The following is a 72,089-nucleotide window of genomic DNA, read 5'->3' on the forward strand; positions in this document are numbered from 1 at the left end:
AACATTTAGGAGGCAATTTGCTGAGGAGGAGAATAAAGTTTATGTGTAATATTAAAATAATACTTAGCCATGCTGTTCAGACCTGCCACAAGTTGGATAAGATGACTGCAGAGGAAGCACTGTGGCCAAATTAAAGCCTCTCTTTGCCATCCATGCCTATCGTTAAAGGGTTTCTTGGCAGTCGCTCATTGAGGTCCAGGTGGTATTTCCATAATGGGCCAGGGATGGAATTTGATCTCAGAAAATGGATGTGGATTTAGTCTTGGAAAACTGCAGATGTACAGTGTTCTGGCATGTGCCCAGTTACTCTGATGATCAGATATTCCCAATTTCAATTAAGAGCAACTACCATCTTTAGCTTCTCCACCTCCACTATTCCAGCTACGTAGACAATCACCAAGTTATGGCCATTAAACTGAATAACAAATATACTCTGTGTCTCCAAGGTATGTGTGCATTGTATTTTAGCACTCATCATATTTTGTTGTGATTATTGACATGCCCATCTCTTTAATATACCACATCTTTCATGAAGATCAAAACAGTGGCACACAGTAAGGTCTCCCATAGTCAATCAGCTTTTGCTCAAACACCTCATGGCATGACAGCTCAATAAGCCACTTAGAAACGGATTTGGCTTCTTTAGATATAGTGAGCTTCCCATCACTGGAGGTTTCAGGCAGGGCTGGACTAGGAAATCCCTACAGACCCTTCAAGTCACAAACTTTATGTTTCCCTACTTTTACAGCAAAGTCAAAAAACAAGGGCACATTCTCTTTGCATACATTTCCCTTATCTACAGTATTAAATCCACTACTCTCCTATTCAGTGTGCTGTGTCGGGTTATAATAAGCCCTGTGCTTATGGCATATACTCACTAAATTTGTGTTAGGAAAGAATTATATCTCATTGGCAATATTGTCTTCTCTCAAATATAATGTGCTTGCTATTTAGTAATCTCATGTATTTTGATTTTGCAAAATGAGAATAAGTATTATTTAATATCTACATTTATTTTGCTGGTCTTCTTTCTATGATGAAATGGCACCAGCAACAGAGTTGTCTTCCAATTACCTCCAAAAATCTTTAAAGAGTTAGAAAATAACAGCGAAAAGGAAAGGTTAAAGGTTTTTTAGACCAGATAATACAAGGCTAAAGGTCAACTTAATTAAAGTTTATAAAAAATAAAACATCAACCAGAGAGATCTGTTTGCATAGCTATGAATTCAGAGGGTTAGGTATGATCTGCACTTCATATCAAGGTATTTATTTTGTCCACATGTGATGCAGAATAAGCAAAAGCATCACATTTTTAGTGCAATTTCATGCATTTGACTTGAAATTGCTTTAGTCTGATGAAAACAATACTACGGTTGATTCTTGGAAGAGTAAAAATGCTTCACTTAAGAACTTAAAGGTTCATCTACTTAAAGCTTCAGCGTTTCTTATTCTCATGAACACCTATCATGCTTAAATAATCCTTTCTGGGGTGCAGTTTTCTCCATTAGTATGATGCATCAATATTCCCTGTATATCAAAACAGCTGTTCTCAGAAAGAAAATTATCATAGGAGAAACCAAGTACATGTGGTAGATGGCAAAAAGACCATAATTTTTCACCCTTCCCTGTAAACACACCCTTTGCAATGTGATTTTGCAATTCTTCTCACTAAAGAGGCAGAGTCCATTCCCCTTCCCCTTGAATCTGGACTGGCCTTGTGACTTATTTTGGCCAGTATATTGCAAGAGAAGTCACAGCATGCCAGTTCTGAGCCTAGGCCTCAAGAGACCTTGCATGCTCATTTCTGCTCTTTCTCAGAACCTGGTGACCATCAGGAAAACAAACTCAGGCTAGCCTGCTGGATTATGAGACACCTGACCCAGCCAACAGCCAGCCAACTCCTAGACACGTGAGTGAAATCATCCCAGGTCAGCCAGCACCCCCAGACAACCTGTAACTGACCACAGACACATAGGCAAGCCCCAGAGAGATCAGTTTAGCCTCCCAAACCAGAATAACTGCCCAGACTCGTAAGCTTATTGTTTTATCCACTATATTTTGTGATAGTTTGTTACACAGCAGTAGATAACCTATAAATGACAATTTTCTGAAGGAGTGTCACTTAAAATAGGCAACAGAAAAGCGACACAAGGACTCCCCTGGTGGCGCAGTGGTTAAGAATCAGCCTGCCAATGCAGGGGACACGGGTTTGAGCCCTGGTCTGGGAGGACTCCACATGCCGCAGAGCAACTAAGCCTGTGTGCCACAGCTACTGAGCCTGCGTTCTACAGCCCGCGAGCCACAACTACTGAGCCCATGTGCCCTCACACCTAGAGCCTGTGCTCCGCAACGAGAGAAGCCATCGCAACAAGAAGCCCACGCACCACAACGAAGAGTAGCCCTCGCTCGCCTCAACTAGAGAAAGCCCGCACGCAGCAACGAAGACCCAACGCAGCCAAAAATAAATAAATAAATAAATTTATTTTTTTAAAAAAGACACAATCCAGTAAAGTAAGGTAATGCTGGAGGATTTTTTAATGTCAAAATTCAATAACAAATCCCAATTTTCCAAATGCAACTGATCCTAGAAATTAGAGACAATTGATGTGGCTATTCATAAATAAAAAAGAGTTAGCATAGTAATTATGAGGCAGGGAAATGATTGAAAGTCTGAAGTACCAGCAACAGAAAGATTGGTAGAAAACAGAAACCACTGAAGCTGTGATTGTCACCTGGTAAATATTGATTAAGGAAAATGGAAACTGAACGTGTAAAAAGCACAGGCTGAGCATAGGTGTTGACTGTGGGTCACGCTCCCACCCCAGAGATTACTGTTCACTTCTTAGACTGTATTCAGGATGAAATGGCAGATTCTGTAAAGCTGTTAAAACAATGTCTTAATGTTTTTTCTTCCCAAGCAGTGAGAGCTTTCTATTTAAATTGCTATCCCTCAGAAGAGCTGCACTAGCGAGCAGCAGAGGAGGAGACCTGGGTAAACTTGCCATCTTGGATTTACTCCCTAACCTCCCATTTTGTCCTTTAAAATTGAGGTTTTCAACATTTAAGATAATAAGTCTTAAAGCTACCTGAGTTCAATTCTTTAACACTAGACTGAACAATCAAGGCCATTCTCTTTAACATTTGCCTCACCCTCCCCACCTGCTTTTTCAATTCAGTTAAAGAGACTCATGAATCGAGAACTGTTTAAAATGCACAGTTCATAAATCTTTTGATGTGGGAACAATTCAATACCCAAACCACATAGCTGCCAACTTCCACTTCTTTACCTTTGTTCTGTATTTTGATTTGGGAAGACACAAAGCTAAGAGAGCATGATGTATCCCAGGGAGAGGGACAGTATAGCAACCATTACAGGGGTAGTCTAAAGTGTGGTCTGAAGCCTGTTATTAGTCTAACTTACTTCATTTTATTAAATTATTCTGTAGATCCATAAGCCAAGAGATGAGAAAAGTCAATCAAGGTATTAACAGCAGGGTGCTTAAAAAAAGATATAGTGCAAAATGAATGATCATCAGGGCACCTCAGAACAAAAGGCTAAGGTCTGAAGGACAGTTGTGCATGGGTTCAGATGGTACATAAGTGGCTCCTTCACACTTTGAAGCTGTTATGTTAGCAATCACTGGCCTTTAGAATAGGCAACCCTAGCTACCCTCCCCAAGGGGGAAAGTCTTTGCACACCACTGACATCAGATAAGGGGGGCAATTAAGTTTGACACCCATTACAGTAGTAGTGGTCTGAGCTGCCGTGTTGCAGACTGCCTAATAAGGTCAGGAGCTGGTCCTGGAGTTAAGGAAGAAATCAGCTTCTGAAAGGATTATAAACCCTGTATGTAATAAGCATATTAGAAACACTGTAGCAAAGAGAGGGGCTGAAAAGAGAGGCTACAGCAGTATCTAACATCCATTCACTAAAAAAAAAGAAAAGAAAGAAAGAAAGAAAGAAAGAAAGCTGGAGAAGATTCAACAACACATAACATCTCTTAAATCTGGGTGTTGAGTTTTTTCTTATTTTTCTACCTTTTAATTATGTTTAAAATAGTTCATAACAGTGTACATATAATAAAAAAGAAACAAAATGAAGTGGAATAATCTATGTCGGCCCACAATAGAACTAGCTGTCTCCTAGGAGATGTTTAATGATAATACAAAAAGAGGTATCTGAGTGGATAGGTAGGCCTATTTTCTGGCCTACTTCTGAATGCCAGGTTTCAATGAGATTTAGGGAAAAAAAAACCTTTATCTAGCAGGATGGTGAATCTCTTAACTCTAACTCATATTTTCTGTGTCTTCTTTGGTATGGGTCTGTTTTCCATGGTATGGTTATAACAACAATAAATTATAAGAGCAACATTAGAGCATAAATCATTCTCTGGATATAATAAAGTTCTTATGTGCTTAAAAGCTAGGGAAATAATCCCAATTTCTCTAGCTGAAGTAGTTGATTCCCTTATTATAAAAATGAACAATTGGTAGTATGACTAATTGGAATTTGAATGAATCCTCTTAATAAAGGTATATGTAAGCATCTATATAGATGCTTAGTGAAAAACAGACATTTGGATAACTTCTTTTGGTTTCTTACTCTACTGACATTTGACATATTTGTTACTTGGAAAATGACTGCGTGCTAAATCTGGATATTTGGTCTCCTTGCCCCTAAAGGATCTCTTCCTATGCTCACATCCCCTGGGTGCCAGCAGTACACCTGGCTCTGTGCCCACTTGGCTGTGTGGTATTGCTCACCTAGAACAATGAGAGACAAGTTAGAAAGCAGTGAAGAGCTGCCCCTCCCCTGTGTTTGCTAAACACAAAAGGGCAGGTGAGGGAGCACACAGTTCAGTGAGCAAGAGGCCAGCTGCCTTACAAATATGTAGTTTGAAGCATTCGAAGGAACAAGGGCCCAGTAGGTGGCTGATCTGCTGCCTCTCTACTCTGTGTGGGCCCTTAAATCCTTTCCTTTGAGCTCCCTAATATAGCTCTTCTAAGGGATAACTATTTAAATAGAAAGCTCCCACTGTTTGGCAAGTCAAAAAGCATCAGTTCACTGTTCTAACAGCTCTACAGCAGCTCTGAAAACACAGAGGAGATGGATGAACAGGAATCCCCAAAATAGTCTATTTGATCTACCAGAAGTCACTTAGTTACAGTGCGGCAATTGAGAAGGGGAAAGTCTTTCTCTGGCCACTCCTTTTCATCATTAATATCCTCAGAGCTATCCAAGTAATAAGTTACATTATAGAGACTCTGTTTCTTGCTCACCTGCAAGCAGGACTTCCCAGTGACCCCATCCTCTATCAGGGCATTTATTTATGTCCCAACTAAAACACTGTGCCATGCTCCACAGCCAAGATGAGGAATCTTACTTCATTCATGGTGACAGTTATTCTAAAGAAAGGTTAGAAAGTATACATGAATTAATCTGCAAATACTGTTAATATTTAAAAACTAAATACAAACTGTTAGGTTAGATACACTGGGAACCATAACAGTGTAAGGAATTGGCGGGGGGAGTAAACATATACAAAACAGCTAAACAAATAATAAAAGCAAGTATACTGGTCAGCACTTTGTGCTATCTTACAGACTATAAATTCAGTAAGGGAGAGATTATTCAGGGGCACATGGACAAAAGCTTCACGGAGTTGATGGCAAAAGATTTGAAGTTTGATGTGAGTACCAAGAAAGGGTTCAGTAAAATGGGAATAGGTCTAATGGTGGGAATTAAATGGGTGGTAGGAAGAAAAGGGGCATAACCAAGAGGCATTGAAGATGAAATGAGCTTGTGTGTGTGTGTGTGTGTGTGTGTGTGTGTGTGTTGCATAGTTGTGTGTAGTGGAAAAGGGAGGAGGGCGGATTGATGTCTGAGGGTCAACATGACTGACTCATAGTTTGTCTAAGGAAGTTTTGGCTAAAAGTACAGTGGACTTTCAACCAAAGGAATGCTATAGGAAACAAGGAGATGTAAATTGGGGGAATGTCTTCACCTCTTGATAAATAAAATGGATAGTTGGAAAGAGAAGAAATTAAACATGCAGTATCATGTGTGGTTTCCCCACTTGTCTCAGGTGTAGTAATGGAAGAAAAAAGTAAAAGGATCATCTTATCACTAATTCTACTGTAAATATTCACAATTAACTGAAAAAATACTAAAGGAGAACAAAATTGAGGAGAGGGAAAAGCAAGGACGAGGAGTAAGTGACATGTACAAATTTGAAAAATTTGACCCTGTTATCTAAACTCTTCCTAAAATATATGAAATGTTCAAATGATTTTTTCCTTTACACACTTGAAGGGAAACAGCTTAAGCCTGTGTCTTTGTGGTAACAGGGCATCACAGCAAGAAATGAAAGAAGTACCAAACGTCCTCTGTGCTAGTTGACACTAAAGAATTTCTAAATGCAGCCTCAAAGGTATTTTTTTTTTTTTGGTACTGCTGTTAACTTAAAGGATATGTAAAATCATTCCAGTAACTGGTAAGATCCATGACAAAGAAACAGATACATATATTTAGGATTTGTTTAAACAGAGAACTTTGCATTTGCTGTTCTGCTGTGTCATTTAGACACAAGGGCACAATCCCCCAAAGCCAGACTTTTCAAGTTTTGAGACAAAAGGTATGAAGGAAGGAGTAAAAAGCCATTCCTTAACCAGTAATCCAATCTCCTCTTTTTCTTCCATTCTCCTTTCCACCAGCATAGTGCAATGTATGCAGGTGATAAAGCCACACTTTATCTATCACTAGTGTTGAAAAGGTTTTAGACTTCTCAAAGTCTCCGGCCTGACGTTGTCCATCTGGCTGCAAGGTACACTGAGTAAAATCAATTAATTTACCGAAAACAGCTTCCGACCTAGGGCCAGGACAGTATGGAACACCTTGCAATAAATTCCTCGAGTTTAGTAGCTGGTACAACACAATTTGTAACTTTATCCATACTTAACAGTTCTCTCCTTGATCTGTATAAGGAGAAAGGATGACAACATCATAATTTCATAAGGACGAAGGATGCATAGACAATATAATGGCTCTCAGACATTCTGACCTGACTAGCTCTGAAATGGATATTTTTATGGCATGACCCATATAAGGAAACCCAGGGGATACAATTAGCAAAAAAGGTGTCTTTTTACACACACACACACACACACACCCCTAGGTAACCGATGAAGTTAGGGGTGTGTGTGTTTCTGGAATAGGAAAGGAATGAAAGCTGATAATTTGGCTACTCTGCCTATTTTTTCATGGGTGAAAAATCTAATCATGTTAGATCCCATTTTTTTCTACACGTAAGTACTGAACTCTCAATGCTAAGTTATAAGCCCATTACACACTAGATATTAGTTTGGGGAGATATTAAATCTTTGAATATGAAAGTGATAGCCTTTTCAAAATGACTTAATTATTGTTTAAGAAACTGAGAGTCAGAGTCAAAAACTGAATGTGAAAAAACAAACCAAGAGCCAGTAGTGTGCTTAGATTTGATCTTCGACCACAAATGTAATTTTATCCTTTAAAAGTCTTTGGCTTTGGCTAGAGATTAAATTTTGTTGGTGATTTAATTCACAGAAAACAACTGTGATGAGAAGCAATTCACTTGTCTGCACAATAGCATTTTTTACCCCCCAGGTAATGTTCACCAAAAACATCAAAAAAAAACTTATAGGTTCTATGGTTCCTTTTATAAACTTTGTGATAAAGCTATAATCCACTTTTGCCGACAGGATTACTTTTCTGACTGATTAATAAAAAGCATAAATTAATTTTATGATCATGTAGATAAAATTTTAGTGAGAAATATATATTGCTGCCATTGGATTCCATTTGTTTTCTTTTTATTTTTAAACAATCCATGAATAAAATCTTTGTAGTTTAGAGAAATAAATGTGTTACATAGGAAAAGATCATTTCATTTTTTTATTTGGTACGATTTGGTATGATTTGAATTTATGACCACAAACATGAGCTTCTTAGGGTAATAATAACTTTATATGATTTTTGTATCTGAAGAAAGGCCAGAACAGAATACCATATGCAAAATATGTTAGGAAAATTGTTTTTTTCCTAGAGGAAAGTAATACATCCTAATTTCAGAACTCTAAAGATGGAAAAATATTTAAGAAGATGATTTACCCATGGATTATGTTTTTTAATCTCTTTATTTTCTCAACTTGGTTTAGTATTCTTATAGTACTTTTATAATTTAAAGGTATGTATTTAAATGCCTTAATTGTGGGGAAAACCGTAATAGGAAGCAGCCCTGTCCAAAGAAAGACATGAAAGCAAGAAAGGGGTATCATACAGAGATCCGCCACCTTCCACTTCCTTCTTAATTTTAGTAATATGAGTAAGTAATATAAATGGCTCATCTAAGATCATTAATACTGATGCTGTGTCTTTCAGTATATATTGTCTATCTATGGACATGCATGTATTTATTGAACAGATGAAATATGATAAATTCAAGAAATGTCTTGGATGCTATTAAAAAATAAATTAATTAAAGAAGGATATGGCATGGCTCCTGCCCTCAAGATGTTCCTCACCTGCTTAATGACGCAATACACATTGAACGGTAAGAAAACAAGGATTAGCTGGCAGTTTTGGCTAGCATTGCAACAGCAAAGCAGAGAAGTGAGCAATAGTGAGACAGGAGGGAAGGGGGTTAGGGCACAACCTTTAAAAGAATGACACAGGGGCTTCCCTGGTGGTGCAGTGGTTGAGAGTCCGCCTGCCGACGCAGGGGACGCGGGTTCGTGCCCCGGTCCAGGAAGATCCCACATGCTGCAGAGCGGATAGGCCCGTGAGCCATGGCTGCTGAGCCTGCACGTCAGGAGCCTGTGCTCCGCAACGGGAGGGGCCACAACAGTGAGAGGCCCACGTACCACAAAAAAAAAAAAAAAAAGAAAAAAGAAAGGAAGGTGGACTATTATATGGAATGGTTGGAATGGCTTGAGAGTGGTTGGAGTGGAGGAAGAAGGGGATGAGACAGTGCAGGGGATGACTGCAAAGGGTGGCTGAAGTTTCCAGTAAAAAAGGCCAAGAAAAAGCCAAGAAAATAATAGACATGAAAAGGCAAACATTCATTCATTCAGTAATTATCTGTGGCATCTGTATTATTTCCTGGCTCTGTATTAGGCACTGGGAAAGCAATGAAGAACAATACAGATAACGTCCCAGCTCTCATGGAATTTTGATTCTTGTGGGGAGAGACAAAAAGATAAATAATAAAATATCAAATAATAATAGGTGCAATGCAGAGAATTAAGATAGGGTGATGCAGTGAGGGTCTAGGTTTACACTTTGGTCTGGTAGTTAGGGAAGGCTTCTCCAAGGAGTTGACATTTAATCTGAGAACTTGTATTTCAAGAAACAGTCACTGTGAAGAACAGGAAAGACGCTGAAAGAGGGGACAGTTAGGGCAGCAAAGACCCAGAGATAGAAAGTGAATTGAAAGCCTGATTGGCTGGAACTTAGTGGGCAAGGGGGAGAGGGCTATGACTTGACAGATAGGGCCCAGGACAAAGTCATGTAAAAGCAAAAGATAAATGAAGGTAATGCCTTTTCAATTATATGATGGTCTAAATATTTTCAGACTCTTTTTTCTTTTTTTTTTTTTTTTTTTTTTGCCACGCGGCATGTGGGATCTTAGTTCCCCGCCCAGGGATCGAACCCCTGCCCCCTGCAGTGGAAGCATGGAGACCTAACCACTGGACTGCCAGGGAATTCCCCATACTCTTTTAATATAGAAATTTAACTTGTTTTTCCTTCCCTCTGTACTAAACTGGAAAGAAGGAATGGAAATCTGTTCTCTTACCAACTTGGAGCTTTGTAGGATTAAGCCCTCTCTGAACACAAAGAAAAGGGGAATGAATTCAGCTTTTGGTTAAATGAGCCATCAAAGTCTATGGTAAAATAAATAGAAGGAAGGTTTGAGGGAAGAGGGAAGAGGCAGAGTAGCTTAGAAAGCAAGAATTCCCATGGGTTTGAGACCACAAAGAGCTCATCATGGACTGCTCCTTACCTTCCCCTCAGAGGAGAAAGAGATTGACCTTGAGGTGATGGACTTGAGGTGAGGTAAAAAGTCTGGAGAACCAGAGATGTAGGCCTGTTCCTTGGAAAGAAGGCAGGAATGCAGAGAGGAAGACTAACTTGTAACTATACTGGGGGACAAGAGGTCCTCCCAAGTGATAAGGTAAGATGGAATGAACTCTACCTAAGAAAACACAGAAATGCAACATATTTCTTACAAACTTTACTTTACGTAATTAGATTTATTTCAGTAAAAATACATAGGCAAATTCAAGTTTGTACTGTCATGTTGGATGTCTAAATTGGCATTTCCCAAAATTCAGTGGCATATAACAAAGCATTATGGAAAAAGAAAGCGTGCCCCATGGTCAAACACATCCAGGAAACATTGGGTTAAAAACTCTTCAGTGTTGTTGTTGTTGTTTTAAGTGCAGGACTTCTCAGAGCCTTTAGTTATGCTTATGTCCCTTACAAATATCCAAGTAGGAGACACAGAATTCAGCGTTTTCCAAACTCAATTGATCAAAGAACTTTTTCTTTTTTCCCTCATAATATTTCCTAGAATTAATCTTCCAAGAAAAATGCACTGGTATGTAAGTGCAGACTGGATCTGCACTAGACTGGATCAGCAACTAAAATGTGAGAAGAGATGTGGACAATGGAGACAAGTTAATAAAACAACGCAAGTTAACTTATAAGTCAGGTACCCACTGCAAAAGAATGTTAAACCTTGTTTAGCTCAATAGGCTAGTCCTTATTGTAAATTATGCATCGATCATACAAAGAGAAGGTCATACAATCAGAATTATTCCATGAATATTATATGCCACACTCAGCTATTGGTATTGATGTGGTACCACTCAGTTAAACAACACCATCATCTACTCTAACCTCTTTAAAAGAGATAAGGGTTGACATTTTACATCATGTTCTCTATTTACCACCACCATTTTTATAGACTTTTAAATGTATGAAATAATATAAAGGATAAGAGAGTCATATGGTAAAGACTAATTTAAATAACTTTTATTGCATCTGTTAAAATCAGATAAATAAAACCTGTATTTTAGTGAGTAAAATTAACTATTGAGTCACTTATCTGTACATCAAGATCTACAAATGGACCTGCAAACTTATCTGAGTAGATCCTAGAGTCACATACACACTGGCCCTTCTCAGCCACTTCACCCCTTCTTGCTTTGCTGGGATTCCCTGGGGGGAAAAGAAGGTGTGGCCAGCAGGGTTACATTCTCGCTGAGTCCCTGACTCCACGTACTGTAAATACCTTTCCCTTCACCACCCACAATATAATCTTGAACTATCTACAGAAACATGGGATCCTTCCGCCCCTGTTGTAGTCTACCCAGAGAGTCTTTCAGTGGCTTTATGTGGAATCTGGCTTCCAAATTCTGTTAATAAGAAACTGAAACATTAAATTTATGATCTCAGAATATGAAATTAAAAGTCTATAAAAATATTTTTACAATTAAGTTTCCCTTGTAATTTTGCTAAAAATGAAATTTGCTCTTGATCAAATATTCATTTGGTCCAATTTAATTAGAGCAACTTTTGTTACTCAGATCACCAACTTTGCAGTTAAATCAAAGTCATGTTGGAGTACCACATAATGATCACTGTGGTAAAGATAACTTCCCTGCACTGTGAGTCTCCTAAGAGTTTTTTTGTTAAAATATCTAACTGTACTCTAATACATTAAAAATATAACTTTAGTAGCCCACGAATTGTATATGTTAACCTACTCCAAATATTCAATTCTCATTCTCTCACTATTTAAGATAAAGGACGGACCACAGACAGTACTGTATTACTTCAATTTAGAATCATTGTGTATCTCTGCAGCACGGAAAAATCAAATAGCTATATGTTTCCCATCTTGAACAAGTAAGATGTAACTATCCCCAAAGAAATTCACTTTCAAGTCTAAAGCATAAAACAAAGTCCTGACAAAATCATGTTTGTAAAAACTGTACCACTGAAATGTCTCAAAGAGATAAGTAAAATCATACACTAGAAGAGAAAGGTGTGAAAAAAAAAAACTATTCTTGGAGTATTGGCCTGTAGGTTCCAGAAAAATGGAGATGTCAAAACATGGTAGGGTGACCTAAACCACTTTGTAATCTAACATCTTTAAAGTAGCCTCCCAAGTGGACTGGATGGTTGAAGGGCATAAAAATTGCTAGTGATACAGAGATATATAGAGAGAATCGATAAACATGATACTAACTTGCCTCCCCATTTTGAGAATTCTATTAAAATGCTTTGCAAAATTTCCAGAGTGGAACAGAAAAATGTTTTATCCACTGCCTACTTCCCCCCACAAATTACATGAATCTATTAACAAATGAAATTTCAAAATATTAGTTCATTTCTATAACTACTCCAGACAAAGCAGAAGAAAGGCTCTGCCTATAGTCCTTTGTATTTCTGAAGTTCAATTGGATAGTAAGAGCCCATATCTGGTTAAACTATGGTTTAAAAATAAATGATGCCATTGAAAGAGCTCTCTAAACAAAAACAACTGTCATTTACGGAGCACCTTCTATGAGCTAGCCTCTGCGGAAGGTCCTTTATCTGAGGCAACTCTTTTGATTCTTAAAGCAAGCCTTTGATGTCAGTACCACTATTATCCTTATTGTAAAGATAAGGACATAATGATAATAGACGGCAGAGCTGAAACATTTCAAGAATAAAGAATATTAACAGAATTATCATATATTCATTTATTCAATAGAATTTGGAAAGTAACTATAGATAACAGTATGGTAAATAGTAAGGATTTGTCATTGATAGCCCCTGTCCAAAAGGAGTTTATAACTACTGTTAGAGGTGGCAAGTGGTAGCATGGGGCTTACTGCCAAATCCAAATAAGATTTTATAAAAGCAGACTATGAATGAATCAGGCACTGTAGCACCTGAGGATGTGACCTTTTTTGTCCAGTCATCTTTGCTTTGCCTTTTGCTCCTATTCTCTGTTCCTTTCTACTGCCTTCTCCTCCAACATTATTACTCTTGGTGCTTTTTTTTTTTAATTCCCCAGGTAGTTAAAACATTATCGAAAGTTTTAAAGTTTTCTGAAGCATGTCTTGAAATCCCCTGGGAGAAAAGCAATGCAAATTTCAAGTGAAGAAAAGAAAGAAAATTGCAAAGTTTCACAATTTATGAGCACTTCTCTATGACCAATGCAGTTTTATATTTTTCAGCTCTCTATGCATTCTCATCCATTTCCTTCCATTGTGGATTAGTTATAGATATTTCTCTTTTTTTTACACAGTTGTTTAAACTACTTTACATTGAAATCCATTCCAATTAAAGTTAGATATTTTTCTACAGTGAGAAAGGAGTAGAGGCTTATGAAAAACGCTTACCTACTTAGAGAAAAATGCCTTTACCACAAATAGAAAACCATGCAGCTTTTTTTTTTTTTTTTTTTTTTGCGGTACGCGGGCCTCTTACTGTTGTGGCCTCTCCCGTTGCGGAGCACAGGCTCCGGACGCGCAGGCTCAGAGGTCATGGCTCACAGGCCCAACCGCTCCGCGGCATGTGGGATCCTCCCGGACCGGGGCACGAACCCGCATGCCCTGCATCAGCAGGCGGACTCTCAACCACTGCGCCACCAGGGACGCCCAACCATGCAGCTTTTTAATGTAAATTCTAGAAAATAACTATCAGTCAGGCTGCTGTGATCTGTAGAAAGATCTAGATACAAATCAATTTGTAAACAAACACCTACCAAAAATGGAGGTGGTAACCAATAGAGCTTGGGAGAGATCAACCCTATCAGAACCTTCTAATTTCATTTTATGACAAAATGATAAACCTAATAGACATCAGGAAAACCTTAAATGGAATCTGTCCGAGAGTCCATAGTGCTTCTAATGTATTTCCGCCTGATGTGGGTATCAACCATCTCAAACTCCATATGTGAATCTGTCAAATCTCCTGGGGGTACTCCTTTCTCAAATAGTAAAAACAAGGAAATGGAAGGAAGAAATGCCACTTAGGAGTTCTACTTTCATAAAGATTTAGGTCAATAAAGGACCACTGATAGATAAATATGACCTTAATACAGAATTATTATTATTGTTGCTATGATTATTATTTTAAGTGTTTTAGATATTTTAAGTATAATTCAGCTTGAAGGCCAGTGGAAAAGAGCTGGCTGGGGCCTCACAGTCAAATTTCTATCACTAAGAGTTGATACTTGTGTCACCCTCATTTCTGCCTTTAATTTGGCAGATCTGGGTATGATTACTACCTTTCTCCTATTGTCAATGTTTCAAACGTAGACGTCTCATATCTCACAGCAATGGATATAGCTACGGATCTAAGTGGCTTGCATTTAAGAGTTAAATCTGGAGGTGATCCCTACACGTAGTGTCTGACCTTCAAGCTTCCGTGGCCTTTGAGAGGCTGGCTGAGCTGCTGGCTTCATAGGGAAACTCAGCAGGGCAAGGGCCTATTGATGGCTTTTATCATTCTGTGGAGAACTTGGAAGTGTGTTTATTATTTATAGGGTTGCTTCGAAAATGTAGTTCTACTTACTTTTATTAATTGACTTTAACAAATTAATGCATATGTTTATATGCACAATGGAGATAAGGTATTTCCTTAAAGGAATGCATTTGAACTGGTTTTTAGAAAGAAAATTATGAAACTATATCTAAAATATTGCTAATATCTTTTATTAACCACTTGCTGTATACTACACTGCACTAAGCCCTTTACATATATGCTCTGCTTGAATCCTCATATCAACCCTACGAGTAGTTTCACTCATTTTTTAGATGAGAAGACAGACAGCAGAGTTTATGTAAGGTGCCCAAAGTCACAGAGCTGGGATGAGAGCTCAAGCAATGGCTTCTCATGCCTTTGACCTTAACTAACTACAATTAATATTGTAATGTAGCTTAAAGAGGGCAATCTTCCAAACACTAAAATTTTCTATCTTAATTCAGATTTATTAGTATTTGTAATTTATTTAGTACTCGTAATTTATTACTAATTAATTTATTGGTATTTTTGAAACATTAATGCATATTGCCATATGGATCATACTTGGCCCATTATCATCAGCCTTTTACATTTCATCTTCTATTTCCCAATACTGTTGTAGAACCCTAAAAAGGGATTCTGGTACTAATTCCAAGGTTGGGAGTTGTGTTTCCCCCTACACCACCAAGAAATTCTACAGACACTAGCTGGATGTCCTATAATTCAACTCAATTCTGACACTATCTACCCAGAGATAGCATCAGATTCCACAGGTTAAGGGTCCAGTCCTATAAGACTACCCCCGAAACCCACACTTCAGATGCCAATTGTAATTGTTACCTGTATTTCTGACCAACTGACTATAAACCAGAGGTTTCCATGACTCCCCTCCTTGGATTCGATTTATTTGCTAGAGCAGCTCACAGAACTCAGGAAACCCCTTTACTCTCTAGACAACCATTTTATTATAAAAGGATATAACTCAGAACAGCCAGGTGGATGGGATGCATAGAGAGAGGCATGGGGAAAGGGTATGGAGTTTCTATGCCTTCTTCTAGTGGGGGCACTCTCCACACATGCACCAACCCAGAAGCTCTCCAGAACCCCGTCCTTTTGGGCTTTTAAGGCGGCTTCCTTACAAAGGCATGATTGCCTTTGTTGGTAGATTCAACCTCAGGCCTTTCCCTCCATCCTCTCCCCAGGGACAAGGGTGGAACTTAAAGTTCCAACCCTCTAATCACAAGGTTGTCTCCCCTGGCAACCAGCCCCCATCCTCAGGTGCTTTGCAATAGTCACTTCATTAACATAAAAAAGACCTTTATTGCCCTTATCACTTAGGAAATGCCAAGGGTTTTAGGACCTGTGAGCCAGGAACTGTGGAAGAAAACCAAATCTATATGAGAAATAAATTTTAGCCATCCAAATAACTAAACATGTATTTCTTATAAATCACAATATCATAAACCCACTTATGCCAGACATGATTCCATCATTGAAAATCATTAATTTAAAAAAACTATATTCTAATCATAAGTACAAAAAATTATCAGTGCCAACTAGTAGTCTTACAATGAAAGAGAATAAGGTATCATTTTAATTTCTCTATTTGAAAAAGTCCCATCGACATTTAAATTGTGTAGGATTTTAAGGAAATATCTGCTAAAAGTGGGAGTTGTGTGTATGTGTGTATACTCGCTTTATTTCCAGGAAAAATAAAAACTATTACAGATGGAACCATGCAGTATTTTCACCACTAAATTTTTCCATTTGGTCAAGTTTCAGAGCATTTGTTTTGTGCAAATTTATTTCAAAATATATTTGATATTCCTTTAAGGTAAGAATCTTTCATCCAAAAAAACACAAACAAGCACAAAAACTTAGGGTCTACCTAAGAACCCAAGACATATGGCCTAATTTTTCCATTAACTTTCAATGTGATCTTTTAGGAGAAACTTGCCCATAGATGACCTGTGTTTCCCGCTGATGAAGTCCTACCTTCTCTATTTCGGTGATCAGAGGAAGAAGAAAAGGTGAGAGTGACCAGGAGCAAGTATGAGGAGCATACATTAGTAGCAGCTCAAAGTTTGGGAGCTAAAATAAATTTCTGAGGACCTAACGCTTCTGTAATGTTCTGTGCCAGCCTAAATTTAACTTGTGTTGAAAAGCCCATGTTCTCTCAGAGTTAAAATTAATCTGTCTCCATGGTGAGTTCCAATAGAACTGTGGCTGGTTAGCTCAGCGAGTTAAGAGTACGGCAATGATAAAATCAGAGAAGGTCAGAGAACTGCCTTCTGTCCCTTGCCAGAGTTGACTCCCCAGCTCCAGTCTCATTTATCGGCACTCCTCAGACCTCAGTGGAACCGGGCAAGATAATGTGAACGTGTCAGCACAAGTCAGTCATCTCTGGAGAAACAGCTGGAAATAGGTGAGGTCTTCAACCAATGTACTACAGGCACTTCGGTAGAGAGCTACAGTCCAAAAGGAAAGAAAGTACACCGAAGCCGCTGCTTTTCTAAATGAATCCCAAGGACCACCTTTATTCACATTTCCACTGGTGTTTTAAATGCAGGTTCCCAGGCTCTAAGAAGACCTTCTGAATCAGAGTCCCTCACATTTGGTCAAGGAATCAGCATTTTAGAAAGCTGACCAGGGGACTGTTGTTTTCGCCAAGATTTGAAAACCTGTGGTCTAACACATTCCTTATTTCCCACTGATAAAATCAATTTTCAGAATGTATCTGGTGCCACATTGCTGATTATCGAATCTGGTATAGAGGACAAGCAACACAGGGCCCAAAGTCATGAAGGATTATTTTCTAATTCCAGCTCAGACACTAATTAACTATGTCAATTTATTTAAGTCTAACCTTAAAATAAAAACTTTGAGCCATTTTCTAGACTGAGCACTGGTTCTCCACTTACAGCTGGTTCTTCTTTCCCTTCTCTCCCAAATCCCACTCCAAGACATCGAAAGCATACAAGTTCCTATTTTTAACAGTGATACCCTCCACACACTTAAGAGTCATAGACCTAGACTAGAACAGCCCCTGATCTTCCAAACTGACAGGTAGAAATATTGAGACTTGCCCAAGGTGTAGTTGCTAGTATTGGCATTGAAACAAACATTCAGGTTTTTAGGTTCTGATTTTAAGTAATACATAATTCAACTTCTTACTCCCTGAAGAGAACAATGCCTATACTGACCATAAGAAACGGCTGTGAGGACAAAATGAGATATTATGTATTGTATTTTCATAGGTAAAAAGTACCCACTTCCCACTAGTGCTTAAAGCTTTTGCATCTTCATGACTTTGCTCATAGAGTTTTCCTTCCTTGGAATACCTCTCTTTGCCATATATACGTAACAAAATTCTCACAATCATCAAGGCCTAATCTTTGGGTTCTGCACACCCAAAATCAACGTGGGGAGGGCGGGTTTCCCCCACACCACCAAGCAATTCTTGGACACCAGCTGGGTGTCCTACAATTCAACTTAATTCTGACACTACCTACCTGGAGAGAGTATCAGACTCCACCGGTAAAGGGCCCAGTCTTTAATCCTACAGTCTCGGGTGGGTTTGAAAGTCCCTGCCTTCTAATCACGTGGTTGCTCCCCTTACTACACAGCCCTACATACTTTCCAACAGTTACCTCATTAACACCCCCCACTCGGCACTCCCAACACCAACTGCCAAGTCCAAGTTGTGCTTATGAGTGACTGGCTATAGATCAGAGGTTCCAATGACCCTTCCTTGGGTTCATTTAATTTGCTACAGAGGCTCACAAAACTCAGAGAAACATTTTACTTACCAGATCACCAGTTTATTATAAATGGATAGAACTCAGGAACAGCCAGATGGAAGAGATGCAGAGGGCAAGGTATGTGGGAAAGGGCGTGGAGCTTCCACTCTCCCCAATCCCCATAGTTCACCAACCTGCAAGCTCTCTGAACTCCATCCTTTAGGGGTTTTAAGGAGGCTTCATTACAAAGGCATGATTGATTAACTCACTGACCACTGGCGATTAATTCAACCTCCAGGGGCTCTCCCCTCCTCTGAGGTTGGGGGGTGGGACTGATAGGTCCCACCTTCTAATCACATGGTTGCTCCCCTTGCTACACAGCCCTAGGTACTTTCTAACAGTTACCTCATTAACACAACAAAAGACATTTATCACTCTCCTCACTTAGGAAATTTCAAGGGTTTTAGGAACTCTGTGCTGGAAGAGGGGACAAAGACTACTTATATATTTCTTATTATAAGTCACAATATCACACTTAACTAAGAGACTTTCCTAATATTCCGCTTGTCCAGCTTCCAATTTAAATGACACTCCTTAGCACTATCAGCCTTAGACCAGGCAGAGAGGTCCCTGCCCCATCCTTCCCTTGAGAGGGTCTATCTCTAGCCCTGTTCCTGCCATGCCATTGCCCATGGAGTAAAGAATCTAGGGGAACGAGGGAGGTGTGTACACAGTCAAAGCCCTTGTCTCCCACCTTCCAGAACATATCTGGTACCCCCAAACTTAAAATGTACTGCCCAGCAGGCCCTGGGCCCACTACTAGGGACTTGATGGGTCTCTTCTTTAGTTGACTTCCTGAGGACAGACCCCAGGGTGCTTGTGTGTGCACCCCTACCCTTGAAGGTAGGTCAAGGTACAGGTGTTTGTGAGACAGGGATGTGGGGAGGGTGGCTGGAACATGGATATGAACGGGATGTGTATGAAAGGCCTCTTCCTGTTCTGACCTGTGGAGGTGACCCCACAAATATTAGTACACCTTAAACTTACACAATGTGTGTGTCAACTATATCTCAATAAAGCTGGGAAAAAAAACCCCGAAAGAAATGAGCCTATTTTTTAGATTCTAAGGGGGTCAGCAAACTTCTTCTCACAGGGATAGATTTTAGGTTCCATAAGTTGTACAACTCCTCAGCTCTGCAGTTGTAGCATGAAAGCTGCCATAGCTAATACGAATGGGCATGGTTGAGTTGCAATAAAACTTTATTTAAGAAAACAGGTGGTGGGCTGGATTTGGGCCATGGGCTGTTTGCTGACCACTCCATTATCTCTGTTTCTCTTTTCTAGCCCTTACAGCATTCTGTCTCATGTTCTACAGTGATCTGCTTCCCTCTCTCATTTCTATTATGAGAAGTTTGGCTGCATGGCCAAATTTAGTAGCTATCCAAAGAGTATATCATATTACACATAGAAACAGAATTAAAATCCAGGGTGCCCTTGGTGGTTTGACAAGCACAGTACTACTGCTGCTAATACGGCATTTAACCCAAGGCCACATTTTGTTTTTAAAGCAGGACTAGGCAACTCTGATTTACAGACTAGAGGTGGCATGTAAATGTCACTTGTAACTCTGCTAACCATGTGGTAAATTTGTGTCCTGATTTACCTTTAAAAATATATTCTCCTGGGACTTCCCTGGCGGTCCAGTGGTTAGAACTCCACACTTCCATTGCAGGGGGTGTGGGTTGGATCCCTGGTTGGGGAAAAAAGTTCCTGCATGCCACGTGGTGTGGGCAAAAATTTAAAAAATATATATTATATATATATATATATATAATACATATATATATTCTCCTTATGTTAGTGTCTTAGCAACACTTTAAGCAGTTACTAAGTGTGTACTTCTGGAAATATAAAGATAAATAAGGCACAACCTTGCCTTCAAAAAGCTGACCCTTTCATGGAATAATTTGTATACTCCCTCCGGGAAGAGATTATGTGTCATGCCTCATACCTCCAGCACCTGAGACACAGTGCCCCCATACAGCAGGAGCTCACTAAATGATACTTCTATTACTGCCCTCTCAGAGAGGTGAAAAAGGTGACCCTGTGAAAATTCACCAGACCCCTAAGTTCTTGGCCAGTGAATTTCACTTCCTCTGCAGCAAAGACATTCAAACCATGAGTGATTTGTCCTTTTCATGTACTAAATCATTTTAATCAAAGAAGTGGTGGTGTAGCCAACATCTTCTCTTCTCCACAAAGAACTTAAAGAGCCCTGTGTGAGGGAGAATACTAACTCAGGGATGCTTCCACTGTCAGTAACCATCTGCACTAACATGGCGTGGTGATGGGGGAACTGGTTTATTTTGTGTTAGGGCATGTGCTTGTCACCCTGTGGCACTGTTGAGGTGCCCAACATTTACAGGGCATGCCCAGTAGCCAGCACTGCTTTTTTTAAAAATGTATTTATTTATTTTTTAATTTTTTGGCTGCACGGCATGTGGGATTTTAGTTCCCTGACCATGGATGGAACCTGCACCCCCTGCACTGGACGTGCAGAATCCTAACCACTGGACTGCCAAGGAAGTCCCCAGCACTGCTTTTTGAAGAGCTCACTCTTCCCTCTGCATCCTTGAGGCTCAACATGAGGTCCTCAGACCAACAATATCGTCATCACAGTATCACCTGGGAGTTTGTTAGAAATACAGAATCTTGGCTCTATCTTAGATCTATGGAATCAAAATCCCCTGGGTGATCCTGATGCAATTCAAGTTGGAGAAGCATTGACGTGTAAGACCACATACCATTCAGCTCTCTATCCCTGAGCAAAGCAAGACAACACAGGCAACGAGCATACAGTTGTTTCCATTAAAATCAGCTTCTTGCTAAAACAGCAATTAAGGTGAAGAATATTGGTGTTCTTTCATCTAGAACTGCAAGTAACAAAGTTATGCCCACTGCTACCAGTGCACTTTGCATGTATAATCTCCTCCTTTACTAGAAAGCACTGACAAAGTCAATTCTGCATGGACTTACTTCCATGCCTTTGTCTTTATTGGCACTGCAATGCATTTACCTTCACTGCTGGCTGTGGCAGCATGCCCAGGTTTGCCGCTCAAATGCCTACTGTAATACAGGATCACCAGCAACAAGATGCTGGAAACTGGCCAGTCTCCTGGCCTTTCTTGTCACAAAGTTACTTCGATGGGCAAGGCACAGGAGGGGAATGGGTAACAACAGAATGTCCTAGCAGCCAGATATACAGAAACTAAGAGAATGAAGTTGAACAGAGGAAAAAAAAAAACCCAGACATGGTGAAAAACAATTTTGAACACTGGAATCAAGCCAAGTACTGCTGGGAAAAATCCTATCAGTGAGGAGTATACAACAACCAAGAATGTGTTGACAGACCAAAAAAACTGACTGGAAGAGCTGCAAACAGCTTCCAACTCTGCACATTGAATTGGCACCCACAATGTAGGTTGTGCAAAATCCACAAGTGAAGATCTGTTCATTCAATCAACCACTATTCATTGGGATCTATTATGGTGAGTGCTGTATGCTGGGTTAGTCTTTTCAGAGATGCCTCAGGGCTTTCTGAAGCTTTCATTCTAACAGGAGAGAGATACAGATAAACTAATTACAGTAAAATAAGTGCTTTAGCAGGAATTTGTATTCTGATCATTGGGGGTGATGAGATGCATTGGAGAAGTTGAGGAAGGCTTAACAAAGATGGGTATTGAAGGATGAGTAAGAGTTTTCCAGGCAGAAATTAGTGGGAAGGCTATTCTCAAGAGGTCTGTGTGTGTGTGTGTCTGTGTGTCTGTGTATTCAGCATTGTGAAAGAATATGCATGCTGAGAAGTCATTTTGACTGGAGTATGAAATGAAGCTAAAAAAGAATTCTTGAGCCAGATTGTTAAAAAAAATGACTGTCAGGCTAACCCTTTTGCAGTTAATCCTGTAAGCACCTAGGACTTATGGGAGAATTTTAAACAAAGGAACAACAGGATCAGGTATAAAATTAAACGTTGATAAAGATCACTTTACATAGATAACAGTAGTTGTCAGTAGCATCACCTAAGGATGAAAAAAAACCAAAACCACCAAGGATAACAACAACAGTGATCATGGGGACTTTTTGTGGAACTTGGAGAGTTAGAAACAAGAGGGTAAAGGGAAGATGTATAATCAAATACGCCTCTCAAAGGGATATTGGATATTCGCGCATTCAAGCAGCTACTTTGTGCTAGCCACTCAATAGCTTTTCTTGAAGCAATAATAAAGGAAGCCTTGTTCATCATTGCAGCTGGCTAGATCTGCCCAATTTACAATTTCGCCAAACTCAATCACTACATTTTTCCCCTTTCCTACATTAAGGGCTATTGCAATTTGCATTTTATATTAGATTCAAAATTTCAAATTAAAATATGTCACTTATTTAAAACATTTACATTTTAATGCCAGTGTGAATTTGGTACTGTCCATTACATTTAACTTTATTTCATTCTTTAAAGAACAGGAAAAAAAATCAGCACTTACAGAAGTTGCATCATTTGTAGAAGTTATGGAAGATTATATATATATATATATATATATATATATATTTCCAAATGATTTAGCATTTGCTCTACTTCATTAAAATGCACATCCTAAATTATGTCCATTTGGGGCTTTTAAATGTTGGTCTTAAAACTTGCCAATAAAATGAAAGTAAATGTTCTTTTAAATGGGCTCTCTACCTCAAATCATTTAGACTTTTAATTGTCCTCATATGTTGAGTTTTTGAACGATAATTACAAAACAATATATGTGACTTGACTACCGAGCTCTTTGCTTACGAAAGTTATGATTCAATTGTATACATTTTGTAGCTACCAAATCTCATGCTTTGATAGTACTATTGTTTTAATACAGTGGGTCATGAATAGCAATGATTACTCAATCTCTGAAGATTAAGGTAAGTGGTAAAGATTAAGGTAAGACATTTTCTTGAGTACAGAGAGAAACAGAAAATGAGAACGTAATGATATCTCTTTAGAATTTATTGTAGTCTAAATATCACTTTAAGTGAAGTGGTCTTTCAAGAATAACCAGCAACAATCTTATTTTGAAAGGCTTGTTGTTTCTGATGGCCCGGCCCCATAGGAAGTGTTCTCTAAATTTAATGCTTTCAATGTATACAAAGCATCACTGGTCTGTCTCTACCAGCTCCATATTTCAAAATATAAAAGTACTGTACTTCCAAGAAGAGAATGCACTCTCTTGGCATCTAAGTAGATCATGTGACTACCACAGCTACTCTTAATATGAAGCCAATCAACATAAATGTAATACATATTTAGTCAAAGCAGTATACCCAAGGCCCTAAAGCTGTATGCTTTGATGTGCTTCAGTAGGAAAGCTAAGTCTTAACAGATTTGTAGCATCTTATACTTGTATAGACCGGTAGGCACCCAGGCCTATGTCGTGCCCTCAAGAGAGAAACTCTGTCTACTAAGTAACAAAATCACATTTTGGAGATGAGAACCCCTGCATGCAAACTCTTTACAGAAATCCAAAGCCCCCACGGAACTCTCTTCAGATACTGTCAGCAGTTCCTGTACAGATGGACTCTGCTACGTGCGTGGTGAACATAGCCATTAACTATTACTCACTCTCAGGATTTTAATAGAAGGATCACTATCTATATAAACATGGCTTTTTTCTCAACCCACTAGAGATTCTTGAACCCACCCACCAGTAACTATTCTGAAATAATCTAACTCCATCCACCCACAACTAGCAGAGGAGTAACAAAGTGAAGTAGGCACGAGTGGCAATAAAAACGTTAGAAAAAGTGGTTCTTTCCAAAATAGTTAGAAGAAAACTTACAATGTTTCAATCTAAGGTAGTACCCAGGCAACAATGGGAAGTTTTCCATTCTTCTCTTCTCCACTCCCTCTTCCATTTCTCACCTTTTTTTCTGGTGGTAAAAAAATTAATGACCTTTAGAAGAAAGAGGTGAATATCTGAACATATCAAGCTAGGAGAAAGGAAATGATGCTGAATGAAGAACACCCAAGAGAATGAAACAGTGAGAAGAAATGGCAACAGATTTCTTCACAAATTGCCTGTTTAGTGAATTCCAACGTCAACATCTTTAAAATATTTTTAGTGGAAGAAGAAAAATATATATGCACCATCCACCCCTGACTTAATGTAAGCCTCTGCATCTATAGCCAGAGATCCACAGAATAAACTATGGGGATATTCTGTCATCCAGTTTAATTACACCAGGCTTGGCAGGCAGTAAAACATTTGTAAATTCTCTGGAAAAGACTAAGCTATATGAATGAAATATAGAAGAATGAATGTATTTTATTAGAATAGGCAACTGATGATTGGGAAAGAGACAAAATGAAAACATCCATTCAATAGTCAGAAATAATACTTTTTGTTTTGAGTTACAAAAGGTTTCCAGTTATAACTGTTTTTCAGTGTTTTCACAAATAAAGATAGAAGAATAAAGTATCTATTTTCTATTGAATCTCCCACACTAAAACCTACATTTGTGATGCACATAAGAATACCTCATTATAATTATTATTTTTTCTATTTATAAAATGTGAAAAAGAACCAAAAAATTTAAATATGTTGAATAATCCAAACTGTCATTGGAAATGCAAAAAAAAAAAGAAAGAAAACTGGTTATTCATTAAAATGCATAGTGGGAATATTATGTTTTGTCAGCTCTTTAACTCTTGAGGAGTTCTCAGTAATCGTGTAAATCATCTTATTGCAATATTTAAAAAATTTCCCATGTTAGAGAATATTCAATTGTCAGTAACTTTTAAAATTATGTGAAGTTTAACTGGTATAAAGTAAAGAAAAACAGTGTCAATTGATTTTACTGACACATGAGCTATCAACTATTGCTGAATATTTGTGTATCTTTGTCCTTTACTAGATGAACCTAATAAAACGGGGTATGTTTGCCTATACCTAGAGCAGATATTCTCTTCCCATGGTGCTAATTAGTCAAATTTTAATTTGGAAGAAAGGGTTCATGTTGTAATACTTTTGATTTCTATTACACATCATGTGAGTTATGTGCCATGACACACTCAATAACAGCCACCATTTATTGAACCCTAATACATGTCAGGCCCTGTGATAAAATATTTTAACTGTATCATCTTATTTAAATCTTTACAACAGTATCATTAGATATGGATGATTATTATCTCTATGTTAAAAATATTTATTAATTTAACATTTTTTCACCAAATTTACACCTTTCTTGGTGCTTGAGATACCTCAGTGAACTAAACAAAGATCCCTGCTCTTGTGGAGCTAAAACTCTAGCAATAACCAATAAGCATAATAAATAAATAACCTAGGAAAAGTGTTACAAGGTAGGAGGTGCCTAAAAAAAATTAAAAAGTGGAGGTGAACAAGGAGTTCAGGAGTGTGGAGGTGGGGGTGTTGCCATTTTAGGGAGTGTGGTCAGAGTAGGTCTCATGGAGATGACACATACATGCCAAAATGACACATAAATCCAAAGATGATGGAGGTGACAAAGTCAGCCTTGAGCCTTCTGGGAAATGATGCTCCAGATCAAGAGAACAGCCAGTGCAAAGGTCCTAAGGTAAGAATTTACCTATCATGTTCAAGGAATAGCAAGTTGGGGGTGGAGGGAAATAAGAAATTGAGAAATGGCTGGATGAGTAGAAGAAGTAAAGTCAAAGAAGCAACGTAAGACAGTATCTCTAGGCCATTGAAAGTATTTTGCTTTTACTGTGCATAAAATCAGCAACCTTTGCAGTGCTTTGAGCAACAAAGTGATATGACCTGATGTCCAGTGTCAAAGGACAACTGTAGCTGCTGTATGGATAGCAAGTTATAGACGGAAATGTCAGAGGCAGAGGCAGTTAGGAGGAAAGAGATGAAGGAGGCTCTGACAAAGGCAATAGTAGTAGAGGTGGTGAGAAGTGGTTAAATTTTGGATATGTGTGAAGATGGTACCAACGGGGCTTGATGACACATCGGATGAGTTGTGCAAGAGAGGGTGAGGAATGATGGACGATTCCAAGATTTTTGGACTGAACAAATGAAGGGATGAAACTAACAACAGATGGGAAAACTGAGTAGAGTAGGTTTGGATGGGAAAAGAGAAATTCAGTTTTAGACAAGGTAAGTGACAAATGTCCAGTTAGACATATGTGTTTGGAGTTCAGGAGAGAGACCAAGATGGGGAAATAAATTTAGGAGGAGGTGACAGAAATGGCATTTATAGCCAGGCAAGGGGATGAAATCACTAAGGGGTGAGAGTAGACTGAGAAGATGATCTAGAGTTGAACCAAGGACATTCCAATATGAAGAAGAGAAAAAGTGAGACCAGCAAAGGAGACTGAAAAGGAGCAATGAAACAGAAGTTAAACCGAGAGATGATGCTATTCTAAAAGCCAAGTGAAGAAAATGGACCAAGGAGAAGGAATGATCCATTTTACAAATGCTGCTCACAGATTGAGATAAGGATGGAAAAGTGACCATTGACTATAGTGAGAAAATAAAGGAATGTTCTTAACTGCTATATTTTAACAATATAACACGTTAAAGTAATAATAAAGATTACCATTGATTGTGTAACTACTATTTGTCAAGCACTGCATTATATGATTTACAAATGTTATTTTTACCTTTCCCAATAATCCTAAAGGTAGGCATTCTTTCCTCTTTAGAGATCTGGAAACCAAAACTCTGAACCACTAAGTGGCCTGTCAAATATTACACAGCTAATAAATGTTAAAGCCAAAATTGGAACTCAGGCTTGCCTTGGTCCTAAAGTCAATTCTAGTATACCATGATATCTTCTGCAATCAGGAGAGGATATATTAATACTAGGAAGGAGAGTAAAAATGAAAATGCAATGGTTTTTTAAAAGCTTCTTCTTGGGACTTCCCTGGTGGTCCAGTGATTAGGACTTCGTCCTTCCATTGCCGGGGGTGCGGGTTCAATCCCTGGTCAGGGAACTAGGATCCTGCATGCTGCGTGGTATGGCCAAATGTAGGAAGAAAAAAAAAAGCTTCTTCTTTTTTTTTTTTTTTTTTTTTTATGGTACGCGGGCCTCCCCCTGTTGTGGCCCCTCCCGTTGCGGAGCACAGGCTCCGGACGCACAGGCTCAGCGGCCATGGCTCACGGGCCCAGCCGCTCCGCGGCATGTGGGATCCTCCCAGACCGGGGCACGAACCCGTATCCCCTGCATCGGCAGGCGGACTCCCAACCACTGCGCCACCAGGGAAGCCCAAAAAAGCTTCTTCTTAATGGAGACATATGTAGGCAAAAAATTGAAAGAAAGAAGAGCCACAAAGCTAAAAATTATGTTTTATCACCTTGTAATTTATAAAAACTATAGTAGCTGCCTAAATATATGTTCCAGTCTATTCTTGCTTTGCTCACCTTAAAAATTATTGTCAGACTGATGGTCTTAAAACATTGTTTTTTACATTATTGATGTAACCAAAACCTTTGGCTATAGGTTCTAAGCTCCCAGCTTGGCATTCTGGGTATTTTATTAACTGACCTGTTAGTTTACGGCATGTGATGGGTCTATGTTCTGACCTGAGGGATGGGATAGACATTACCTTTACTATATAAATAACATTTCATCATGAACAAAACCTTTGCAATGCTAATGCCTTATATCTACCAAGCTTGGCTAACTGTGTTATTTCATTAAACTCCTTTTTCTGCTATTATCTTGCTGAGACCAGGACACCTTGGGAGATCCTGCCTCCCTCCCCGCCTTCCTCCCTCCTTTCTTTGATAATTTATTGAGTCGTATTATAGCCAGGCAGTCTCCTAAGCACCAACGATACGTGGTGAACCAGACAGATGAAGTCCTGTCCTCTCACCCTTATATTCAAGTGAGGAAGACACACACAAGTAAGTTTAAAATGGTAAATTTGATGAGAAAAAAGACACGGCCAGTCATGGCTTAGGAGCACATAATGTTCTTAGGAAAACAGTCTTTTCTGTGGTGGGGAACACTCAGCATTCAGAAATCAAAGTTATTTCAGTTAGCACTTGGAAGGCAAGTGAAGAGGAGAGTTGCTTAAGCTTGTGGCAGAAATACATCATAGGCAGGATTGCCAGGAGCCTCAGAGTCCTTGGTTTAAGCTTATTATATTCAGTGGTCAGTGTCCTGGTCTATGTGGCTCTTGTTTGATTGGACACTGAGGTAAGAATTCACCACATTTTGTGCATTGCCCTAAGTTATCCCACACTTTAATATTCTCAATATAAAATTAGACTAGGTCTCATACAAATAAATTTATCCTTCAGTATTAAATAATTTCCAATTACCCTTTGAGATTCTCAAAATGGAAATTTGTGTATAGGTAAATACATATTTTAGGTGCTGTATTTCTCTCTTGGGGTGCTAGAGACAATTATAATAGCTAAGTCTATTTAACATCTGTGACTTAACTAATGATTCCAGTTACATTAAACTGAATTCTTAATTTTCTTAATATCCTTCAGGTTCCAAAATCTGGACTGAAGCCACATAATGAGGCTTTATCATATGTATTCTTTTTATATTTTTGTACTCATAGCCATAGTAACATTGAAACTAACAATAAAACTAATAAGACTGGGTTAGCAGAAGTTTCAGAACTAATAAAGGATGAGTTTAGATCTACTAGGATTTGAAGCTCTGATTCCAGGAAATTGGGAGAGTCCAAGGAAGATACTTAGAGCCATAACCCACACCTTCTCTGATTACAATCTTAAGAAATTAAAGCTAATTTTACCTTGGAAACAGGAAATAGTAATTCTTTTTTTTTTTTACTTACAAGTATAGATGAGGTTAAATAACTTCTGATGCACAGTCTGTTCCAATAGGCATCACTCATCTCCAATACCACCTACATAATCTCTTGCGTAGGAAATTTAACATGACTTACCTACTTTAAAGGATGGGACACTCTGTGTGGCAAAGCTGAAATCAATCTACTCAAGTCTATGAGGATAAAAGAAAAGTGTGCTGGGCACAAATAGCATGATGCAAACAGTAAAAACAGAACCACTTATGAGCCTGAAGATGTGAAGTTATATTGAATGAAAAAATACAAAGTGAATATATAGAGATGTTGAAATCTCTTTAATAAGCTTAATAATATGTATTTGAAAAAATAAAACATATACATCCATAAACACAAAGGGAGTAACGTGACAGAAAAGGAATAGTATCTTCATTGAGTTCTCGGTTTTTTAAAAATACCATAAACTTTTTTTAATACAAAAGTCATTCCAGGACCAGAGAAGGAATGGTTCAAATATTTTAGAGTAGGCCCAGTAGTGGTGCTATGAACTACATTTAAAAAAAAACAAAAAAACAAATCTTTAAAAATACTTAGTAGCATGCATCTTTAATTGCTTTGGCAATGAGTAACTTCCTCTTTCTAGCCTAGTGCTTGCATTTAACATCGAGAAGTTAGACAATCTGGAAGTACTTGCTGAACTGAATTGAGCTGACCATCTAGTCAAATGTCAGGTCAAGTGAGGGGAAAAACAGTCAAAGTGGTTGTTTATTAAAGTGAACATAAGTTAATGAATAATTATTTCAGTTACAGTAGAGAGATTTTATATATCTGCAAGGAGGTAGACTAAGTTCATTCCTATTCAAATTTTCTACAATTTGATGAATGGTTGCCCCTTTAGACACAGCCATTGGTTTTAAAAAATTACTGGCACAGGGGCTTCCCTGGTGGCGCAGTGGTTGGGAGTCTGCCTGCCGATGCAGGGGACGCGGGTTCGTGCCCCAGTCCGGGGGGGTCCCACATACTGCGGAGCGGCTGGGCCCGTGGGCCGTGGCCGCTGGGCCTGCGCGTCAGAAGCCTGTACTCCGCAACGGGAGAGGCCACAAGTGAGAGGCTTGCATACCGCAAAAAAAAAAAAAAAAAAAAAAAAAATTACTGGCACAATTGGTCTCACCGTATTTAACTTGATTGAATACATTTATAGGAAATAAAAAACAGAAGGTGCTCCTATCACCTCACTAGGGCTGAAGAAAGCATTAAAAAATCTAAAGGAATGGTATTACTCCCTTCACATTAAGGAAAGAAATTAATAATTTTCAATAATATAAAAATGAATAGTATTATATGAAACTATTCCTTTCAGTGGAAATTGAACTCTATTTTGAATATGATTTCAAATACATCATATTCAAAATTAGCACACCCCCCGCCCCCACTAGTCCAAGTCACAGACTGACTAATGCTAATGAACCACTGCTTTCACTCCTTCTGTTCTGTGCCAGTAAAACTAAGTTCAACTCATTCCACTACCACTCAGTTCATCAAGTCTTGCCTTCTGCCAACTTTCAGAGTCTCTCTTAAGCCTTGTCCAGTACAACCCAAACAGCTGTCTTATTATCTTTGGAATTCAGAGAACTCGGCCCTACACTACTCTGCTCCATTTTCTTGCCCTTTCCTTGACCTCTCACCAACTCCTCCCCTTAACTTTAGAATCAAACACATAAACCACTGAAGAAAAATTGGTCCTATGTAAACACTCTGGGCCTCGATTTTTGACTCCTTCCTTTCTCCCTATGGAAATCCAGGGCACATAGGAGATGCTCATTAAATACTGATGGTCTGATAACTTACAACAGGAGTAATTATAATATGGATTCAAGAACATTCCTCAGAAAACCGCATTCTCTGAAACTTAACTACACAGAGCAAGGCCTTGTACTCAAAAATATTTAGTGTCTTTACCCCTTTAAACAAATATTTAAGATTTCCCATTATTTCCTAAGTAATTTCCTAAGGACTCATTGCAGCATGCTTCAAGGGGCAAAGGAATAAAATGTCTTGGTAAGAGTTTCCAAATTCCTTCCATTCCCCTCTTCATGGCCTAGGTACCCATCCGGCAGCTGACAGCTCACGGCTGAGTCCTTCACTGGGCACTGCCCTCAGGGGCTGCAGGAAAACTGTCTTGTTAAAGATTATACCCCCTTCCAATGGGCAGCCCATAGCCAGTGCCTGCCTGATGTGGGAATAGAAAGTTCCTACCCTTGACTCAATTTCAGACAATTTTCAAGGACCCATAGGATCTGCTAAGGGCAGAGTTGCAAGCACGCTGCCATCAATTTCAGAAGCAACTAAACCTTCTTTTTCCAGGGAACCCAACAGAACACGTGTGTCTTCCCCACTAGCCCATACGCTTTTGAAGGCAAGAACTCCATTTAGCATCTTCAGCCCATGCTAAGCACGATCCTTACAACAGCCAGGGGCCCTGAAATAGTATTTCTTATTCATTTACATGAAGGAGTTAATCAATTAAAATGCATATTGGAAGTAGCAATTCTGCTAATTTAATAGGATTGAAGGACACTGGTTACCAAGGGCTAGCATAAGCCATACTTCCTGCACAAAAATCATCTGAGACATGGCTGTGGCAGCACCAGAATTTCAGCATAGGAAGATCTTAACCTGTGTCACTGTGGCTGAAAGGGGCTTCAAACTCAAAAGTGGAAGCTGAAATGGTAGGGCACTTTGGAGAATATTGAGAAAGCATCCAATGTCCATAGTAAGATAGGGTAGGAAGGGGAAGGAAATACTGACAGAGACTGCACGTGTTATGCTGAAGCCCTCCTCAGGCACACTCTAGTGCTCCCACTGACCTCAAAATCTTTTAAATTTATAAATTCCTGTGCTCCATTCCATCACTGAATCAGAATCTTCAGGGCTAAGGGGGTGAGTTTTGACAACAGCTAGATTATGTTACTTTTTATTTTAGCTGAATTCTAATGATCAAGCACATAATATTTAGCTTGTGCCTAAGTAAATTGCATTCCTTTTCATTTTATCTTCAATGTTTGGCCATTTCCCAACTTACTAAAATGTCCAATATGAAGTGATCAGAAAAAGTATGGAAAAAACAATCCCTACTGGTTTCTTTTCTTCTACTTATTAGAAATGTAGAAGTATTTGATGAGGGAGAGAATGCAAACTCAGCTAAAACAAGGGTTTTTTTTGTTTTAGGATGCTCACTTTTGATTTCCATCTATAATTCCAAATTTTTATATTTACTGGTAGTTAACAAAACAGTTCACACATGCTAGGGATAGATCCTATTTTCTTATTATTGAAAGTATATTATATTCTAAAGCAATATTCTTTTTCCATGGGATCTTAATATAAAGTCATTTTGGAATTTATATTTCTACCTTGCCATTAAATTATATATAACACTTTCCTTTATCCTTTTCTGCCCAGCTGCCTTCTCCAACTTCCCCTTCCTCCCAAACAGATTGCCCCTTTTGGGTCACTTTGTTGTTGCCCTCATTGTAAAGAAAGAAACTTTAAACATTCTCACTGAAGAGTTACGTTTAAACCACAGCATTTTTCTTAGGGTGGGTGGCAACTTTCTAACACTACTAAGCAAAGGTGGTTTGAACAGGTAAGCCCCATTATAGAATGTTGCCTTCTGTGGTAATTTTAAACTTCGGCCTCTGTATTTATCTAGCAGTGCCAACAGTGGTTTAGTCTTAGGAGGAAAGAAGCAAGGAAATGAAGAGAGTCCAGGATGGCTGTTTGAGAGCAGAAGTTGAACATGAAGATGGAATTCAGGAGGAGTCCTTGGGAGATTCACAAAACTGGGAATCAAAGGTACCCTGGAGATACAGACTCTTAAATTGTTCCTCTTCTTCCTAAAGCATAAATCTGAGTAGGTCATAAAATGTTATATTTTCCTTATGCTCATGAAACCTCGATCCATTAGCTCCTGACTGCCACACCTGGGGACTTGGGGCTCCTAGGAGCCTTATCTTCTTACATTCTGCATCGCACACCGCATTCCCTGAGGAAAGAAGAATCGGCTCCTGCTTACAACAACTGTGTTCTTGATCCTCCCTCTACCTGGAATGTGATATCTTCTCCACACCAGTGGGAACCCTTCAAAGTCTAACACCAACCTTACCTATTTTTTTCTTTTTTTTGCGGTACACGGGCCTCTCACTATTGTGGCCTCTCCCGTTGCGGAGCACAGGCTCTGGACGCACAGGCTCAGCAGCCATGGCTCGCGGCATGTGGGATCTCTTCCCGGACCGGGACACGAACCCGCGTCCCCTGCATCAGCAGGCGGACTCTCAACCACTGCGCCACCAGGGAAGCCCCAACCTTACCTCCTTTAACAAGCCTCTTGTAATCCCCCCAAGTGCGTGTGTTCCGACGCCTTCCCAAGCCTGTACCACACTTGACACCTCTCTTAGAAGTATACACAGTAGACAACCTTGAATTATAGTTATGTAGGATTTTGTTTATCACCTCTACCCCTGACTGACCTTATTTGGGCCCAGACATATGACATCATTCATTCCTATATCGTTCGTTGCAGGCCCTCTTATAGTGCACTGCACACAGAAGGCGCTCAAATATCTATAGTAGGAGTGGTATGAAGGAAGGGAGAAGGGAAGGATGGAGAAGGAAGTGATGGAAGGAAGGGAAGGAGGGAGGTAAGGAAGAAGGGAGGGAGGAAATTAGGAAGGAAGGGTGAGCCATTTCTTCTCCCCCTATTTGTAGGTTACAACTACTTAATATTAACCATCACTCCCTTATTACTCAACTTCTTTTACTTTCCTCAATCCACAGTTTTTGTCTCAGTTGACAATGCAACGTGAGTTTGGGAGAACACTGATCTAAAATGGATCTGCTGTCACTAAATGCTTTAGCATTCATCCATGTAACACTGATGTACTGATGACCTACTATATGCCATGCACAGCACTGGGCCCTGGAAATATGAAACAGACAGAGCCCAGCCTCCTGGAGCTAAGCTAAGCCCTTCCCTCATGGTGAGGAGCACACAGAGCGGCTTGCTCTGTGACTGTGCTATTACGGGCCCTGGAGGAGAACCCCGACAAGGGAAAGCAGCAGAGTCCAAACCCCCTGGAGACCCCCTGAATGCATTTACTCTGCACACTATGGAGCTGGGAGCCTCTTGAGTACCATTCAGAAGTTCTGTCATGGTGAGAACAATTAGGGGCTTTAACAGGGGTATTCAAAAGCCAAGCACTGAGAGCCACCAGATTCATTTGTTACATTCAAATTTTCTCCCCTGGCCACGTGAAGCTTTGTTTACACAAAATACTTGATACCATTTGAAGTTTCTCAGTTTTCCATTTTTACTGCTGTGTTTAGCTCCCCTGCCTGTATTCCTTCTGAAATAAAGTTGATGGAGAGGCTGGGAACATCGCAGCATTCATAGCCAGTATCATTTCTTCAAACAAGTAGGATGGGTGGCTGGAAGGCACTGCAAGATCCAACCTGAATAAAAGTATGTCTTCCACAGCCCCCTCCCCACCTTATCATCTAAAATGCAGTCTACTGAAGCCATTTTTTCTGGGTTGGAAAAAAATTAATGGCATATTCTCTCCAAATGTCACTATTATAATACGAAGGGGAGAAGCCTATTATTCCAAACTTTTCCCTCTAGCACAGGATTCACATGTTAAACATCTTGACAAATATCACAAACACACACACACACACACACCTGTATCTCCTTCCCTTAGTAGCTGTGTGGTGGTAACTTGGCAAACTTGATAAAAATAATATTGTCTTCATTATTCCCAAGTTGGTTCATTATGGTCTATGGAAGCAAAGGGACCCTGTCGATGAAGAAATTAAGTAAGAAATTCCATCTCTTCAAAGTAAGATAAAATATGGCTAAAAGATATTTTGATAAGACCCCTTGGTGGAGGACTTTGAAAACCAGAAGGCGACATGCAGTACTGAAAGAATGATGGCAGTCCTAGATGCCAGGGATGTCCAGAGCAGATGTGCAGGAGTCAGGAAAAAGGAGGGGCTCCAAAGAAGAGCAGTTCCCTGCTAATAAGAAAGAGGATAGTACGGAAAAGGCAAGGAGGCCCCACCAGTGACCTATTTTCTCAATTCTTTCTGTATGTGTTTCTAGAGATCGAATGAGGTCAAGAATGGCAGAGCATGCATAAAGTCCACAAATTCTGAGAGGGGGTGCCATGTGAGTAATAACAAGTCAATAAAGTGAGCTAAAAGATTAGACGCACTAAAATTAGCCTCAACAAGAACAACTACTTTTCTTATGCCACACACTACTAAAAAAAAATCATATGCCAGGACATCCTGTTATGAAATTAAAATACTCAATTGAAGGCTTGTGTCATATCAAGAAACCGGAATCACGCATCATGGGAGAGCCAAAGAATTGTGAGACCTTGGAAACTTAATTTCATTCCTCTGGTTCAAAATTTCCTTGTTGGCTAAAATGATATAATGGGGAATCCTTTATTCCTATACTGTATATAATTTCATTAGATTTTTATGAAGCCATAGTAATCACCTCTGGCTATATTTATAATCATTCATTTTCATTTTGACTGAAATAAAGATTATTTTAATGCAAATGTTTTTGTAATATTAGACAATTTTACATTATAATAGATGAACACTAAAATTTGAATGTGAATTTACCTGTGTTGGAACTTTAAATGTATGTTTTTTAAGAAATTAGATACTCCAAGTCCATCCATCCAAAAATCCAACTCCTTTGATCCTCATTCCACCACCATGTTCACCTTCCTTTCTTTTTGTATGTAAGATAAACATAATTCATGTGCATATTCAATGCAAGTATTTTGGCTCTGGACATATACGGCTTTTATTTACTAGGACCACAGGAATTATTCCAAGGGATCTAGAATTGTCATAGATACCAATCTTCCTATGTAGATAAATATATTTCAAAGATTTAAGTAGACCCTGTTGTGACTATACATAAATTCATTTCTTAAAGACATTATATTCGTAATAATTTATTGTTGTTATTATGCATTTTCTCAATCAACTGATACTGAAAGTACAACTATGATTAAGTGGTCTTCCAATTTTTTGCAATTAAAAAGGGGAACTTTGGGCTTCCCTGGTGGTGCAGTGGTTGAGAGTCCGCCTGCCGATGCAGGGGACATGGGTTCGTGCCCCGGTCTGGGAGGATCCCACATGCCGCGGAGCGGCTGGGCCCGTGAGCCATGGCCGCTGAGCCTGCGCGTCCGGAGCCTGTGCTCCGCAACGGGAGAGGCCACAGCAGTGAGAAGCCCGCATACCGCAAAAAAAAAAAAAAAAAAAAAAAAAGGGGAACTTTATACCAGAAAATGATGAAGATCATTATACTAAATCACAGTTGTATTACATGTAAACATTGACAGGGTAAGAACCTACCAATTAACTCACTTTGATCAGGCCATGTGAAAATAAACCACTATGAATAATTTTATGATTATTCATACAGTGATTTATTATAATTATAATTCATATAAAGTATAAGCTACATAATTAACAAACATATTGAAAAGAGTGAAAGTCTATAATTATATGATCACAATTCACAGTCCATTTCATTTTTTTTTTTTTTGAGTTCAAACTCCACACACAATTTCCTGACTTAGGAAGTATTACAAAATACAATCTAATTTTACTCGTAAATATATATTCTTAGGCATATCTCTTGTATGAACAAAATAGCTCATTTAGTGCCATTTACTGTATTATACATATATATATGAACATGGTAACTATAACATACCTTTGGAATAGCTTGTCATGAAAAAGATTACTTTTAATGCTGTAATACGAAAACAGGAAAGAGCAGATTTTCAGGAGAAAAATATTAAAGTGCTTTGCTTTTTCCCTCTGCTTTATTCACAGTTCGCTGCCTGGCAATTTCAGATGGTGTGATAGGAAAGCAACACCAAGCCGGTCAGTCACCCCTTGTGTAAAGCTAACAGCCTTAGGAGTCTTCGAGTTTTGGCACCTGTATATTGTTTCTACACAGGGGAACCAAAAAAGCATGTCAGTTAAGGATCTTTCATTATAAGTCAATGGTCAGGGGAAGCAACAAGGGTATATCCTTCCTTTGAGCCATGTGGTTGGCCTGTAATGGAATGCTCTCTGCACTGGAAGATACTCCAGGGTAGCATTCTCTGGGTGAAAATTAAAAGCATATTTGTAAGGTGATTAGCCGAATCTGTCAAATAAACAAGCCTGTCTACAATCTTATAATATTCCTTTGTAAATCTGCTTGAGCAAATCTGAAGCGTTTCCAGAAGACATAAGGAATATGCATTTTTAAAATATAGGAAACCAAGAAAATGCTTGTTATTTATAGGCATCAATGAAGTTGGATAAACAGGCATGATCAAATTCGTCTGAAAGAAATATTGGAGATCCTTAACGCAAAAAGCAAGACACTGGAAAGTTAGGAAAAGGAGGTTGTTCTCTAGCAGGAAAGTTCCTTAAGTGCATGTATATTTATTTTTATTTACAGGGTTAATTTTCTACTTTCCAACTCTACCTTGACCAAAAACATAAAAACTTACTCTTTAACCTGATTATCGCCACTTAAAAACATATATGGAAGGTCATATCACTAACTATGCCCTATTTTCATATATGTAAATATATTTATGTTAAGATACACAAACAGTGAAGAAATGCGGTGTTAGTAGTGACACATGGGGGATTGCCTCCCCCTAAAGAACATTAGTAATTATTGCAACTAGCAAATTCCAGAACAGAACTATTATCTTTATATTCTTATGTCCTCTATTATGCTCAGTACTCAAACGCATTATGCTTTTGTTAATAAAGTGATACATGAGAGTAGCCTTTTGGTCAGTTGACCCAATTTAAGTGGTAGCATCAAGTTTGTTGGTGAATCTTGATTTATTCTTGGTACCAAAAACAAAAACACCTAAGTACTCAGGAGCATTAACAACAACAACAACAAAAGCAATCAGCTTAAAACACTCACACAAAACCCTTGGTTACCAATTTTTGAATGATTTTCAAAAGCAACTTTTTTTTTTAGTTACTCAAGACAATTAGATTCCCATATGAGTACCGCAGAAAAAAATTGAGTACTGAGTGAAAGGTAGCAACCAAAGCGTTTAATTTGTCTGTATTATCTACTCACTGAACGATGTTACCTACCAGATAACTGTAACTGATACAAGGAAGTGCCTATAAAGATTTACAATAAGGGCGTGAGAAAAAAAAATGCACTGTTAAATTCATATGACTTTGGGGAACCCTTAAAAATAATAATTCCATATATCTCTAAGCCACGGCATGACGGTAAGCACTTAGACACACGTCTTGTTTCTTTAGTGCAATATGTAACTATTCTATTGTTTTTAAATTATTAAATGATTAAATGAGGGAAAATGCCGGGTCAGAAGTCCCAAGGCTAGTAAATGACAGAGCCTGAAGTGCAACTCAGGGCCTCTCACTCAGCACGGAATCCTCTAATACCTGGATGTCTCAGAGAGCTGAGCTCCTTCCTCGTTGAGATTCCTGAGACAACTAATGGAAAAAGGATTGGAATTTAATAATAAAAATGCTGACATGGCCTGATCTATAGCTGCCCAAACGGTGCCAGTATAATTATGCTTTATAAATTGAGCATTACCAGAAAACTTGCTACTTTTAAATATTATTAATCAACACTTGGGTGCTTCCGTTGCCACAAATTATACAGTAGTCTGCTTTATCAAAACATGTGACTTGCCAAACACCAGATTTTATCTGTTTTAAGACAAAGTATATCCCAAACATTCAGTATATATATTAAAGAGACTAAAAGATTCTGAAATAGAAATCGTAATCCTAGAAGTTCATTTGTTTTTAAAAATGTTTTATCTGTCATTTTAACAATAATATGATTTGTTCACATGCATTGCAAATGTAATACACATTCATTTTAAATTTGTTCTCTAAATTTAGCTGATTACTTATCAGCTAAATCTCCTGACTTTGCTGAAGCAACTGGTCAGGAAACAAAATTAGTGCTTTCTACATTTATAAATGATATTTCTTCTATTTTTGAATACTTCCTAATCTAACTACATACCCTGGGCTGACAAAATGGCAATAAAATAGAGAAATAGATATTATATTTTAAAAAGTATTCACTGCCTTCATGTTTAAATGCTTTCCTAATAAAAGCAAAGCTTTTTATTATTGATTTGTGAGTTACTTAAGAAAAATGCCGTAACCTGCCTTGGTTACATAATCCTCGTCCAAAAGAAAGTAACAGGTTATAAAGTACCATTAAAATTATTGAAACTATCTTTCCTAATGTGAATATATGCAGTCTTCAAGTAAAAGGATAGCAATTTCATGCGTGTATGTATGTTTCACAGCCAGTGTCGTTTTTTAAGACTTCTTTTCCTTTCTAGTATTATTTCCATCTACTACTGAGCTTCTAAAACCTCTAGAATATGCCCTGTTTGGTAACATATGTGTGGATTATGTCAGAAAACAACTGAGGAAGTCATTTACAGAATATTAGAATAAGGAGTACAGGAAGACTCACTGCAGACTGTATTTTCTGCACATAGTTGGAGACTAACATCCTAGAAGCAGCCGTAGTGTTACCCTGACCCCTGAAGGAAGGAATCAGGAGTTAACTTCACATCCAGTTTCCTACAATGTGAACACCAAACCTCCAAATCCACTGGCACAATTTATCAATGTTTGGGCATGTCCTGCAGAAATAAGAAAGTCATCTCTAATATCAGAGCTCAAAATTTCATTCCACCATTCCACCATTCTGATTTGGGGTAAGCAGATCTTTTCAAAGTTACTTAGTGGATGTCTAGATCTTGCACCGACTCCATTGGAAAACCAGAAAGAATCATCTCATCTCTATGATAGAAAAGTCATTTAGCCTTTCTTTTTTTTTGTAGAATAAATGTAAAGGGAAATAGGAAATAGCACAACTAGATGATAAGGTGATTTAATTCAACAGGGTTAGGATTTCAGCAGTTTCATTTTGAGGGAATACATAATCTACTGAGGGAAAAACAGATCCTAAAACAGTAGAAGGCCGAAAGGAGATGTGCCCCTTCTTTTAAAGAAAATCATGGCTCCAAATAAAACATCAGGGAAATTGACATTTTATTCTGCAGTATTCCTCTGTACCCTGAGCAAAGCACATTTCTCTCGTCTCATGGTAAAACTCACAGGCGGCTGCAACATGTCCTTTAAGCCATGCAATAAGTAAAACTTGAAAAAGGATTGCTCTTTTTTTTCCTGGGATTGGTATTAATAATGAATTCGTTGCCATTTATTTCTTTAATTTAACAGGATAACATTACCTCTGAAGGTTTTTACTTCTCTTTTCCTAGAGGGTTAAAATGGCCCAGAAAGAGGCTGTCAAAGCAGAGATAAAGGTACAAAACACTCATTTCTGACACACTGTGGAAGCAATCATTTTTATTGAGGGAACCACCAGACTGAAATCTGCATCAAGCTCTACCAGGAAAAATGCAAGAGAGGATCTCAAATAGTCATTCCATTCACAGTCTTCATTTCAATGGATTTAACTTTCTACTCACTTAGGGTCATGTATTTCAATCATAGGGTACAGAACTATGACCTTGGCTGGGATCAGCAGCCCCAATTACTCAATGGGGCACTTGTGAAACATTGCGGACTCAATTTGACTCTCCACGGGTGTGGCTAAAATTGCTCCTGCCTGGCCCTAAAGCTTACATGATCTGCTGTCCCCCAGAAACTCACTATGAGAAAACTCATGCTAAATTCGCCACAGAGATCAGGGTTTACAGGACCCTTGGAGCTAATCTCTGTCTGTCTTCCTCCCCTTCCTCCTCCTCCTCCTCACCCTCCTCTTCCTCCGTTAGCTGTTACAAGCCTTCAAAAGTTAACAGGGGTGATGAAGCCTCTCTATATACAATCATTTCATCTCACTATCGTTGACTGAAGCTCGCTGATGTAATGAAGTTACATAATCACCGATTATGCACGACTTCCATCCATCTTCCTTCATATCCACATATCTTCTCCCCTCCCCTTCAGATCAATCTACCAGGTAAAATTTATAACACATGTAAATGCTCCATTCTCTCATCATTGGAACCGAATATGGGACTTTAGCATTGCAGTACAGTGCACTGAACCACGTCATCAATATTGATTTTTTAAATCCTCTTTCCCAGGCAGAATATGCTTAAGCATCCTTCGTGCTCTTGTCTCTAACTTTTTACCGAAAGGGTAAAATAGATGTAACAGATAGAACACATCCTCAACTTAAGGTTAAGGGAAGTGTGTAACTGCCTACATTTCCAAAGCTGGCTGCACTGCAATAAAAGGATGGTCTCTGCTTCCAGACCTTCGACTCCCCTGCACGTGGGTCGCAGCCTCAGCTATACAGGATATTGGGTAAATAATTATATTATTGGACAAACTGAACTTAAGAAAGAAAGCATTATGGTGACACTGAAAATAATATTGCACTGTTCTCTATTTCAGTCATCATTTTCAGCTTTTTCTTTTTAAATTCTGAATGATAATCCAGTAGATAAAAAAGTAGCCTAGGGTACTTAATAATCTCCAATAATCACAACCTAGAGAACAATTAACAATGATTATCACCTTAAAGTTTAAGAACTTGACAAGTGGGATGTCCCTGGTCCCATTGCGGCTGTGAAATGCAGCAGAATGCTGCACTGAGTTGAAAACATATTTCTTTTAATGAATAAAGAGTGGCTCGTTTCATTTTAAATAGGGCTCTTCAGTAAGTGTCCTTTCACGGCTGCTACCCCTTCCAGAACACAAGAGCCACAAATATTGCATCCAAACAAAGAGTGTCTACCCAGAATTAATTCAAGACACTCTCCCATATCAAAATAATTGGAGGGGGGAGTGATGCTTTGATTTATTTTCAATTACACTCAGAATACACAGTCCCACACACACACACACACACACACACGCACACACACCAACACACCCAACTGCAGTTATTCCATTCAGTGCCAATAACGGCCACATCACAGCCATCTAGGCGATGCAGCAATCATCCAAGTCACCCATTCCATTACAAACGCCCAAGTTTGCTCACGCCACTGATGGGTTTGCATATATAAAATGACCTTACCCACAAGAGTCTTCCAAATTATTCTCCTCTGGATATCAGTCAGTAAGGTAACTGCTGGTCATCACAATGCGTATTCAGAAAAATCCACGTTTTACTCCTGTGCTCTTTTTCTTGTTTTTGCTAGCAATTAATATCGTGAACAAGATACCCATTCACAAATGCCAAGTTCACCATAAAAGCAGATAATTCCATACAGCTCTTCCCTACAAGACTGCCTCCAGTTAGTTCTCAAAGTGCCCGATTGTTCGGTGAAGATACAATCCAGGTGCAGAGCAGGGGAAAAAAAAGAAAACTGGGAGAAAAAAAGAAGAGGCAGATAGAAAAGGAGAGACTGATAGAGGAGAGGGCAGAAAAAAAGGGAAGAATTTTTTTAAAAATAAGGAAAGAAAAGGCCGGTAAGTGAGGAAGTCTGTGAGCCCTATGACAAGAATCGGAGTCTTGCCTTTTGCAAATCTTCTGTATCCACGTAGCCTTTCAGATCCCCTTGGTCCCCAAGTAAAATTTCCAGATCCGGGATGCAGCCATAAGAAAGAATCCTATGTATATTTCACAAGTATCCCGCAATAACAGATCCAACGGGGTTTTCCTTGTACAGTACTGCTATGTGAAAGCACACAACCCCTGCTGTTTGGGAAGGTGTCTCCTGGGTCCTAGCTCTCTTCAGCAGCCCCCAAAAACGATTTTTCAAAAAAGAGTGGGGGAAAAAAAGCAGCTTTGCGTTTGCCTTGAATGATGCTAATCCCGAGCAAAAACGACAAGGAAACCACGACTAGCACGAGATCTTGATTAATAGCCACAATCCACTCAAAATATCCCAGGGAAGAAGGAGCGAAAACAAGAGAAACTGCAATGCATAAATGATTCCAGTGTTTCTACAAGATCGGTTCATTTGATTGAATGCATTCTCTGGTTTGCTGCAAATCATAAAGAGGATAGTGTTACTGCCACCCAATGGATATTTTAGTACTAGCCAATCCACAGAACGCCACCGCTTTGCGAGTTTTAGTTTTCAAAGACTTAAGAGGGAGGAGTGTAGCCTGGGAATCTCTGGGAAAGGACCCTGAGAGGCCTCGAATAACGAGAATCTGTCCTTCCAGGCAAAAGTGGACCGGCAACTGGGGACGCTTCACCCAGTCCAGCGTTAGCCACCTTAGAATTACGGTTCCATTTCTCTAGGAGGCAGAAAGGTACAGAGAGCGATTCCTAAACTGACATGCTCATAATAACCTCCTTTTCATCTCTTCTCTTTAGAGCTGATTTGTTATTGCGAGCGACCTCTCTCTCTCTCCCTCACACTCTCTGTCACACACACACACACACACACACACACACCCCACACACGACCATTCTCTAAATCACTATAAGCCGGATTTCAAACGGGAGCCTGGTTGCGAGGCGGTTGCTCCAAACCTCCGGCGGCACGGTGATAACTGTTCCTAAAGGGCAGTTTTGCAAAGTGCTTCTGCCGGTATTGGTATATAAATTGTGAGTGCAGGAGGCAGTACTCTCCACCCTGCCGCTCTTTCTGTTTGGGGAGGAGCAAAATCTTCCCTGAGTGAGCGGGGCTCGGGAGAAGGGTGCCAGTGGCAGGCTCTCTGGGAGGGGGTGAGGGGCGGGGCGCAAAGAGGAGGAGATTGAAGAGGATCCTCCTCCCAGCCGCCGTGTCACAGGGTTCGCTGCGGGATGAGAATCTGAGACGGAGTCGTGATGGGAAAAGGGGGACAAAGTAGGTAGTGGTCAAATAAATTAGGATATTTGCTCAGTTTAAAATGTGTGCCCTTTATATTACCTTGGGATAATATAATACATGTGGTTCTGTACTTCTCAATCTGGAACATAGGCATGATCACCTGGGTGGCTTGTTAAAATGCAGATTCGGATTCAGTAAGTCTGGAGTGAGGCCTGACAGTCTGCATTTATAATAAGCTGGTCCATGGACCATAATAATGCTGCTGGTCTATGGTCCACACTTGGAGTAGCAAGACTCTACAGAAGAGTTAATATCTGCACTGCAACCACGTCAGGTTCCGACAGTGGGGTGGGCAAGGCAGCTAGAGGCTGAGAAACACTTTTCCAATCGCCACCCCTCCCTCTCCCTGCCCTTCAAGTTCTCCCACACACCACCTGTAGCCCCCCGTTCTCAAAAACAACCCATTCTACAATGTATTTCACAAGCTTTTGTAATGTAAGGTTTAACAAGATAAATCCCAAATAGAACAATAAATAGGCAAAGCAGCCTTGACCCTAGAGAAGTATACCTTCATTTACTGTGGGGAATAAAACCCAATTGAAGATAAAGGAAAGCCTTGCAAATATTCGGTCAAATGCGAGCTAAACTAATGCAAACTAAACTCAGGTCACAGGTGAGATTGAATGAGGGCTGGGAGACTGGATAGGGAGGTCAATCTGTAGTTTTAAAAAGGAAGGAGCAGTATAATGAACTTCCCAGTCCAAGCTGAAGGAAGATCTGGTTAAAGTGTGTAGGCAAGTGTTATGCGGTTTCCCAGGAGTTAACTCACCCGGATTAACCTCCTACATGCCAGCCACTCTCCTTTCCCTGCTCCTTCCCCACAGGCTCCCATCCAGAGTAAACTGAGAATCAGGGGTGAAGGGGAAATATATTCTCCTCTTCTTATACAGGTGATCCACATTCTTAGCACCTTCTCTTGTTATGGTCCTTTGGCTGACCCATTTAAGCGATGAACTTGACTTCAGATGGACTGAGAGGGGGCCACAATTAACAAATTTAATTGCTTCAAGCAAACTTTAGAAGTAAAAGTCCTGAGCTGTAGGCTCAAATCCTAGATTTGAGCCTGATTTCTACTCCTAAGTAGCCGTAATTACCCAAGGGATTCACTTTAATTTCTCTTGGCCTCAGTTTCCTTGTCTGTAAAATGACAGGTTGAAATGAACCGGTTGCCAAGGTCTACTCTAGTTCCATATGGTACCAAAATCAAGTCCTCTATTTGCAAGGCTTTTGCTAGTCAGTTTGTTATTCTACACAGAGCAAGAGTTCTAATGATTACCTTGACATGGGCTGCACAGAGGATCCAGAAGCTTTGAAAAGTGTGGTGAAGACACGGGTGAACATTGGACCATTTCAATCCTCTTGCAAGAGATAATTTGAAACGCTTTCTTTTCAGATCCAGGAAGGGAAGTGTTTGTTTGAATCTGAGGTGAAGCATTGTCTATTCCTGGATCTTACAGAGCCAACTGTGGGCCTCCCTGTTTGTTGCCATGGGATCCTCTTTGTGCGAACTGTCTTGAACTGTGTGGGAACATTTTCCTCTTGCCTCCCTACAGTTCTCTCTCTAACTCTTCTGAAGATATGTGTCAGAACAAAATGTAGCTGCATTATTGCCAATAAGACTAACAGCAGCTGCAAGGTGCATCTAATTAAGAATTTTAATTACTTCACCGAATTCTCATTTGCAGATGTTTAGAGCATTAAACAATGTATTGTGATTTTATTTTAAAATCTGAGTAAAGCTGACCTACCTCCCAAGCGGGGTGGGTGTTAAAAAACTACACAACTCAATGATGGGTATAAAAAAAAGGCTTTGACATGGGAAGTATATACCTTGGCTCATTGTTTGCGATTAAAGTGGTATTTTATTCAGGATGAAAAACTAGTGTGTATATCCATATATATGCCTTTTTTACTGAAGTAAAAGGCAAATAAATCTCAGAATACTATGAAAATCAATAATTTACTATTCTAGCCGAATCCCTGCATGTTACATAGTTCTTCTCAAATTTCTGTTCTTTTCTTTCCCCCAGTAACAGGATGGTTAACAGTAAGTTTTGTGCTGCAGTATGGGGATTGTAGGCTATAATCCAAAGCATTATGGGGTTTGTAGTAAAAACTGGCTGCAGATCAATCCCATGCTTCTAGCTTTTCTCAGTTGAAGGGACTGCTGTTTTATTTTCTAATAATAAAAAAGAAGAATATCAATATATTTTAAATAAGAAATTCATTTTAATGAAACAAAGTTGCTATTACTGGGAGTATGAAATTAGAGTTTAACTAAAACAATATTCTAACTGAGGAGATGGAGAATGCAATAACATCTACTTTATAAGCCCCAAATAACCTGAGTGAGCTATTTCCTAATGTTTGTATTCTATAGCTAAGGTTTCCAAAGCCACTTTTATTGTTTTAGTATTTCTTAAAGAGTAATGTGGACACAGGAACCTTTAACTACTGGTAGCCTACATTTAATATTTCACACTTCACATCATTCCTCAATGAAGTGAGCCAGAGTTTTATTTAGTCTACCTTTTTAGATGTTTTGTTATACAAAAACACTCTGAATTGTCACAGTAGTTCCCCTTTTTAATGAAATCCTTAAGGCTAGAATATCTAGAAAGTATGTCGGGACTGGGATATTTCATTCCACTTCAATTTAATTAATTACAGAAATGTATAAATTAAGGAGTTATAATTCAAGCCATCTTTTGTATGCAAATGATTCTGTGTAGGTAAATACATAATTTATAGAGGTTTTGATTTAGCTCTGTTGGCAATTTATTTCAAAGTTCATTAAACATTTTTTGTATGATATAAATTCAAAGTCTAGCTCCCTGGTAATGTTCTATGAAATCAGTCCCCCTTTTGCTATAGAGGCTAAAATACATCTCTTCAAAGTCTCTTCCATCTGTGAAAGTCCCCATTATCATGCTAAGTTACTTAGAAAGTATTTTATACCTAAGGTTGCTTACTTTTCTCTTTCTCTCCTTAAAGAGGACTCCATCCACAAAAAGGCAGTGCTAAAGCAAACTATTATTACTGACATGAAGAAATGCAAAATCAAGCACCCTTCATTTTCAGGCCTTTTGCCAGCAGCATTCATCTGAACCCACCACCACATATTCTCACATGATATACAGACAAAGACTTGAGCATTTCAGCAGAATTCCACCATAAAGTTCAGAAGTAATAAAGAATGTTATGAAAAAGCAAACAGCAAGAGGAAAGAAGAAGGCCATGTCTGCTTTTCTCTCAGATTTCTAAGTTTTGAATCATAGAAATATACAAATATATATCTTCTTGAATGCAGTTTACATTATTGTTCATACTGTGAATATTACTTTTATGGTCATAAAAATAAAAGCAATGCCCCAAATGAAACACTATGTACATAAGCGATGCAAATGCATCCCGGTGGAAAGCCGGCTGGCTGCTGGTGGGAGGGTATATTTATACAGTGCCTTTCATTTGGAAGGTTCCCAAAATGATTTGCAAACTGTATATAGAGGAATTGCTCACCATGGAAATTCACCCACTTCCAGGAGAGAATGCAGAAGTCATTCCATGCTGACAACTAGTTTAAATAAAACCACAGAACAATATTTCAGGTGGACAAAATTGTAATTGATTCAGGAAATGTACATTGAAAATCCACTATGTGCCAGGCACAGTTCAAGGTACCGAGGGTAGCATTATGGATATATATGGTCAAGTTTCCTGCTCTCCTAAAGCTTACATTTTACTGAAATATGACCAGAACTCAGGAGTTAAAAGCCCTATTTCTTAGTGAATTTCTGATCCCTGCCTATGGTTCTACTGAAACAGACCACTTGCTACTTTTTATAATATATTTTCATCAGACTTCATGATATCCAGGACACACAACCTGTGGCAATGTATTCTACATCCAATTGATCACGCACAAAAAAATAGCTTCAGATATCATGGTTGAAGCAGGTAAAAAGGACAATAACACTTCCTGCATTGAATGATTTGGAAGAGGTAGGGCAGAATTAAAAGTCTTCCGGGTTTGGGAAATTAAATGAAATGGTATTACTATATACATGTGGAAGACCGCTTCCACTGAAATGATTCAGGGCACTTCATGGTAATTAAGGCATATAAAATAGTTTAGTAAAGGAAGAGAGCAGTGTGAGCTAATGTTTCAGAGCATAAAATATGGAATCAAATACCAGTGTCTCTTAACTTTACTAGATTTATAATATTTTTCCAATGGAAGTAGAACAGGCAAAAAGGGTGAAGCAGGCACTGCCAAAGTTCAGCCCAGACCCCTGTGTGCTCACAGCCATCACTCGCCTCTCTGTGTTTGCATCTAAAGGCCAGCCCCTGCATCCTCTTTAACTATTGCTCTTGGGCTACTGGGGCACCTTGACTTGCCTTTACTGAGTGTACAACCCTCCTCCGCCTTAGCCAATGACTGACATCAATTGGAGTATGAAACCCTAGCTCTTTTGCCTTCAGAAAAACTTTGAGGCATAATTTACAATGTAGAGGTCCCCTCTGAAATCAGGCTGAAGCTAGGATTTGCCTGTAATCACACTCTGTTTGTTGTCTGGGAACATAAGACAGAGGGTAATGAGAAATAATCATAGAGGTCCCATCTCTAGCTTTTAAATTGTCAAGCTGTATAACTGGAAACAGATCATTCATTTACCCATTTGTCTACGGTTTATCCATTACATCCTATGTGCCAGACATTGTGGGGTGTTGGAGCTCTAAGGATGAGTAAGGCACAGTCCCTGTCCTTAAGGGACTCAAGTCTAGCAGTGAAGAAAAACAAATAAACATCACATGTGATATACAGTGTGATGAGTTCTGTAAGCGAGATCTGAATTCAGCCAAAAAGAGTCAGGGAAGACTGAACAGAGGTGTTATTTCAGTGACCTTGAGGGGTGAACAAAAATAAAATCACAAAAATGAGTGAAGACCAGGAATAAACAGTAACCTCTAAGTAGACCAATTTTCTTCTACCTAGATGGAAATAGCACTGGTTCTGGTAGTAGAAATCAAGTGTTTAAAGTTATAGAATCCATTTTTGAAGGGGGCTCTAGAGATAACCTTGAATAATCTCTTTATTTTAGTCAGAGGAAATTGAGTCTCACTCGGCCGAACGACACAGTTATTTAAGCTCACAAAGCTAGGAAGTGGTAGGAGTTCTCTTCTAGCATGACTCAGCCATATTGCCTGTCAGCCTTTTCTTGAAAAAGATAGATTGAGGACATAATAGAGATATCTGATATAATAAGATCTGATCTGAATCCTGCCCTATCACTATATGGCCTTGAGAAAATTCCTTGCCTTCTCTGAGTGTCCTCCTATAAAAAATGAACTTAATAGGATAATCTTCTCCTGGGGGTATTGTACCACATGAAACTATCAGAGTGCCTAGGACATAGGATGTAGGAGAGAAGCATGTTTTGTTTCATTTTGTCTTTAGTTTCTTTTCATTTCTTTTCTTTCCCAATCAGAGAATGTTACAGTGGTGTAAATGGAGACGAGGATGTTTTAATTTTTGTTTCTGTGGGTTTTTTTTTTAATATACTAGCTATAGAGTTGAAGAGAACCAGACATTAAGTAAGATAGTTTTCCTCTTTGTAAAAAAATAAATAAATAGATGTTGTTTTTGGTTAGGACTTACCCTGTCTCTGACTAAAACTCATGGTTTTATTGATAGATCATTTCAGGACCAGTCCAACTTTGTTCAGTGCAAGCTATGTAGGTGAGTCCGCTTCTTTTAACCAGCTAGTTATAATAATAATAAACAATACTGACAAATATATTTGCCAATTGAAGAAGTCTATTTTACACATATTGCAAAAAAGGATAACCAAATGGCAAATAAATGTATGAAAAGGTAAGTAACTTCATAAGACATAACAGCGATGTAAATTTAAAGCACAATGCAATATCATGACACATTCACCAGAATTTTTAATAATGGACAATAGAAAACATGGGTGAAGAGTTGGAGCAACTGCAACTTGCATTTACTCCTGGTGAAAGTAAAAATTGTTTCAATAACCTTGGAACACTTTTCAGTAGTGCCTATTAATTCTAAACATGTGTATAACCTATGATGCCATCAGTTCCATTCTAGGTATAGGCCAAAAAGAAATAGATACATATGTTCATCAAAAACATGTATTAGACAGTTCACAGCAGAGGCTTCCCTTGTGGCGCAGTGGTTAAGAATCCACCTGCCAATGCAGGGGATACGGGTTCGATCCCTGGTCCAGGAAGATCCCACATGCCGCGGAGCAACTAAGCCCGTGCGCCACAACTACTGAGCCTGCACTCTAGAGCCCACGAACCACAGCTACTGAGCCCGTGTGCCACGACTACTGAGGCCCACGTGCCTAGAGCCCGTGCTCCGCCACCACAATGAGAAGCTCACGCACCACAAAGAAGAGTAGCCCCCACTCGCCGCAACTAAAGAAAGCCGTAGCCCCCACTCGCTGCAACTAGAGAAAGCCTGTGCACAGCAATGAAGACCCAATGCAGCCAAAAAAAAATAAATTTTTAAAAAAATCTTATTAAGAAATAAAGAAAGTTCACAGCAGCTTTATTCAAAAAGTTCTAAACTGGAAACGACCCAAATGCTCATGAACGGTAGAATGGATAAATATATTGCAGGCTATTCTTACTGCAGGCTACTGTACAGGAATGAGAACTAACAGTCATGGCTACTAGCAACAACATATTTCAATCCCACAAACATAATGTTGAGCAAAAGAAGGCAGACATAAAAGAATACATCCTGTAAGACAGCATTTGTAGAAAAAACAACACTAATCTAATCTACATTGTAAAACATCAGGAGAGTAACTACCCTTAGTGAGAGCAGTGACCAGAGGTATGTTTAAGGAGAGCTTTGGAGGTGCTGGTAATATTCTGGGTTTTTTTTACCCTGATGTTGGCTATTCGAGTGTATTCATACTGTGATAATTCACTGAGCATGTATATAGTGTGTGCACTTTTGAAATATATTTTATATTTCAAAAAAAAGTTTTTTAAAAAAAGAAGTTTGTTTTAAAACCAGAAGAAAGGAGGAGCTTCAACATGGCGGAAAAGATGCGGAGATCACCTTCCTCCCTGCAAATACATCAGAAATACAACTACATGTGGAACAACTCCTACAGAACACCTACTGAACGCTGGCAGAAGACCTCAGACCTCCCAAAAGGCAAGAAACTCCCCCACGTACCTGGGTAGGGCAAAGGAAAAAAGAAAAAAACAGAGACAAAGAATAGGGACGGGACCTGCACCAGTGGGAGGGAGCCGTGAAGGAGGAAAGGTTTCCACACACTAGGAGCCCCCTCGCGGGCGGAGACTGCGGGCGGCGGAGGGGGGAAGCTTCTGGGCCGCGGAGGAGAGCACAGCAACAGGGGTGCGGAGGGCAAAGCGGAGAGATTCCCGCACAGAGGCTCGGTGCCGACCGGCACTCACCAGCCTGAGAGGCTTGTCTGCTCACCAGCCAGGGCAGGCGGGGCTGGGAGCTGAGGCTCGGGCTTCGGTCGGATCCCAGGGAGAGGACTGGGGCTGGCGGCATGAACACAGCCTGAAGGGGTTAGTGCGTCACGGCTAGCCGGGAGGGAGTCCGGGAAAAGTATGGACCTGCCGAAGAGGTAAGAGACTTTTTCTTGCCTCTTTGTTTCCTGGTGCGCGAGGAGAGGGGATTAAGAGCGCTGCTTTTTTTTTTTTTTTTTTTTTTTGCGGTATGCGGGCCTCTCACTGTTGTGGCCTCTCCCGTTGCGGAGCACAGGCTCCAGACGCGCAGGCTCAGCGGCCATGGCTCACGGGCCCAGCTGCTCCGCGGCATGTGGGATCTTCCCGGACCAGGGCACGAACCCATGTCCCCTGCATCGGCAGGCGGACTCTCAGCCACTGCGCCACCAGGGAAGCCCAAGAGCGCTGCTTAAAGGAGCTCCAGAGACGGGCGTGAGCCGCGGGTAAAAGCGCGGACACCAGAGACGGGCATGAGACGCTAAGGCCGCTGCTGCCGCCACCAAGAAGCCTGTGTGCGAGCACAGGTCACTCTCCACACCTCCCTTCCGGGTAGCCTGTGCAGCCCGCCACTGCCAGGGTCCTGTATTACAGGGACAACTTACCCGGGAGAACCCACGGTGCGCCTCAGGCTGGTGCAACGTCACGCCGGCCTCTGCCGCCACAGGCTCGCCCCACCTCCCTCCCCCTCCCTCCCCCCGGCCTGACTGAGCCAGAGCCCGCGTATCAGCGGCTCATTTAACCCCGCCCGGTCTGAGCGAAGAACAGACGCCCTCAGGCGACCGCAGAGGCGGGGCAAAATCCAAAACTGAACCCCGGGAGCTGTGTGAACAAAGAAGCGAGAGGGAAATCTCTCCCAGGAGCCTCAGGAGCAGCGGATTAAATCTCCACAATCAACTTGATGTACCTTGCATCTGCGGAATATCTAAATAGACAACGAATCATCCCAAATTGAGGAAGTGGACTTTGGGAGCAATATATATATATATATTTTTTTTTTTTCCCCTTTTTCTCTTTTTTCTGAGGGTGTATGTGTATGCTTCTGTGTGTGATTTTCTCTATATAGATTTGCTCTTACCATTTGTCCTAGGGTTCTGTCTGTCAGTTTTTTATTCTTTTTATTACTTAAAAAATTTTTTTCTTAATAATTATTTTTAGTTTTAATAACTTTATTTTATTTTAATTTACTTTATTTTATCTTCTTCCTTCTTTTTTTCCTCCCTTATATTCTGAGCCGTGTGGAGGACAGGCTCTTGGTGCTCAGGCCAGGTGTCAGGGCTGTGCCACTGAGGTGGGAGAGCCAAGTTCAGGACACTGGTCCACAAGAGACCTCCCAGCTCCACGTTATATCAAACGGCAAAAATCTCACAGAGATCTCCATCTCAACGCGAAGACCCAGCTCCACTCAACGACCAGCAAGCTACAGTGCTGGACACCCTATGCCAAACAACTAGCAAGACAGGAACACAACCCCATCCATTGGCACAGAGGCTGCTGAAAATCATAATAAGGCCACAGACACCCCAAAACACACCACCAGACGTGGACCTGCCCACCAGAAAGACAAGATCCAGCCTCATCCACCAGAACACAGGCACTAGTCTCCTCCACCAGGAAGCCTACACAACCCACTGAACCAACCTTAGCCACTGGGGACAGACACCAAAAACAACGGGAACTACGAACCTGCAGCCTGTGAAAAGGAGACCCCAAACACAGTAAATTAAGCAAAATGAGAAGACAGAGAAACACACAGCAGATGAAGGAGCAAGGCAAAAACCCACCAGACCTAACAAATGAAGAGAAAATAGGCAGTATACCTGAAAAAGAATTCAGAATAATGATAGTAAAGATGATCTAAAATATTGGAAACAGAATGGAGAAAATACAAGAAACGTTTAACAAGGACCTGGAAGAACTAAAGAGGAAACAAACAGCGATGAACAACACAATAAATGAAATTAAAAATTCTCTAGAAGGGATCAATAGCAGAATAACTGAGGCAGAAGAACGGATAAGTGACCTGGATGATAAAATAGTAGAAATAACTACTGCAGAGCCAAATAAAGAAAAAAGAATGAAAAGAATTGAGGACATTCTCAGAGACCTCTGGGACACCAGCATTCGAATTATAGGGGTCCCAGAAGAAGAAGAGGAAAAGAAAGGGACTGAGAAAATATTTCAAGAGATTATCATTGAAAACTTCCCTAATATGGGAAAGGAAATAGTTAATCAAGTCCAGGAAGCACAGAGAGTCCCATACAGGTTAAATCCAAGGAGAAACATGCCAAGACACATATTATTTAAACTATCAAAAATTAAATACAAAGAAAAAATATTAAAAGCAGCAAGGGAAAAACAACAAGTAACACATAAGGGAATCCCCATGAGGTTAACACCTGATCTTTCACCGGAAACTCTGCAAGCCAGAAGTGAGTGTTAGGACATATTTAAAGTGATGAAAGAGAAAAACCTACAACCAAGATTACTCTACCCAGCAAGGATCTCATTCAGATTTGACGGAGAAATTAAAAGCTTTACAGACAAGCAAAAGCTAAGAGAATTCAGCACCACCAAACCAGCTTTACAACAAATTCTAAAGGAACTTCTCTAGGCAGGAAACACAAGAGAAGGAAAAGACCTACAATAATAAACCCCAAACAATTAAGAAAATGGTAATAGGAACATACATATCAATAATTACCTTAAATGTAAATGGATTAAATGCTCCAACCAAAAGACAGCGACGGGCTGAATGGATAGAAAAACAAGACCCGTATATATGCTGTCTACAAGAGACCCACTTCAGACCTAGGGACACATACAGACTGAAAGTGAGGGGATGGAAAAAGATATTCCATGCAAATGGAAATCAAAAGAAAGCTGGAGTAGCAATTCTCATGTCAGACAAAATAGACTTTAAAACAGACTATTACTAGAGACAAAGAAGGATACTACATAATGATCAAGGAATCAATCCAAGAAGAAGATATAACAATTGTAAATATTTATGCACCCAACATAGGAGCACCTCAATACATAAGGCAAATACTAACAGCCATAAAAGGGGTAATGGACAGTAACACAATCATAGTAGGAGACTTTAACATCCCACTTTCACCAATGGACAGATCATCCAAAATGAAAATAAATAAGGAAAAACAAGCTTTAAATGATACATTAAACAAGATGGACTTAATTGATATTTATAGGACATTCCATCCAAAAACAACAGAATAAACATTCTTCTCAAGTGCTCATGGAACATTCTCCAGGACAGATCATATCTTGGGTCACAAATCAAGCCTTGGTAAATTTAAGAAAATTGAAATCATATCAAGTATATTTTCTGACCACAACACTTTGAGACTAGATATCAATTACAGGAAAAAAATCTGTAAGAAATACAAACACATGGAGGCTAAGCAACACACTACTTAATAACCAACAGATCACTGAAGAAATCAAAGAGGAAGTCAAAAAATACCTAGACACAAATGGCAATGAAAACACCATGACCCAAAACCTATGGGATGCAGCAAAAGCAGTTCTAAGAAGGAAGTTTATAGCTATACAAGCCTACCTTAAGAAACAAGAAACATCTCAAATATTGTTTCTAGGTTTTTTGATGATGGCCGTTCTGACTGGAGTGAGGTGATACCTCATTGTAGTTTTGATTTGCATTTCTCTAATGATTAGTGATGTTGAACATCCTTTCAGGTGTTTGTTGGCAATCTATATCTTCTTTGGAGAAATGTCTATTTAGGTCTTCTGCCCATTTTTGGCTCATGCAGCTGAATATCAAAAAAACAAACAACTTAATTCTGTAATTTTATTTTAAAATCTATAAACAATAAATGCTGGAGAGGGTGTGGAGAAACGGGAACACTCTTGCACTGTTGGTGGGAATGTAAATTGATACAGCCACTATGGAGAACAGTATGGAGGTTCCTTAAAAAACTACCAATAGAACTACCATATGACCCAGCAATCCCACTCCTGGGCATATACCCTGAGAAAAGCATAATTCAAAAAGAGTCATGTACCAAAATGTTCATTGCAGCTTTATTTACAATAGCCAGGACATGGAAGCAGCCTAAGTGTCCACTGACAGATGAATGGATAAAGAAGATGTGGCACATATATACAGTGGAGTATTACTCAGCCATAAAAAGAAATGAAATTGAGTTATTTGTAGTGAGGTGGATGGACCTAGAGACTGTCATACAGAGTGAAGTAAGTCAGAAAGAGAAAAACAAATACAGTATGCTAACACATATATATGGAATCTAAAAAAAAATGGTTCTGAAGAACCTAGGGGCAGGACAGGAATAAAGATGCAGACACAGAGAATGGACTTGAGGACATGGGGAGGGGGAAGGGTAAGCTGGGATGAAGTGAGAGAGTGGCATGGACATATATACACTACCAAATGTAAAATAGATAGCTAGTGGGAAGCAGCCGCATAGCACAGGGAGATCGGCTTGGTGCTTTGTGATGACCTAGAGGGGTGGAATAGGGAGGATGGAAGGGAGGCTTAAGAGGGAAGGGATATGGGGACATGTATGCATATGGCTGATTCTCTTTTTTGTGCAACAGAAACTAACACAGTATTGTGGAGCAATTATACTCCAATAAAGATCTATTAAAAAATATTGTATGCCTGAGAAGATTTTTTATCATGTCCTCTTATATACCTTGTTGGATATAAAATACTATGTTCAAAGTTATTTTCCTTCAATTCTTTGAAAACACCCATTTGCATCCAGTGCTGTTGAAAATTCTGACATCAGTCTGATTCTTCTTCCTTTGTATGACATCTGCTTTTTTTTCCCTCTGTTTAGAATTTTGTCTTTGTATTCTTATATTTCACGATAATATGTGCAGGTATGGATTTTTTTTTAAAATCTCTCTTCTTTTGGCACTTTCCGGGCCCTTTCAATGTGAAGCAGTTAAAAATGTTTAGTTCATTCTGTATATGTCTTCAAATATTTTTCTCATCCTCATTTTTTTTCTCTTTCTCTGTCTTGTTATTCTGGGTGTCAGCCCTTTTGTGCCCATCTTCCATTTCTCTTGGCTTGTCTTTTACAGTCTCCTTTCTATCCTTCTAACTTCTGGAGGATTTCCTCAATCTGGCCTTCAAATTCATCAGTTTATTCCTCATTTCAATATTCTGCTCTTTATTCTATCATTTTCTGTTTCAATCATTTCTTTTTTACACACTATTTTTTAAGATAAATTTAAACGCTCGCTTTGTTTGCTCTAATATCTTTTGCTTCCAACTGGAATCTGGAATCCAGGATATGTTTTCCTTGTGAAATCTTCAGAATGTCTTGTGAGCTCATCCCCTTCCCACTCCAGGATACTAATTACTCTGTAAGGCAATACATTAGGAGAAGGGCATCATTCATTCATTCAGGCCCATTCATTCAGAGTGTAGTGGGGAGGAGTGGATAAGCCCTAAGGTGATAGCAACAGGCCTCCCCAAACTATAGCCAAGCCCAGTTACCCTTTGCTCTCTCAGGTCATAGCGTTAATTTGCATCCCTTCTACCCACTCAGGAAAAGGTAACATTGGGAGGAGACACTTTTCAGGTTGTAAACTTTCAGCTTGAGTGTTTGGGCGTCTGGGTGTGGAGAAGTGAGTATCAGAGTTTCAGTTCTCTCCTCCTACTTTTCTCAGTGCTCCAAGAGCACAGGGCTTGTGAGCAGCCTTGATTTATTCCTGTGGACACTAAAAACTCTCTGCTCACATGACTTCATCCAAATCCCTCCTGTAAGAGACTTGAGCAAACTTTAGCATAACTTCTGACAGCCCAAGGTCACATCCCTGGGACAACCCAGTCACCTCTTGAATTCCTATCTGGAAAAGCTCAAGGCTGCCAAAAGAATTTACTCTTTGTTTCAGCTAACACCCCAAAGATTGGCCCCTGACTTCCCTCTTTTAAATCATTGTTTTAAAAAAAAGATATATATATGTATCTCCTACAACCCAGGAGTGTCTTTCTCAAGGACCTCAACGCCATTCTTTTGAAATGTAATCATCAGGAAGGATAGAGCCTCTGTCTCTCAGTTTGTATGGGAGTGTAGAAGCCTAACTTTTTAAAAAAATAAATTTATTTATTATAAATAGTTGTGGCTAGCAGGGGCTACTCTTCGTTGCGGTGCACGGGCTTCTCATTGTGGTGGCTTGTCTTTGCTGCAGAGCACAGGCTCTAGGCATGCTGGCTTCAGTAGCTGTGGCACGTGGCCTCAGTAGTTGTGGCGCATGGGCTTAGTTGCTCCACGGCATGTGGGATCTTCCCGGACCAGGGCTCAACCCCGTGTCCCCTGCATTGGCAGGTGGATTCTTAACCACTGTGCCACCAGGGAAGCCCTAGAAGCCTAACTTTGATAAATGTCAGTTAGCAGACGTGGTGACCTAATCTTTTACATTGACCAGCCCTCTTACTCCCCTTTTGTAATTTTTCACTTTCCTGACTCAGCTTGAGCCCTCCCCCGCCCCAGTCCCACATTCCCCCTTTAAAACTCCCACTCTCACTCTCTGAGCAAATCAGGAATTGAGCTCAGCTCTTTCCCCTAGCACAGTAGTTATTGAATAAAATCTGTTTTTACCTCTTTAACTAATGTCTGGTTTTGTTTATCTTTGATAACTCTTCAACCCAAGCTCTGAATTGCTAAAGATGTGGAGAAGGCATAAGGCAAGAGCTAAGAAGAATCAAGAGAAGTATTCCTACAGCACCCCTCCATCACACACACACACACACACACACACACACACACACACACACACACACACACACACACACACACACACACACACACACACACACACACACACACACACACACACACACACACACACACACACACACACACACACACCATCAAGCAAAGAAGACTGGTGGCTTCCAGCCCCAGGCCAAAGCCCAAATCCCTGTCCACCCCCCAATATCACTTCAGAAAAGTCTATCCCCACTCCCTGTCTATCACCACAGGGGGTTCTCACACTTTTGTTCTTTTTTTGATGATTTTCCCTTAGGCTTCCTCCCTGGGGCAACTCTCTGGGGAGCCAGCAGGGATGCCCCTTCAGCATCTTGCTAGAAACAGAAACCCGAGGAAAGGAACATTTTTACTTGCCCCTCTTTTCTCTCAGGTCCCAGCCTGTCAACACCTTCCAGGCTCTTTCTTCCTTAAGAACATTTTTTCCCCTTCTCTGTTTAAAACCCCCCAACCCCAATTCTCTTTCAGCTTCTAATCTGAAAATATTCAGCTCGCTACTCCTAACCCTAACTAAATTATGATGATAGCTTATATTTATATATTCCAAAACAGCTTAAAGTGATCTGTGAAATAAAGTCCAATTTACTCCCTCTCTCTGACATTTAGGAGAAAAAATAAATAAATCATTGACAGAAACTGTGAATTTAGGACTTTATCAAATTCTTAAGCAGGAATTCCTCTCCTATCCTAGAACAAGCCCCACCCCATCACTCTTTCAAATGTGGTTCTGTAGCTTGCTTCTTAAAATCTGGCTTTTTCCTAGTCTATAAAAATATTTGCAGCCCATACAAATGATTATTGCCCCCCACCTCCAGTCAAATAAGAGGAGCCATATATTTCCAGCCCCCTTCCCTGTTGGGTACTAACCAGTCTCCCTCACCCTTGCTATTTACCACTTAGACCTCAGATAATTATTCCAGGTAAAGAAGTCCTTGGACTGAAAGAAGTATCTAGAACCTTTCTGCTCTGATACTGGCCCAGGGATCAGCAGGACTGGTATTAACTGGGAGTTTGTTAGAAAAGCAGAATTTCAGGTCCGCCCCAGACTAACTTCATGAGAAGCTATGTGTTGGCCAAGTATTGTATAGGCCTCTGTAACTGGGGGCTGGACAAATCACTTCGGCCTAGAGAAAGCAGTTTGGTAGTCGGCAACTTGCCTTTTCTCAAGGTAAACTGCCACCAACTATGTTTGAGAGCACCAATTTCCTCCTCCCACTTAGAAAAAGAACCGCTCCTTTATAACATATCTTGTATTACTAATAGCTTAAACGTTTCCCCAAATGTCTGTAATAGAAGCTATTTTGAACTTAATCACTTTATGGGGCATTTGATTATCATGCATTATTTGTGAATACCATCTGTATTAAAACCCAACTATTTTATTTAAATTAGCACTCAAAGATTAACAAGAACTCCTGTTTTAACATAATTTCAAGCAGAGATGGTTGTTTCATTGGGTACATTAGAGTTGTTTTTTTTTTTTTTTACTTTTGTGTAAGTTGGCAAAGTTCTGTAATTTTTCAAAAATTTTAAATTATGTTCATTAACTAGTTAGAATTTACTAAGAGTTTCTGTAGCCTGGTTGTGCATTTTTAGCATAAAGTTAACTATAAGTCAAATTGTTTATTTTTGCTTTATGTATAAAACATCCATTTGTGTCACCCGTTATCTTTTCCCTCTATTACATGGAAGTGGCCAGCAGCTTCCTGGAAAAGGAATCAGAACAGCAGAGCAGAGCTGAAATCATAGGGCTGATTGACAAATGTAAAGGGGTAAGCAGAGAGGAGCTGTCGAGACAGACGAATCAGGAAAGGGAAGGATGGGAAGCAGGATGAAGATCAGAGGAGAGTGGAGAAGTCTGAAATAAAGGCAAAGGGACAAGAATTCTGGTTAAGAGGCACTGACAAAATGAATGATCTTCCTTGCAGTGAGAGAAATATGTCCAGTCGTTACACACTTGTACTCTTTTTACAACACCATACGGGGACGGATGGTGTTCATGCTCAGGTGTAGTCCTGTGACCATAGGGACAAATTCTGTCTTGAGATAAAGGCTCAAGTCTGAAATGTTCAGATTTCACAACTACACTTCCTTAATTAAGAAATATACAAGTACGTATCTGTATCTACTTCTTTCCAGATATAGGGAGATAATTTTTCCCCTATGTGGGCTATCTAACCTTTTGAGACTTGATTTATTTGGTATAATTCTTTTAAAACTATTCCTCATGGAGAAGAAATATATATATTTGTGGTTAAGAGCATGGAGTCTGGACTCAGACTCCCTAGGTTCAAATATCAGCTGTGGTTTGTGCAGCTGGGTGACTGTATGCCTCAATTTCCTCCTCTGCAAAATGGAGATAATAGGTAAACCTTCCTCTGTGAGTTCGACATTTTTAGATTCCACATTTAAATGAGATCATACTATATTTGTCTTTCTATGTCTTGCTTATTTCACTTAGCATAATATCCTCTAGTTTTATCCATGTTGTCACAAATGGCAAGATTTCCTTCTTTTTTATGGCTGAATAATATTCTTATATATATATCATATGTAACATTTTATTTATCCATCTTCTGTCAATGAACACTTAGGTTGCTTCCATGTCTTGGCTATTGTGAATAATGCTGCAATGAACATGGGAGTGCACATATCTCTTTGAGATAGTGATTTCATCTCCTTTGGGTAAACATCCAGAAGTAGAATTGCTGGAACATATGGTGTTCTAGTTTTAATTTTTTTAGGACCCCCCCCATATGGTTTTCCATAATGGCTGCACCAGTTTAAATTCCTACCAACAGTGCACAAGGGTTCCCTTTTCTCCTCATACTCTCCAACACCTGTCATCTCTTGTCTTTTTGATGACAGCCATTCTAATAGGCGTGAGGTAATATATCATGGTTTTGATTTGCATTTCTCTGATGATTTGATAACTATAGTTAATAATACTGTATTATATACTTGAAACTTGCTAAGAGACTAGATCTTGTGTCCTCACTACATGCAAAAAAAGGTAACTATGTGAAGTAATGAATGTGTTAATTAGCTTAATCGTGGTAATTATTTCACAGTGTATACGTATATCAAATCATCACGTTTTACCCCATAAATATATATAATTTTTGTCAATTGTACCTCAATACACTGGGAAATAAGAAGAAAAACCTGCCTCATTGAGTTGTTGGGAGGACTAAATGTAAAGCAGTTAGCACAGTACCTGGCATGAATCTCAGTGCATAATGAATGTTTAATATTCAAAATGAATTTTAAAATATGCATATTTGCTTGTAAATACAAAAGTTCTCTCTGGAGAATACAAGAAATTGATGAGGTTGGCTGCATGAGGGAGAGAAGCTAGGTGCTAGGGGAAGAATGCAGGAGGGAGATATTTCACACTGTATAGTCTTTTATATCTTTGGAATTTTAAACCATGTAAATGTATTGCACATGCAACGAAGCATTAAATAAATAAAGTAAAAATAAAAGGCATTCTGCTTCACTTCAACCTTTCTATTTACAGCTTTAAAAGGCTTATACTTAGAGGTTTCTTATGGCATTTTGGTAAGATTTTGTGACCGTTGGTGGTAAACCCATCAACAAACATTTATTGGGAGCCTGGTAAATTGCAGGCATATTGTAAAGAAGGCATAGTCCCCTCTCTCAAGGACCATACTGTCCACTTATAAAGATAACCCAATTACATCAAGCAGAAGGACCAATACAAACAAGAGTTTAATTTAGAACTAAAACTCTAAGGAACATACCCACATGCTTCCATGTTCAGGCATCACAGAGGACTCATGTACACAGAGCATGTTTGGGGAAGGGACTGGAGTTTAAGCAGAGTAATAATGAGTAGATGTTGTTGTTTTTGGTGGGAGGAGGGTGCTTTCTAATAAGAAATAAGGAATAATGTGACAGAAAGCCAATAAGTTACTAGGTGAAGCTTCCACCCAAACCAGTTTTCCTGATTAAAAATGATAATAATAATAAGGAAAGGACAAAAAAGCAGACTAAATTGGCAGGCACCTTTTGCTCATCACCTTTATTCTCTTTTTTCTCCAGGATCCACACAAGATGCCTGGAGGTGGAGCCACCTATTGCCACTCTTAGGACCAAAGACACAGGCTTTGGAGGTGGAGCCGGAAGCTTGAAGGAGCCTCATTCCTTCATTTCCTTGGGCAAGTGCACCCTCTCTGGATTTCTTCCTTTCCAACATCTTGTCATATGCGAAAAGTAAGATCTTATTTTATTACACGGTTATAGCCTGGTTTCTGTTACATGCAGTGAAACACAATCCAAACTAATATGGCTATATATTTTCAATAAAAACTGTATCAAGAAACTTTAGTTTTCCAAGTTCTTTACAAAGGGTTGCTGGATAAAATACAGGACACACAGTTACATTTGAAGTTCAGATAAACAATGAATAACTTTGGTAGTATAAGTATGTCTCATGTAATATTTTCAATATTCTTATACTAAAAAAATTATGCATTGTTTACTTGAAATTGAAATGTAATTGGGCATCCTGTATTTTGGTTTATAAAATATAGCAACACTCTTTACATGTCACACAAAACCTGCTTATGGCCAGACCATTCCTACCTGCAAGAGTCTTGGACACGTTGCCCACTCCAACTGCGAAACAAATGGAAGTTCTTTTACTAAGTTAAAGGGGAGGAATGTGTAGGTAATTAGCAGTACCTCTCAATAGAGAAGTATTGGGTTGGCCATAAAGATCGTTCAGGTTTTTTCCATTAGATGTTATAGGATTTGGCTCTTGGTCCTCAGAGAGAAAAATGCAATAAGGGGAAAATCAGGTACATTCCTCTCTGAGAGTATTCTCCCCTTTACTTTAGAATACTTTTGTTTATATTACCCCTATAAAAGAACGTTAGTAGTTCCATCATTCAACGTATTCAGTAGTTTTAGTCTATTTCCCACAATTTCCCCCAATCATAGTGTCACTTGTTTTATATAGTTGTAATCATAATGCAGATAAAATTTTAAGCCCCACTTTTTTCTTTACAATAATCTCAAAAAATATTTACCATTTTACTGCATGCTCTTTCAAAACATAATTTTTATGGTTGCTAAATATTCCATTGAGATGATTTTCTATAATTTATTTAACCTTTTCCCCAAGTTTGATCTATTTTATTCTTTTCAGAAGTTTTGCTTTATTTTTAATATTAAAATAATGATAAACATCTTTGTTGCAGTTGTTTTATTTTTTATGGGTTAGAATTTTGAATTATGTATAAAGAACCATGTATTAGATTTGGAATTACTCTGTCAAATAATAGGATTATTTTTAGTCTTGATATATATTTTTGGTTTTAATAGTCCCTGCTTCCAGGGTTAGCCTTTAGCAAAATTATGAAATTGGGTGACTTTAACTTGTCTTTGTTTTTGTAACCTTCTATCCTGCAGATCATTTATTTTTGGTGTATCCCACATTCCTTCCCATTTTCAAGTATCCAGTGCTTTTCTGCTCATTTCTCCCATTTATATCCTGCTTTCAAAAATGGATCTAATTTTAATCATTTATGTCACTTTAAAATTAAGTCAATATTTCTTGGCTCCCAGAGAATATTTGGAGAGGTAATGTACTTTAGTTACAGGCTTAGTTTAAATATCAGGTTTGTTACTTGCTTGCTATATGTGACTTGAAGGAGTACTTCACATTTCTGAGCATGGTTTTCTCATAAATAAAATGAAGATGTTAACATCTTTAAGTCAGGGTTGTTATGAGGATAAAACAAGATAATTATGTAAAGATTTTGGCAAGCTGCTAGGCCAATAGTAAGCATTTAATAGATTCTAGATATTATTAATCATAATTATCATCTTCACCTTAACTTCATTTATAATCATGGAATGAAAACATTATTTACCCATAAGGAAACTCAAGAATTTACCTCAGCTTGAATATCATACAATATCCTACTCCTAGTATTTATTCAAAATATTTTTGATGACTTTTCTTCCCCTACCATCCATTAGAGAATCCTCTATAGTGTCCTTGAGATTATGTAATGTGAATACTCATTGACCACTGTGCAAATGGTGGCCTCCATGCCAGGTTAAAATCCTGAAAACATTTTTATTTACAAAAATATCAACATAACTTTAAACATTTAATATTTACATAGAAGACAATTTTTAAAGAAACAACAAAATATGGTAAAACATATTTTCACTTCTAGATATAATGTGAATTGAAAAAAAGAAATGGTGACATTGCTACGTCTGTCCTGAGTCATCAAGACATATCTTTGATGTAAATGTCAAAGAAAATGTTTTAAGATGCATGTTTCCATGAATTAACCAATATAAGCAGTAAACAGATTTTCAACAGTGAAGAATTAAAGAAAAATTGCTAGAAATTTCCTTGGGATATTAAAAATAATTAATCATGACTGTTTATAACCATCAACTCTTTTTTTTTTTTTGCGGTACACGGGCCTCTCACTCTTGTGGCCTCTCCCGTTGCGGAGCACAGGCTCTGGACACACAGGCTCAGCAGCCATGGCTCATGGGTCCAGCCGCTCCGCGGCATGTGGGATCCTCCCGGACCGGGGCATGAACCCGTGTCCCCTGCAGCAGCAAGCGGACTCCCAACCACTGCGCCACCAGGGAATCCCCCCATCAACTCATTTTATCCTTTTGTTAATTTAAAAAATGGAGGCTCTGGCTTTATTCACTGCTTCTTTGAAACAAACAAACAAACAGTACAAAACATTAGCCTGCAGAAATTAAGTAAATTTCAGCAAACATTAATATTTCCCTCAGCAACCTTACAGAGTTAAGGCATATCTCTAGCCCAAGTCATCCCCTTTTGAAAAGGCGGTAAGGCAAGAGGAAAAAAGCAAAGCAAAGCAAAGCAAATGCTACTGGCTTGTATATTTAGAGGGCCAGGGGAAATGGGGATGAACAAAGGTTGAAGAAGAGAGCAAAGCTAGACAAAAACGAAAGCATTTTTTATGGTTGTGTCAGTATTTTCTACTACAGATATCCAGTATCTGGAGGTTTATAACTTTGTTCTAATAATTCATCTGCAAGTGGCAAAGAGGGTGACAATGTGGGAATAAAAATTGTGTGCATGCTTTTATAGAAAGATTTATAGCTACTGAATTGAAAATCACTTAGTTATTTCAGTTACAAAAGTCAGAACAAAATAAAATTCATGCTTGTGTTCAAAACCTCTGAATAGCTTGCTGTGTTGTGTGAATCCTTACAAAGAGAAGAAAATTATGCATGGCATGAGACATTAATATTTGGTATTTTCTTTTGTTATCTCCTTTGTTTTATAATGTCACCTACTGAACAAATTCAATAATTAAAAAATATTTCCCCCTGATTAAAATTTTCAATAGTTAAGAGCTTAGAGACAATGAAAGTCTGAAAACTGGCTGCCACCCATAAGACTGACCTTTACTAACATTGAACTTGACGTCTGTCTACTCTTTCTCAAGCCATTCCTCGGATGTAGGCATTCCTCTGACACTGGTCTTAGCCCTTCTTGCACGTTATGTTTTTTTTTTTCTCTTTGGAAATTGCAGCTACTTCATGACATCAGCTACCACGGGGAATGTTACCACGTTTCTGAAACCTTCTTGGAATTTTCCCCAGCAGAATGAATCCATGTTCTCATAGTAATCTGAATATCCCAATTAGAACCCATCATACTCTGTTAGAGTTCCAGTACATTTTGACAGTGTCCTCTTGCAAACATCTGTGACTCTGTGCCTGGACTTTATGTCAGCCCTTATATGGAAGGGGCTAGCTGGGAGTGCTGGGTTTCTAGAAATCTTCAGCCAATAGGGGATGGGAGTCGGAAGACACTCCAGCTTCCTCCACTCTCAAGGGGGCTAGATCTCAGACACGTTTAGTACTGTCTCCCAGCGATCCAGCTCAGGATTGAGGTATAGTGTTACCTGCTTGTTCATACACCTTTTATTGGCTTTCTTCCTTCTCATTCTCATATTTTATTCTGCTGATGTTTCCTGGAAATCGTCTCCTAAATAAATGACTTTCTTTTAAATCTTTGTCTCAGCATCTGCTTCTTGGAAATCGCAAACTAAGATAGTTAGTATCAGAAGTGATCCTAGGAAGCAGAACTTCAGAAAGGAATCCTGGAATTAGATCACTTGCCGTGTAAATGGTAACAAAGATCTACTGATGGTGGTGAGAGGAGGATTGCTGATGATTCTTGGCCTGTTGTAGCATCATGATTACTAAGACTTTCAGGTGTGGTTAAACTGGGATGGAATATGGGTGCGCTAGCCCCAGTATCCTAGAGCTTTGGGGGAAAAGGCAATGATAAGAATTGGATTTGGCTGGCTGTTGTTAACTCTGATTGGAACCCTGAAGAAGGAAAATTGCAAGCTGAGGTCAGCCAATGATCAACCTCAAGCACGGTGTGGTGTGAAAGTCAGAAAGCTACTCAGCAGCTATTGAAGGAGATTCTCATATCCTAGAGCCACAGGGCAGAATGTGCTGAGAATCACTACCAAGGTCTGGTTGTAAAAGTGGTAGAGTTACAAAAAAGGCTGAATATACAGCCCCAGCAAAACTCCTATGCTAAAGGTAAGCCCTGATGGGGAAAGAGTAGAATGCTAAGAAATGGGATGGGGACATTTGAAAATAAGCACTTGAGAAACCTTGATCCAACAGATCTACTCTCTTTTACACTCATGGCTTCTGCCAATAACTAGAGTCGAGTCTCAGCATGACCTGAGCTGGGGAGTTCTCTTCCGGCTATACCAGACAGATATGTAGCAGTAGGAAATGAGAAAACACACCTGGGAAAGATCTTGTGGGCGCTGGATTGGGGTGAGGGTCACTGAGCTTAAAGCTGGATAGAAGAGATTTTATTGAGTCCCTCTCCTGAATCAGAATTTAACATCCTGGCAAGGACATTGGCACTAATCTTAAAACACAGTTGAGATGGTTCTTTAAAGTTTGGAAATGAGAACCTATAGGAAACAGGTGAGGTGGCTGGCAAACATCCTTAGCAGAATACTGAGAGTATCATCAAAAAGTTGAGAGAAGTGAGCATTGTTTTTTTTCCAGTTTTATTATTTTTTATTGAAATATAGTTGATTTCCAATGTTGTGTTAATTTCTGCTGTACAGCAAAGTGATTCAGTTATATAAATATATATACATTCTCTTTTCTAAATATTCTTTTCCATTATGGTTTATCATAAGATACTGAATATAGTTCTCTGTGCCATACAATAGGACCTTGTTGTTCATTCATTCTACCTATAATAGCTTACATCTGCTCACCCGAACCTCCCACTCCATCCCTCCCCCAACCCCCTCCCCCGTGGCAACAACAAGTCTGTTCTCTACGTCCGTGAGTCTGTTTCTGTTTCATAGAAACATAGGTTCCTTTGTGTCATATTTTAGATTCCACATATAAGTGATATCATATGGTATTTGCCTTTCTCTTTCTGACTTACTTCAAGAAGTGAGCATTGTTAAATGGATTCATTTTGGAAAGCTAGAGAATTCTCTAGTGCACAATGTTTCCCAAGTAGGTAGCTGTAAGTTACATAAACAAGTAGTCCAAACACCCATGCCACCCACCTCTGTGCTGACGTTTCTCACTATGCTTTCACCTATGACTTCATAGGATATTCCCAGTGATGAGCTGATGAAAGAGTTAAAATTCTGTCCTGGTACATATGTGTCTCAATATGTTAGTACAAGCAGAAATGAACTGCTCCCACATCAAAACCCCACTGAGGGGTGGCCTTAAATGACAGAGGTGTTGGTGAAAATGTTCTGTAGCTTTGGGTAGTACACCTGCTTATCAACTTGTGTGGAGGGATATGAGGTCTCAGCTAAGACTATGTGGAGTCCTTGGCAGTGGTAAATGGCTTGGCTTGCTGGCCAAGGCTCCTATAAGGAGCGAGATGGGAAGAACAGAGATAAGAGGGTCAGGTGAAAAGGCATGTGGCTGTATCTATGGGAGTGAGCATATATAAAGTCTGTGAATTTTTGGTTTGCATGTCCATGTCTATCGGGTATCATTCAGCACAGAAAAGGCACAGAAATATAAAGTGAACAGGATGATTGTCCAGTGGACATCAGCCAACCTCTATCCTCAGCTCCCTAGGGGATTCACTATGGCACAACAACCCCTTGAATGACATAGCCATGGTGGCAGCATGAAGGTCACACATGGATGCAGCAGCCTGGGCCTCTCTTAATCTACGCTGATCTATCTACTGCCATATCTGCACATCCAACTTGTCAGCAGCAGAGAACAATGATGAACCGTCAATGTGGTGCCACCTTTAAAGGAGAATAACCACTAGTGACAAGTAGATTACATTGGATCCCTGTACTAGTATCTTATGGCTGCTGTAACAAGTTACCACAAACTTGGTGGCTTAGGACAACAGAAATTTATTCTCTCACAGTTCTGAAGTCCTTAAGTCTTTGAGTCAAATTCAAAGTATTGGTAGGGCTGTGCTTCCTCTGGAGGCTCTAGGGGAAAATCCTTCCAGCTTTTGGTGGCTGCTGGCATTCCTTGGTTTGTGGCCCCATCACTCCAATCTGCCTCTTTGGTCCCACTGCCTTCTCTGTGTGTCAGATATGTCCCCTCTCTTATCACGCATGATTGCATTTAGGGCAAACTGGGATAATTCAAGATAATCTCCCCATGTCAAGATCCTTAATTTAATCACACCCACAAAGACATTTTCCCATATAATGTAACACAGTTTCCAGGGATTAGAACCTGATCTTTGTATTCAGACCACTACATACCTTCCACTCAGGATGAAGCAGAAATCCATTCTTACTGGGGTTGACATGTGTTTCTGGCGTGGGTTTGGCTTTCCTGCCTGTGATGGTACTGCTGATGCTAATATCTGAAGACTCACAGAGTGAGTGTCTGATTTACCATTGTAGAATGCCACAGAACATAGCCTCAGACCCAGGGATCCACCTTCTGGTGAAATTGGGAGCTATATGCACAGGCCCATGGGATCCCCTGTTCCTACCGTATACCTTATCACTTGGTCTATTTTCATGTTTAACTGTCTAAAGGGGACCTTAGGGGTGACAGCCTATAAGTTTGGGACAGTGTTCAAGATTCAAGATATGTGTGAATCAATAGCCATTATATAGGTTACTGTATTCTCCATAGGTAGAATATACAGATTTGGGAACAAAAAAAGTGGAATTAGGAGTTAACTATCTCATTTTTACTCCCAAGGGCCCACTTGGGGAATTTGTGCTTCCCATTCCTCCAAATTTAGGTTGAGTTGAACTAGAAATTGTAGCTCCTGGGTGTGGGTGTCAAATCTACCAGGGGACAGAGTGAAGTGCCACAAAAGCTAAAGTATAGGTACTGAGTGACTGTTTTGAGTTCCTCATGTCAGTAGATCATCAGGCAAAGAGAGGATTTACTATATGGTCATGAGTGATTGACCCTGATGAGCATGAGCAGATAGGATTATTGCTACCTAATAGAAGCAGAGAAGAGTATTTCTGGAACTCAGGAGACTCACCAGAGTGGCTCTTGGTGCTTCCCTGCCAGCTGATAACCTTGAACAGGCAATTGCCTCAATCATGGCCTGAAAAGGACAAGGTAAGCAGGACCCCAGATTCCACAGGGAAAGAAACCTAGACCAGCACAAGTGCTGGCCAGAGTGATGAGCATCAGGATTGGTTGATAGATGAGGGAAATGATAAATCTTGCTTCTGGCTTCAAGATCACCTACAGCAGTGTGATGCTTGTGTCAAAAAACTTTATTCGTAATTTTTTTAAAGAAATGATGACTGGCCATCCTCTTGAAGAAGCCGTGCCGGGACAGAAAAAAACTTAATGTGGGCACAAGTGGATCTGAGTGGTGCAAGGGGTGGATGACAGCAGACACTCTCAGCACCCCACTCACATCCCCTTGGCAAAGAGTGTTTGTTTGAATGTTATGTTCCACATCAAATGTATAAGAAACATGATTCCATGGTAAAATACACAAACGACTACAAAACTGCTTGGTGGTATAATAGATACTCAGTAAATGTTTGCTGAATTGGTTAATAGATACAAAGGATGTGTTATTATACAGATGACTTATGCGGTCAGTAGAATTATAAGATGCCTCCTCTTATGCCCGTTATCTCCTCATGTTACTCCTGTGGTGATGTTAGGTTACATGGCAAGCAAAAGGAATTTTGTAGACGTGATTAAGGTTATTAATGAGTTGACCTTAATATAGAGAGATTATGTGGGCGGGCCTAATGTAGTCATGTTGGCCCTTTAAAAGCAGAGTTTTCTCTGGCTGATAGCAGTACAGAAATCAGAGAGATTAAAAATATGAGAGGGGGGCTTCCCTGGTGGCGCAGTGGTCGAGAGTCTGCCTGCCGATGCAGGGGACACGGGTTCGTGCCCCGGTCCGGGAGGAACCCACATGCTGTGGAGTGGCTGGGCCCGTGAGCCATGGCCGCTGAGCCTGCACATTAGGAGCCTGTGCGCCGCAACAGGAGAGGCCACAGCAGCGAGAGGCCCGCATATCGCAAAAAAAAAAAAAATATATATATATATATATATATATATATATATATATATATATATATATATATATATATATATATATATATATATATATATATATATATATATATATATATATATATATATATATATATATATATATATATGAGAGGGATTCATGTGAGGGAGGTTCTCTGTTGTTGGCTTTGAGATGGACATGGCCAGAGGGCAAGGACCCAAGAGTGTCCTTTGGTTGCTGAGAGCAATCCCTGGCTAACAGCCAGCAAGAAAGCAGGGATTTCAGTCCTATAACCTCAAGGAATTGTATTCTGCCGACAACAGGAATGATGCTGGAAGCAGATCCTTCCCCCAGAGCCTCCAGAAGAGAGCCCGGCATTGATTTTGGCCTTCTGACACCCCCTGCAGAAAAATCTACCTGGACTTCTGATGATCAGAACTGTGAGGTAAAAATTTGTGTCATTTCAAGGCACTAACTTTGTGGTAAGCTGTTACACAGCAATAGAAAACTAATATGACTTCTAAACCTATAAGCCTCATCTAGAACTAGGCTCAAGCTTCTGTCTTGAATGGGCCCCTGAGCACCAGAATTCTTGAGGATATTTTATTGTCACCTAAAACTGAATATGCATAAAGCAGAATCTATCATGGTCTATGACCTACTAACTCATCCTCAGGGGATTCCTAAGTGACCCCACAATCTTTTCAGTAAGTGTGATTCAAAACCTCTGAGTTTTCACCCAATTCCAGGTGGCTTTTGTAATTTACTGTAGTATTGTTAAACTCCAGTCTTCTATCACCTTCAGCATTTTTGCTACATACTAAAATTAACTGCATTGCTATTTCCTTAATATTTTTCTTTATATCCACTCATTCTTTTACTTAAGTGCATTTATGTTAAAAGTTAAGGATATATCACTACCATAAATGGCAAACTAGTATCATTGACCATAAATAGAGGGTAACTGTAAAAATAAATACAATGAAAATAAACTTAAATTTCAGCTAGATACTGCTGGCTGCTGAAGGCTCTGAACATAAGGCCTGCTCACTCTTTGTTTAAAAAAGGAGATTAGCAAATGTTAGAGAGGTGTTAAGTCGAAATAGCTCAAATAGCTCAAATTGAGAATTTCTTCTTGACATAATTAGAGGGATTGAAAGAGATTTAAAATGGAAATAACATTTTTCCTATGTGATAGTTACATT

The sequence above is a fragment of the Mesoplodon bidens genome (genome assembly GCF_964165515.1).
Source record: "Mesoplodon bidens genome assembly, chromosome: X".
NCBI lineage: Eukaryota > Metazoa > Chordata > Mammalia > Artiodactyla > Ziphiidae > Mesoplodon > Mesoplodon bidens.